General features: G+C 49.8%; 2 protein-coding genes and 1 long non-coding RNA gene across 6 annotated transcripts in view; 2 read left to right on the forward strand and 1 right to left on the reverse strand.

Annotated features, from left to right (window-relative positions):
* Positions 1 to 2,565: 2,565 nt before the first annotated feature.
* LOC120371733 lies at positions 2,566 to 9,759 on the reverse strand. 2 transcript variants are annotated; one of them, XR_005584550.1, is made up of 3 exons: positions 7,302 to 8,833; positions 5,883 to 6,062; positions 2,566 to 4,142 (listed from the first exon to the last, which is right to left on the reverse strand). It is a non-coding gene; the product is annotated as an uncharacterized LOC120371733 (long non-coding RNA). The 2 variants fall into 2 exon arrangements; XR_005584549.1 differs by lacking the exon at positions 2,566 to 4,142 and adding an exon at positions 9,596 to 9,759 and having other exon boundaries at positions 4,741 to 6,062; positions 7,302 to 7,692.
* Positions 8,992 to 41,458, forward strand: TFRC (transferrin receptor). 3 transcript variants are annotated; one of them, XM_039487880.1, is made up of 19 exons: positions 8,992 to 9,067; positions 17,077 to 17,146; positions 21,111 to 21,321; positions 22,307 to 22,523; positions 22,762 to 22,896; positions 24,129 to 24,228; positions 25,423 to 25,545; positions 27,741 to 27,833; positions 28,134 to 28,273; positions 28,821 to 28,990; positions 31,753 to 31,872; positions 33,582 to 33,667; positions 33,796 to 33,859; positions 34,187 to 34,254; positions 34,347 to 34,411; positions 34,935 to 35,016; positions 36,455 to 36,679; positions 37,520 to 37,660; positions 38,198 to 41,458. In XM_039487880.1, exons 2-19 carry the CDS (start codon positions 17,114 to 17,116, stop codon positions 38,438 to 38,440), a joined length of 2,316 nt encoding a protein of 771 aa, XP_039343814.1. In that variant the 5' UTR covers positions 8,992 to 9,067; positions 17,077 to 17,113; the 3' UTR covers positions 38,441 to 41,458. The 3 variants fall into 3 exon arrangements, with proteins under 3 accessions (XP_039343814.1, XP_039343815.1, XP_039343816.1); XM_039487881.1 differs by having other exon boundaries at positions 9,029 to 9,067; positions 17,071 to 17,146; XM_039487882.1 differs by lacking the exon at positions 8,992 to 9,067 and adding an exon at positions 9,221 to 9,243.
* A 10,123-nt stretch (positions 41,459 to 51,581) lies between these two features.
* Positions 51,582 to 69,959, forward strand: part of LOC120372037 (translation initiation factor IF-2) — a 19,944-nt gene continuing 1,566 nt past the window's right edge. Inside the window, exons 1-2 of the mRNA XM_039488723.1 lie at positions 51,582 to 51,766; positions 55,475 to 57,710. Of these exons, the coding sequence (XP_039344657.1) occupies positions 51,582 to 51,766; positions 55,475 to 56,873 (1,584 nt within the window). The 3' untranslated portion in view covers positions 56,874 to 57,710. The remainder of the gene's footprint in view (positions 51,767 to 55,474; positions 57,711 to 69,959) is intronic.

Below are 69,959 nucleotides of genomic sequence, written 5' to 3' on the forward strand. Positions count from 1 at the left end.
TTTTTTTGACAAGACATAGTCACTTCTCTGGCTCTAATTCAACCAGGAACTTGGGGGTCCATGGAACCTCTTACTAATGAGAAATGAGGGGGAAGAAATGGAAAAGTGACTGTTGCTTAGCCTAGCTAAGAGATTGGCAGTGGCAAAAGGCAGTGAGCAAAGGAGGGAGTGGAATCAGTTTAACAAATCTCAGTGGGATATTTTGTAATTCAACTTCTTGAAAATCCAGCCAATGTAAACAATGATCAGAAGTAATTTGCCTTTTCTGGCTTCGTTAATCCCATCTGAGACTTTGCAACCATTCTCTTCCCTGTTCTCTGTTAACGCTGTACAATGGACACTCCCAACAAGTAAACTCACATAAGACCAAGGTCGCTTGTAGCCACAGTATATTCAGGTTATTACAAATCTCTAACCAGTGCAGCTTTATCACACTCCTCTTTTAGAGAGTAAAAGGAAATGATCAGCGATGGGAAAGAACAGGGAATTTCTATGCTGTTTGTTACTCAAAGGGCCAATTTAAAATCTACAACACCGCTTGGAGAGAGAGGTGTTCGAGACACACACAGAAATTAATGCCGGTAGCACAACACCCATCACGAGTGACTCTTCCAATGTTATGCATCCCAAGTATAAAAAACCAGCACAACCCTACAGTGCCAAACCGGTAATTGTGAGCCAGCATAAATGTGAAACGACTGCCTTGGACTTGCTATGTATTACTGTTGTTGTTAAAGTAGCCCCCAACGGTGCTCATCAGAACCAGGCCCCCCTCAGTTAGTGTTAGGTGCTGTACAAACATAGGAAGATACAGTCCCTGCCTCAAAGAGCTGGCAGTCTCAGGTCCCAATCCTTAACCCACAGTTGCTTAAGTTGAACCACATGAGCACTCCCATAATAATAACCCTCTCTCAGCACTCAATGGAATCCATGTGCACTATGCTGCCACACCACCATGCCAGCAGCAGTGGTGCACTGGTCCATCTGGGTCCATTGAGTTCCATCTGGGTGGTGGGGATTGGGTGGGGGGGGGGTGTTTTCTTATTAGTTTCTATTAGTGTATGCTGCATGAATGAATGCATGCTCATCAGCATCTTGGTCTCTCTTCTTCTCTTCTTCTTCTCTTATCTTCTATGTAGAAAACACAGCAGCATGAGAGCGCAGCAGTGACAGTGCCAGAGACAACTGTGAAAACTTCTGAATGCCTCAGAATGCCCCCTGAGAGCCCTGAGAGCTGAGATGGAGACCTGGAGATTCAGGTTACAGCATACAGATAAATAAATATCTAAATAATTAATATTCACTGTTAGATTATGGTTTTAGTGTATAAGGGTTTATTATTTTCCTGGCTTCTCACCAGGGGGGGGCACCACCACCCATTGCTAAATGGGAAAGAGGTGGTGAGAGGGGTCAGAGGTCCCAGAGGAGTGAGGAGGTCTCAAAAAAGGGGGATGAGGGGATGTTGAAGGATGAGAAGTTGAGTGTCACTTGATAAGTATCTGTGGACGCACGACTAGCTGAAGCTTTTGATGAGCTGATGAAGAGAGATTTGATGAGAACATCATAATAATGCAGCAATGCAAACCCAGCCCACACAAATGCCAGCACACCCCTGCATTGGTATTTTTATGAGTAGGAGTATATCCAGGGATAATTAGGAGTAAGAATTCTACAACCTACAAAAGCACTTAAAACTGCTACAACACACAACACAAGCAAACAAAACAAAACAAACAAAACAAACTGAAACAAAAGTGGTTTTTGTGTATGTTTTTAAAAGTAGTTGAGAATTTGCATGTTCATTGATGTGCATGCTGATGTTCTCCTTGATTCTTTGTTCCTTCGTTCTGCATTTGTGCATTTCTTTTTTTTTGTTTCTTTAACTATTGCATTTTATTTTTTTTTTGCATTTTGTTTTTGAAGCAGAAGCTGAAACAGCAAACAAGAAAACTGACAGACAAACAACAAAACTAACAACACTCACTCACTGAACTCACCTTGGCCCTCTCACTGAAGTTCACTGAATCCCCTGGGCCTCACTCAAACTGTGAAGCTGGCTAGGTAAGTACAGTGCAAAGGTGTTCTCCTAGTACAGTGTGTCTGCTCCTTGTGCACAGGTGTCAATTCTCTTGCACCAGTAAAAAATCTTCAGATTTTAAATTTTCAGCACATCAGAATTAGTCCTACTCATCAGATATTAAATTGCAGCTGTATGCAATCTGAAACTACTTCAAACTCAAACTGGATTTTCACACTGCAGATTTTCACATAAAGCATTTTGATCTGACTGAATGGGACATGACTGAATCATTTTTCTTTTTATCTTTTTATCTCCTTCAAATTTTCAAATCTGCAAATATTCCTTTCATCATTCATTATTTTTATTTCTTTTCTATTTTATTTATTTTTATAATCATTCATGCATGAGAAGGTGATGGTAATGGTAAAAGTGAAGAAGGGTTGAAAGTGAAAAATTCCTGAAGTCCTATAATAAAATATTTTCTTCACTTCACACTTCAGACAAATTGTCTTCTGATTCATTGACCTTTTGCTTGTATGAGTCATACAGAAGATAATCAGTATAAAATATATGACCTGAAGCTGCAGTTTCAAAGCAGTTTTCTACAGTTTGTCAAATATTGCAATAACATCCAATGCTCCTCTGGTTTTCTTAGAAATGAAACAGGAAAACCATTCAACTACATGGCTGGCTACCTTTCAGAGACAAGCCCCACTGCCTTGCCTTGTGGTTTCAAGTACTTTTTTCTCCAATTTGTGGGTACTGAGTTCCTGACAAGCCCAGAAGCACCACTCGTACAAAACTGAAAGAATTATGGCTCAGATTTTTAGAACTGCTTGCACAAAAATGCATGCACAATTGCACACCTAATTTGCATACACACTTACTGTAACTGTGTGTGCAAATCGGTTATGTGCACACACAAAGAGAAATTAGATCCATAACTAGATATTTGCAGCCACAAATACTCAGTTTGCAGAGACAAAGGATGGTTTTTGAGGTTAAGGAATTGTACTTGGACTGAAGAGCTCGGGACTCAGTTCTTGCCTCTGCCACAGACTTCCTTTGTGATCACAGGTAAATCACTTAATGTCTCTTTACCTCAGCTCCTCATCTGTAAAACTGAGATAATACTTTCTTTTCCATACCCCTTTGCCTGTTTAGACTGTAAGCTCTTTAGAGAGGGGCTATCTTTTCCTATGTATATGTAAAGCACCTACACAGTGGGGTCCTGATCTCAAATGGAGTCTCTCAGCACCATCGTACGCTCATCGTGGTAATTTTGCATGTAAATAAGGCTCACCAATTGCCAACATATTTTTGCTCATTCTGTTCTGAAAATCTAGCCCTTCATATGTGTTACCCATAAACTACTTTTGAAAATCACTTGCTAATTATCAGAAGTGAAAGAGTTCTGTATTTGTTTCACACCACACAACTAATGAAGGTGTTTCTTACCCTCTGTTTCTCAAAATGACGAGAACAGGTGGAGTTTCTTGGGTTTGAAAACGAAATGAACTTTTTGTCATCAGTGCAGAATGGTATACCCAAAGGTTAAACCTACGCTCACAAATGCCTGTTCTTAGATCATTTGGCTTAGTCAGTTTAGTGATCGTTTTCACAGTCACTGGTGCGAGTCTGTGACCAACACCTCCTCACCCCAACCCTGTTTGTAAAAAACATTAGAGTTGCTGTTTACTAAGTGCTAACTTCAAGTACACAAGGAGCAAAATTCTGTCCATTTCAGAATTCCCCCCACTCCACACCTCTGCAAGCAGCTTGAAATCACATTCACCCAGTGAAACACAAGAAAAATGACTTACATCATCAGACCTTTGGTTGGTCGGTGATTCTGAGAGCAGGATGCTAATACCTAGCAATTTTGCAGAATTGATTAACCCTTTGGATAGGGTGATCAGATGTCCCGTTTTTAAAGGGACAGTCCCATTTTGGGGGACTTTTTCTTATATAGGCACCTATTACCCCCCACTCCCACCCTATTTTTTCACAGTTGCTATCTGGTCACCCTACCTTTGGAGCTTTCATGTATATCTTCCCCATAGCCACAAATACACCGCAGATTGTTTACAATGCACCATGATGTGCAGAACAAAGACTGACTCTGTGGAAAAGCAAAGATATAAACTTATGAATAGTCAGAGTGGCCCATGGAAGCAGAGAGCATATCCTCACCTGGGGCACCAGAAGGACTGCAAAAAGGTGGGCACCCAGGGGTGCTGCCACCCCGTGTGCCAGGTCACAACGCCACTAGCTCAGCTTTGGCCCAGTCTCCCTGTGTCATACCACCTCTTTGCCATCCAGCTCTGCTCATCCTTGGTCCTCTGCCCCCGTTGCACCCCATCCAAGGTCACGTTCTCAAAAATGGGGGGCATGGCCCCACCTTTTTAAAACCGGGGGAGCAATGACTCTTCTCCTCCTCCCCCCATCTCCGGCACCTGTGTCCTCACGCATGCTATAGCTCAGGGGTGGCCAACCTGAGCCAGACAAGGAGCCAGAAATTACCAATGTACATTGCCAAAGAGCCACAATAATACATCAACACCCCCGCATCAGTTTCCCTCCCCCGCTCCCAGCACCTCCCGCTCCCTCCCCGCACCTCCTGATCAGGTGTTTCATGGCGTGCAGGAGGCTCGGGGGAAGGGGAGAGGAGCGAAGGCATGGCAGGCTCAGGCTCAGGGGCAGGAAGGGGTGGAGTGGGGGCAGGGCCTGTGCCAGAGCCAGTGGTTGAGCCGTGAGCACCTCTCGGCACATTGGAAAGTTGGCGCCTGTAGCTCCTGCCCCGGCATCTGTGCCTGTACAAGGAGTTGCATATTGGCTTCTGAAGAGCCGCATGTGACTCCGGTGCCACAGGTTGGCCACCCCTGCTACAGCCCCTAGAGTACACTGCTCCGGTGACACATAGGGGCATTAAAACTGCCCTGAAAGGACACCTTAAAGTCTTAAGGCTCCCTTAGCCTCAGAATGCAAGAAGTCCCCAGATAGCCAATTCAGCCCACATAGTTTAGAGAACAGTCTTCAGCCTTTGTCTGAGCTTTTCCCCCTGCACTCGAGATCACACAATTGTGCACATAGTGCATGCTATATAAACTGCTGTCTAGCCCCATAGATGGGATTAAAAAAATAAGAAGAAAACTTGGAAAACTATCATTTGTGAAGACCAGTAGGTCCACTGCTTCCTTATGCACTTAACACCAGCCCATTCTTCTGCTCCCATGAACCTAATCCTTTAAATTCCGTCTGTGTAAGCACCAGCTGTCCCCACAAACAGGCAGTCCAAGGCACTACACATTTCTCTCATAGCCTTGACATTTTGGCCAATATGGTATTTATGTCCACATGTAAAAGGGCCAAGGAACCCATTATTTTCCCCTACTAATGAATATTCCTTTTGAATCATGTAACCGCTGTGCCCAAAACCAGGTTTCACACTTTTCTATACAGTGTTTTCATTGATCGTTTGCTCATATTTTTCCAATTAAATTAGCAGTTATGCTCATGTTTCACATTGCTCTGTTCTATTTCTGTTCTTGTTGGACCACATTTTGGTGGCTCAGAAGTTTGAGAGGTAAAGCACACTGACCAGATGGTATATGCAGGCCCACAGGTTTCCACAAATGTCAGAAAACGGGGAGAGATGAAAACTAGGAAAGCAACAGGTCCAGGCTGTGGAAAAAGGAGGATGAAATGAGTAGATTTTGCAGTCATGGTTCAAAGGACACTGACCTCTACCTTGGCAGTTGTCTGCATTGTAGATTTTAACATCTTCAGTCTAAACTGTATTCTCTTGATGTTGTTTTAACTAATCCAGGTTGTAGCACTATAATCTAAAAATGAATCTTACTGTGATGTGGAGATTTTCTGTATCCAGCAGCCAAACCACCATGGCTATGAAGCAAGTTCAAATTTGGTCACTCTTTGATGCAGTGTGCAGTGCTAAGGAGGTCGGTGCTGCTGGAGATGTCATCTTTTAGACGAGATGTAGAAACCGATGGGCAGATCACACCTGGTCATAAAATGGCTCCTTTGGGAAAGAAGAGAGATGCTAATTCTTGTGCCCTGCTCAAATTCCCAAATCAGGCATCTAAATTCTTTCTCCCTAAATTTCCCCTTTTGGGTGGAAGGGACAATGTCTGCTCAGAAATCTTTCTTTCTGGCCTTTTTGAATCCTTCCACAGGGTGGGAGATCAAAGAGCCACAGCCTGGTGTGGGGAAGCCATGGGGTCATTTGCTTGCAACACCCCCTTCATCTGAACCTTTCCTTGGGGCTAGAGGGAACAGCAGCAGGCTGGAGAGCAGCAGAGTCTTCCATTCCATCCCCAGACTCCTCCATGGACTTGGGGAGAGAGGAGCAGTTCCAGCCATGAACAGGGGCATGAGTCCAGAGCAGAGAGAAGAGCTAGGAGAGACACCTGCCCTTTGGGCTGCTTCCCAGTGGTTTCTGTGCGGTGCAGAGGGCTGGCTGCTCCTGTGCATACCCTCTGAAATGCCTTGTCTGGCCAGTGGTACTTGTGTGGGTCTCTGACAGAAGTGGGGGCTGAAAAACAACCGCCCCAAACCAAAGCAAACATGGTAACAACAAAAAAGAACAAGCGTTCAGAATTTAATTTAACAAAAATACTCAGATGTGATTTTTGCTGCAATGAGCAAAATGTGAAGCTGGCAGCATCCCTTCAAATGGATACATGGTTATTATCCTCGTAAAAAATCTGCTGCGCTTTGCTGAGGTTTGGGGGGCATGTTTCATTCCTTACTGATATGCACCTCCATCCCACACAGACCTCCCATTATTTCCCTTTTTTATGATTGCAAAATCATTTAATCAGCAATGCCAAGTTGGGAAACAGAGCTTAGGGAAAGTGCTGTACCCAGCAAGTCTAAAAACTGCACCCAGATCAGAAAAATGTGCCAAACGGCCCCAGTCACCCGGGGAGAGACGGGCGCAATCCAAATTGTTGCCAACTCTGACCATTTTATCGTGAGTCCTACAATATATTTCCCTTAAAGCCCCACTCCTGGAGGCAAAGGATTATGGGAAAATTGCAGCTTCCATTTAAAAAAAAAATAAATTTCTAACCCTCACAGTTGCGTGGTTAAAATGCTGAAAATCTGACCTCAGTGTGTCTTAAAGGCTCAAGAAACAGCAGGCAAATAATAATAATGCCTAGCTCCAATACAGTGCTTTTCACCAAGAGATCTCAAAGCAAACTCAAACAGGAGCCTAATTTCTTTTTTTAAATCTCATAATTTTAAAGCAAATCACATGATTTTGGAGGAGCTGACACATGATTGGAGTACACTGAGGCTGGCAATGTGGGATTTCATATAGGTTGATTGATGCCAGCATTGATGTGGGAGCCAGTGCATCGTGATGGCACAGGTGTGTCAGGGGATTCAGTGTGCTGGGCGGTGAGGCTGGCACCGGCATATCGGAAGATTTGTATAATCAGTGGTGATGTTGGCACAGGTGTGTCGGAGGCATTCGATGCATCATGTTGATATTGGCACAGGCGAACGTGAAGTAGGGTTGCCACCTGGCTGTTTTTTGACTGTCCTGGCCAGTTTTTGTGCTGCCTTGTTGGTTTAATGTGCCATTTTGTTTCATTTTTCACTTGCGACACGTAAGGAAGCTCTGCCATTCACACCTCCGCGGGCTGGGTATGGAAAGAAAAATGATAAAGTAACAGAAAAATGTAATGGCTCTGTAAAATAGTCATATTCATTAGCTCGAGTCGGCACAAGGACTCTTTTGTTGATGGGGAGGGGAGAGACCAGTGAGCTGAAGGCATGTTGGCACGGAAACACACATAGCGACACACCGCGCCATGGTGCTGGCACACGGGAGGCCAGGCGCTGAGCCATAGTGCTGGCACACCCAGTGAGGTGCCAGGCCATGGCATTGGCACATGTGCAGTGAGGCTCTGGGTTATGGCGCTGGCAGATGCAGCAAGGCACCGGCCCATTGTATTGGCACGAGAGGCAAACTGCCAAGCCTGGTACTGGCACACACGGTGAGGTGCAGGGCTGTGACATTAGCACATGGGAGGCGAAGCGCCAGGCCATGACATTGGCACATGGGAGACACTGGGCCAGGGCACTGGCACACAGGCGGTACTGGCCTGTGGCATTGGCACACACGAGAGGTGCCGGGCTGTGCACAAGCACAGCGAGGCACCATGCTGTGGCATTGGCACACAGAAGATGAAGTCCTGGCACACAGCAGGCACTGAGCCATGACATTGACAAACAGGAGGCACCGGGCTCTAGTGTTGGCAGAGGAGAGGTGAGGCACCAGACTGTGGCATTGGCACAAGGGATGCGCCGGGCTGTGGCGTTTGGACACGAGAGGCGAGGCACCAGGGCATCGCTTTGGCACACATGTGGTGAGGCACCAGGCCATGGTGATGGCACAGAGGAGGCGCAGGGCTGTGGCATTGGCAGAGGGAAGGTGCCAGGCTGTGGCGATGGCACATGGGAGTCACCGGGACACAGCGATGGCAGAGGGGAGGCGCCAGGCTGTGGGCTTGGCAGAGGGGAGGCGCCAGGCTGTGGGGTTGGCACACGGGAGGCGCCAGGCTGTGGCGATGGCAGAGGGGGCGCGCCAGGCTGTGGGGTTGGCACTCAGGCGCTGGGCCATGGCGCTGGCACATGGGTGGCTCCTTGCTATGGCAATGGCAGAGGGGAGGCCCCAGGCCGCGAGGTTGGCAGAGGGGAGGCCCCAGGCCGTGGCACGCCCAGGGAGGTGCTGGCTGGCGCAGGCACTATGGGAGAATTGCACCCCCCGCCTCCCGCCAGCGCTCTGCCCTCAGCCTCCCCCATCCCCCCACTCGGAGGGGGCAAACTCCTCCCCCCGCCCGCTCGGCGCGCGAGATGCAGGGGGCGGTTTGCAGGGGGGTGGGAAGGGGCGTGTACGTCACTCGCCGCGCTCCGCGCTCCGCGCGGCTGATTGGCCGGCGGCCTGTTAAAACGCGGCACAGTCTCCCGCTGTTCCTTGAGGGTGGCTAGAGGCGGCGGCTGCAGGAGCAGCAGGTGAGTGTCCGGCCTGAGGGTTGGGGCGCGCGGCCGCAGGGCCGTTGGCGCGGGCGGGAGAGGTGAGGCGAAGCGCGGCGGCGCCCGGTCCTTCAGGGCGCGTCTAGTCACAAGCGGCCCCTCCCCCTGCCTGTGCCTACGTGCGGCGCGAGCCGGGCTGCTGCTGAGCTGTGGAGGTGAGCGCGGGGCGGCCCGGGGCTGGGCGCATGGGGGGCCGCCCGGCCGTTGCGGGGTCGGCTCGTGGGCTCCGCTGGCCGGGGACAGGCTGCACGCAGGGCCCTCGCCGCGTGCGCGGCCGGGGCCGGGGCGGGGCTAGTTCCTACCCCGCGGCGCACATGGCGCGCGGGGCCGCCATGGCCGCGCTGACCTTGAGCGCCCCGAGGCCGCCCGGGGGACAGGCTGGAGCCCGGGCCGCGCGCTCTGCCCGGCCCCGGCTCCCTGCAGCGCTCCTGGCCGGGCAGTTCCCCTCGGCCTGGGCCTCCCCCCGAGGCGGCCTAAACCCCGCGCTCCCCGCGGGGAGTCGGTCACCCTAGGCCTGCCGCAGCCCATCGCCAGGTGGCACCGCGCTGAGCCTCGGGCCGGGGCACTCCCCGCTGGCCGGCCGGCCCCCGCTCCTGCAAGGCTGCCGCTTGGCAGCGCGCTGCACCGGGGCCATGTAGCTCGTGTTAATGCAGCCCGGCTGCGGGCACGCTGGGGAACGGGTCTCGCATTCTATTGTGGAGCGTTATAAAATGGCTTCTGTCGGAGCCTGCATTGTTGTGCCCTCCGGGCACAGTAGCGGAGTTTTGCAATTCCCTGGCAGGGTGGTGGTGAGGGATAGGGTGATATTATTTAACACCTTGTACTTCTGCAGCTCTAGTCTTAGACTGTCAAGGGAAGTCACTGCTATTGAGGCGGCTCCTTAGCCTGTGGCCTGTAGGCTATACGAGTACTCTTGGCAGGGCAGGGGTGCATGTCTCCATATTGCAGTAAGGACAGCTGGAGGTAGTACAAGTACAGGCAGGCTAGAGTTACCTAACCTTGTCAGAGCAGGTCACACTGCATTTGATTGACCAAAGTACTCCCATTATTGCTGCACTAATGTGGTGATTGTGTCACAGCACAGGACTTGCGCTTAAAGCGCAGAGGTATATTTGCGGAGCTTTCCCTAGAAGTTGTGGAATCCTTCACTTGAAAGGTGGGGTACTTTCAGCAGCTCTTATCTAGGCTGCTACAGCAGCAGAGCACTGCCTGTAGGGTTGGATATCCTGTTTCTGGGAAAACTTCACTACTGATTTGGCTGGGTCATCTTAACTCATGCTACATGAACTATGAAGCCTTATAGGCCAAGGCCAGTACTTGGGGATCTGTTTGCCATGGGTTTTTCCACTTGAAGGAGGGAAGTGGCTTCAAGTTCAGAACTGGAAATTACCCCTTAGCCAACTGTGGTTTCTTGGGTGTCTAGCAAAAATCTGGATGTACATCCCCTGGATTATCTGTTTATATTTCAGTGGTTTTTAGGCACTCCATTTATAGACCAGCACCTATTGTACTAACTGCAACAGTTCATGTGTTCTTGAGGCAGGGACCATCAGTGTAAAGCATTACAGCAAGTAACTCATCTCAAAAAGAGTAGGAGACAGTGAATGACAGGTGGTGGTCTCAGTAACTATGACCAGCTGCTCGTAGCATCATAACTAAGGAGGCTAGTGAGGTAGCTTTATTGACGTTTGTGGGGATCTTCTCCCAAGGGTAGGGGGTGGAGAACAGCAGAGGAGAAAGCATGAAGGTGTTTGAAAATATACATAGTGAAGAAGGCTGGCATCACTGGTCAGTAGAGGCAGGAATGATTGTCTTAATCAGAGAACTGGAAGGGATCTTGAGAGGTCACCTACACCAGTCCCCTGCACTCAAGGGAGGACTACATATTATCTAGACCATCCATGATAGGTGTTTGTCCAGCTGGCTCTTAAAGATCCTCAATGAAGAAGATTCCACTGACATGGCACTATGATTTTATGAAAGTAGAATATAACTAAAATGCTTCATGCAAAAGGGGTCTTGTAAGGTATCATTACAAAGTTTATCTACTGAGTGGTCATCCTATTTGTATAAATGTATCCCTCTAGTGTCAAACTAGAACTACAACTCTAAGGTCCTATTGTAGTTATGCAAAGTGTAGGCCATTAATGGTGGTTTGGAATCCTGATGGCTCCCATTAACTAGGATAATTGACTGTAGAGGGTTCTGTTTTACTTGTAAGTCTTCCTGTATACCTGTGTGCTGGCAAGTGGGTAATGAAGTCTTAGGCTACATCTTCACTACCCGCCGTATCGGCGGGTAGCGATTGATTTTTCGGGGATCGATATATCGCGTCTCATCTAGACGCGATATATCGATCCCCGAACGCGCTCCTATCGATTCCGGAACTCCACCACCGCGAACGGCGGTGGCGGAGTCGACATGGAGAGCCCTGGACATCGATCCCGCGCCGTGAGGACGGGTAAGTGATCGATATAAGATACTTCGACTTCAGCTACGTTATTCACGTAGCTGAAGTTGCGTATCTTATATCGATTTTCCCCCTTAGTGTAGACCAGCCCTTACAGTGACATGTGATCATGTCTCCTGAACTGGAATCCATCTTTAACCTGGTGCTTTCTCCTTTAGAAGGGAGGGGTGGGAACCCAGAGGGACAAAGGATTCCTGCTTTATGCAAAAGATACAAGTGGATGGAAGAAAGCAAAGGGGAGCCATCATGAGAAATCCCCTAGCTATCACCTGAGCTGGAACAAGGGCTGTACTGGGGGAAGGATTGTGCTCAGGCTAGGAAGGCATCTAGGCTGTGAAAGAAACTTATTAAAACATCTAAGGGTGAGATTTATCTGTATTCAGTTTTATTACTGTATTAGGCTTAGATTTGCACACTTTATTTTGCTTGGTAATTCACTTTGTTCTGTCACTACTTGGAATCACTTTTAAATCCTACTTTCTATATTTAATCACTTAATTAACCCAGAGTATGTATTAATACTGGGGGGCAGCAGGCAAACAGCTGTGCATATCTCTATCAGTTTTATAGAGGGTAAACAATTTGAATTTACCTTGTAGAATGTAAAATGGATTTGTTTGGGGTTTGGACCCCATTGGGAGTTGGGCATCTGAGTGTTAAAGACAGGAACACTTAAGTGTCTTTCAGTTAAGTCTGCAGCTTTTGGGCATGTGGTTCCAACCCTGAGTCTGTGTTGGAGCAGACTGGTGTCTGGCTCAACAAGACAGGGTGCTGGAGAGTCCCAAGCTGGCAGGGAAAGCAGGGGCAGAAGTAGTCTTGGCACATCAGTTGGAAGTTCCTAAGGGAGATTCTATGATCCAACCTGTCACATCCACAACCTCCCTGGGCAACTTAGTCTAGTGCTTAACCACTCTGACAGGAAGCCTTTTCTAATGTCAGCCTAAACTGCCCTTGCTGCAATTTAAGCCCATTGCTTCTTGTCCTATCCTCAGAGGTTAAGAAGAATTTTCTCCCTCCTTGTAGCAACATTTTATTTGAAAACTTGTGTCCCCTTTGTCTTTTCTCCAGACTGAAAAAACTGGGTTTGTTTAATCTTCCATCATAGGTCATGTTTTCTAGACCTTGAATCATTTTTGTTGCTCTTCTCTGGACTTTCTCCATTTTGTCCATCTTTCCTGAAATGTGGGGCCCAGAAATGGACACAATGCTCCAGTTGAGGCCTCATCAGCATGGAGTAGGGTGGAAGAATTGCTTCTTGGGTCTTGCTTGCAGTACTTCTACTAATAAATCCCAGAATATTTGCTTTTTTTGCAACAGAATTACTCCTTCCTAGGCAGTCATTTCCTGTTTTGTATGTCTGCAACTGATTATTCCTTTCTAAGTGGAGTACTGTGCATTTGTCCTTATTGGATTTCATTTTATTTACTTCAGAGCATTTTTCCTGAGACTGAGTACAGTAAGAATAGGATGTGAAGGAGTTGAGAGCAAAACTAAGCAGCAATGCTTGATGTGATAGAAAAGAGGGAGCCAGTAGAGGGTTGCAGAAGGGGTGACATGATCAAAAAGATGAGCTAGGAAATCCTTGCAGTGGTGGTCTGAATGGGGTAAGACTGAAGGTGTCAAAGCCAGAGAAGTGGATGTTGTAATTGAGACACAGTATGATGAGAATCTGGATAAGAGATCTGTAAAGAGAATTGGCAAGATTTAAATGTTCTGGATGTGGGATTGGCATGAATAATCAGATTTTGGCCAGTGTGCCTCCTCTCTAAATGCAGTGCCATCCAGGAAAAATGGAGTCAAGATGCTTCACTAATGTCCTTCTGAGGTACTCAAGCAGCAGTTGCCTTAATGCACAGCTCAAGTTAAATTTCAGTTTACATGAATTTACAACCTACACTAATGGGAGAGCTTCTCCTGTCAGTGTGCCGTAGATGTGCCCATCATAAAAACTCCTGTCAACTCCTGGTTGAGACAGCACTATGTCAAGTCAATGCAACTTTGTTCAGCTGTGTAGACTTTTTTCACATGGCTGAACATAGGTTATAACAATTTACAAGTATGTAGTGTAGATCTGGCCTCAAGTGTGAACATTCTTGTGTATTAACTCCAGCAATGCCAGTGCACAGTGCAATCTTGAACAGGATGCAAATATCTCTGGCTAAAGTGAACAGGTTCTATAGTCCACTACATGGTGGCTTATTGAGTTGTCACTTATGCACCCTAGGGTTCTTAGATGAGACATCTGGGCAAGAAACATCAAGTAATACTTCCCATTTTCTATAGCTTATTAAGTAAGCTAAATAACTCAACTTAAGTGAGAGTCTAACATACCAAATAAAACTTCTTGTCAGCTTGGAAGGCAGTATGTTTGTCTGCCCCCAATAATGAGGGCATTAACAGTTTGTACCAAGTGATAGGAAAACACTTATTTAAAAAAGACGGTGTACTTGCCCAGTCAAGCACACAGGAAAGGCCAAAATTTGCCCATGCAGCCTTAATTTGGCTTCTTGTATAAATGCACTATAATCACATGCTAGTTTTACAGCACATCTGCCTCATTCTGTGAATGAGTAGTTCACAAGTATTCTCATCTAACTTGTGGCCTAAGGTGATATTTAATCCATGCCATCCAAACCTGGCAGCAGATGCTAGTTTAACCTCCTCATGGGTGTAGGTATGGTGCTCACTATAGTATCTGATTCACAAAACAAACTCTCAGAATATCCCTTTGAGTTTAGGTGCTGGTGTTCCCTCTTCACAGTTGGGGAGCTGAAGTGCAGAGTTTCTGCCCAAATTATCAGAAGGGTTGACTAACTTTGGATGCCCAGTTTGAGACAACTAGGTCTTAAACTTTTAAGAGTACTTTTTTTTTATAGCACTATATTTAGTGCATGTGACTTCAGGTGCCTTAGCAGATGTGCTGAGCACTCTCAAATCTGGCCACAGGTGTCGTGTTGTGCACCCAGAAAACAAAGTGTGCAGTTAAGTCACCTGTGAAGTCTGGTGTTAAATGAGTTGCCCAGCATCACATAGGAACACTAGCATATGCAGAGATAGATGTTCTCCTGGAGAACTGGATTCTAACTGGCTTACCCATAAAACCATACTTCTGCTCTCCTCTACTTCATTCAGTATAACCCCTCCTCTTACCCCCTCAACACATGAAGTAAGGTCCTCTAGACAACCACCTCATTTGCTACACAGCCTTGATTCCCAGGGCACTATCATTCAATGAGTAATACAGGGGTCCTATAGAAAATTAGTAGAATTGATGCATCTTTAATTACATGTGTGCACAAAGGGGGGGGGGGGCAAATCAAGGCTACAGTGGCAACCTTAATTCTCACACTTCCTAACTCAAGTGCTGTCTCCAACCTTGTTTCAGTATAGCATTTAACCCCTAATCTCTAAAAAATAAAAACCAAAAATTGCATCATGTGGAACTACTGACACACCACCCCAGTTGGAACATCAACAGGGTTCCAGTCTCCAAATGCACAGCACAGATCTCTTATGCTAGCTGAGTGACTGCTGGTAGTGGTAGGCTGTTATCCTCTGTAGGGACAAGTCACTAGAGGAATGACAACATGAAGCACAATGGCAAATACCTTCTGACAGCAGCACAATGACTTATGACTCTTGGATTTAATTCCAGTTTCTGTGGAGATGATCTAATGATTATGGGGGGACAGACCCACCTGCCTTCCCCTGTTCCTCTCCACTGTTAAAACAAAATCTGTGCGAGGCTGATGTCTGGCATAGAGAACTTCAGCTCAAATGTTTAGTTTGCCAAAGTTACAAGTAACTGAAAATGGGGTCTTGTAATAACACTAGCAGCATTTGCACCTGCAGTTCCAGTTCAGGCTGTTGGAGGAACAGTCAAATAGTTTCCATGTTGAAACTTACTTAGGCTACAACTCTCTCAGGTAAGTGATAAGATTTGTCAGTCACAGGTTCCATGACTTTCAGTGGCCTCTGACACTTTCTGCTTGAGCTTTCAGCTCCATGCCTTTTAGTAAAATTCAGACAAGTGACAGGCTTCTGTGAATTTTGTTTGTTGCCCATGAGATGTCTGAAATAACCATGATCCAAATCTTATCATTAAGGTTAAGTTTTACCTTGTGCTCCCTCCCAGAGAGCATCATGAGACATTCAGTACAGTGCAGGACAACACATATTGCTTATTAAATTCAGTTAACAATCCTGGCATCTTGCTAACCACTTCCAGTCCATAAAAGATGTGCAATCTTTGAAACAGATTTATTTAACCTTTAAGTTTATTTAGTTGGTTCTAGGTCAGCGATTCTCAACCAGGGGTACACATACCCCAGCAGAGGCCTTCTGAGAGGGTTAAAGGGTACATCATTCATCTAGATATTTGCCTAGTTTACAACAGGCTACATAAAAAGCACTAGCAAAGTAACACTAAAATGTTAGACAAAATGAGATTAAGTAGCTTTTTCAGTAATAGTGTGCTGTGATGTATATTTGTCTTTTTTGTAAGCCACTGGCTTTCGAGTGAGGTGAAACTTGAGGTATGAAAGATAAATCAGACTCCTGAGAGGGGTACAATAATCTGGAATAGTTGAGAAGCACTATTCTGGGTGTTGGAGAAACTATTCTTCTGGAGCCATTCTGAGTCTGGCTTCTGAGAGCCCACATGCTCACTGCCAGTCACTGGACTTTAAAAAGTGTAGGGATGCTTGCTGAGCATGCATGCTTCCACTAATAAAATGTTGGGGGGACTTGCTATCTAGATAAGATGCTAGCTCTGACTAGTCTTTCATCACTAGTAATCGTATACAAAAACATTGGTGTTTTCCCTGCCATGGTAATCGCTAAAGTGTTTAAATATTGGATTTGCTTTTCTAACTGTTCCAAAACAAAAGGTTATTTAAGACTAACCACTCTTCCTGGCCTTGGCTATAAGGATTACTTGTTGGATGGGAGCCTATGAATGTATTCTAGTTTTTGTTTAGAAATTACAAATTACACTTTGGTTCTTAGCAATAAGCTTTAGTTGTGTATCTATTTTATTAACGTTGGCTTGTTGTTCCTTGAACTTGGTTTGGGGACTTTAAGAGACTGAACTCTGGGGTTTCCCATTAGAGACCTAGCTGAGTTAATCACCATTTCCTCCCTCCTTCCCCCACATCAAGCCTTTCAATGGTTAGGGGATGCAATTGGTTAGGGCAACTGCATCACTGTTAAAACAGACCTTAGCAACACTCAGTACACAAACAAGAATGAATATTGCACATTTATCCAAGTGAAGCTAATCCAGGTATTTGGCAAAACTGAATAACTACATTGGTAATACTTAAGATGAGGGCCCAGAAATGCTTCATATAGAAAGAAGCTACTTCTACATAGGCACTGACAAATTTTCTGCCATAGCACTAAAGTGGCATACCACAGTGATTAGTGTTGCATCTGGCAGATTTAAGTAATGCTGGTGAAGCTGATGTGCATGATAGGAATTTTAATGTGTACATGTCTTTTTTTTTGAAATTTTTAGGTTTCAGTTGAGTTGAAGGGAGTTCATTCAAGAAGTTATGGACCATGCTCGATCAGCAATCTCCAACTTGGTAAGATTTCCTGTCTAGTAATGTTGCTGTAGTCTGAACACTTGCTCAACTTTCACCAGAAGTAGTGAACACTTGTAGGAATAAAATCTAAAAGACTGACATGTCACATTGAGTTTGTGCCACTCCATGAGTTTCTTTCTATCTTAAATGGTCCTAGGCCATGGTTTTTCACAAGTCAGGTTTCAGTTTGAGCACCCAAAAAACCCTAGTCAAAGTGATCACCATTTTTTTCCCCCTGCACACCATGGTGTCAAGTTGGACATATGAGGTCACTGGTCATTCTGACTAATATATTGGTAGTGGGAATGGAGGCACCACCATCAGCTAGAAATTGACAATGATTTTTTTTAACCTGGCTTCACCAGGCAAGCTGAAAATGGCCAAGATATAAGAGGGGAAACTGACTCCTCTGTAGAACTCATACAGACTAAGGGCTTGTCAACAACTTGGCAGTATACCTGTGAAAGACAAAACTTTTGTCTAAAGTCCCCCTGTCCTCCCCTCCCCCTGCAAGATTTGCTGCAGCAAGTGGCAGTGTGAATTCCCTTTGTCAGCAGGAGCACTCTCCTGTAGTCTCCTTCTTAAACTGAAGGATTAGGACTCCAGAGAATTGCCTTTGCACTCACTGGGGGGGCAGTAAGTTGAATTTTGTGAGTCTTATTTTTCCTGCTGTCTGTAGAAACTGGTAGGGGGCTGTGTGTTATGAAAGAGCTCTGATAAGGGGGTGGAGGTGGGAGAGGAGTTACTTAAGCACCAGTGTGGACACAAGAACAGAGACTAGCCAAGTTTAGGCTGTAATTGGGCAACAGCCTCAAATCTTCAGAGAAGTGAAGTTCTGGAACAGCCTTCCCAGTGGGGGGGGCAAAAAACCTAACTGGCTTCAAGACAACCTGATAAGTTTATGGAGCTTCTATACAAGGACTTGCATCCGACAAAGTGGGTATTCACCCATGAAAGCTCATGCTGCAAAACATCTGTTAATCTAGAAGGTGCCACAGGATTCTCTGCTGCTTTTACAGATCACACAGCTAACTCAGCTACCCCTCTGTTACTAAACAAGGTCTGACATCTAAAGCCTCTGTTCATTGGCTGAGCCTTAGTCAGGGGGCAGGGCTATCAGGAAGGTCAGGGCTTTATAAAGCAGTGAGTCAGCAATTCTCAATTCAGTCCTAAGTGGAGTGCAGGATTTGGTCCAAGATGTAACAGTGATATTTAACATCCCTGTGGTGGGAAGAACACCTCACAGCCCAACACTATGGAATTTCTTTTTCAGAAAGGGGAACGGGGGGAAATTAGGTGGTTGGTTAAACAAATTAAAAGATACAGTGACTAGAGTGAAATCCCTGCAAGCTGCATGGACACTTTTCAAGGACCCCATAATAGAGGCTAACTTGAATGTATACCCCAAGTTAAGCATAGTAAAAAAGAACTAAAGAGCCACCATGGCTTAACCATGTAAAAAGCAGTGAGATAAAAAGGCATCTTTTTTAAAAAGTAGAAGTCGGATCCTAGTGAGGTAACTAGAAAGGAGCATATAAACACTGCCAAATTAAGTGTAAAAATTTATAAGAAAAGCTAAAAAGCTGTTCAAACTTCTATCAAAAAACTCAAATGTTTAAGTACATCAGAAGCAGGATACCTGGTAAACAACCAATGGGCCCCTGGATGATCAAGATGAAAAGGGAGCACTTAAAGATGAGTCATTGCAGAGAAACTAAATGAATTCTTTGCTTCAGTCTTCATGGCTGAGGATTTTTGGGAGAGTCCCAAACCTGAGCTGGCTTTTGTAGGTGACAAATCTGAGGAACTATCACAGATTGAAGTGTCACTAGAGGAGGTTTTGGAATTAATTGATCAACTCAACATTAACAAGTCACCAGGACCAGATGACATTCACCCAAGAGTTCTAAAAGAACTCAAATGTGAAGTTGCAGAACTATTAACTAAGGTTTGTAACCTGTCCTTTAAATCGGCTTCGGTACCCAATGACTGGAAGTTAGCTAATGTAATGCCAATATTTAAAAGGGCTCTAGAGGTGATCCTGGCAATTACAGACCAGTAAGTCTAATGTTGGTACCAGGCAAACTAGTCAAAACAGTAGTTAAGAATAAAATTGTCAGACACATTGAAAAACAAACTCTTGAGCAATAGTCAACATGGTTTCTGTAAAGGGAAATTGTCTTACTAATCTATTAGTTCTTTGAAGGGGTCAACGAACATGTGGACAAGAGGATCCGGTGGACATAGTGTACTTAGATTTCCAGAAAGCCTTTGAAAAGGTCCCTCACCAAGGCTCTTGCGTAAATTAAGCTATCATGGGATAAAAGGGAAGGTCCTTTCATGGATTGAGAACTGGTTAAAGGACAGGGAACAAAGGGTAGGAATTAATGGTAAATTCTCAGAATGGAGAGGGGTAACTAGTGGTGTTCCCCAAGGGTCAGTCCTAAGACCAATCCTATTCAATTTATTCATAAATGATCTGGAGAAAGGGGTAAACAGTGAGGTGGCAAAGTTTGCAGATGATACTAAACTACTCAAGATAGTTCAGACCAAAGCAGATTGTGAAGAACTTCAAAAAGATCTCACAAAACTAAGTGATTGGGCAACAAAATGGCAAATGAAATTTAATGTGGATAAATGTAAAGTAATGCACATTGGAAAAAATAACCCCAACTATACATACAATATGATGGGGGCTAATTTAGCTACAACAAGTCAGGAAAAAGATCTTGGCGTCATCGTGGATAGTTCTCTGAAGATATCCACGCAGTGCGCAGAGGCGGTCAAAAAAGCAAACAGGATGTTAGGAATCATTAAAAAGGGGATAGAGAATAAGACTGAGAATGTTATTGCCCTTATATAAATCCATGGTACGCCCACATCTCGAATACTGTGTACAGATGTGGTCTCCTCACCTCAAAAAAGATATTCTAGCACTAGAAAAGGTTCAGAAAAGGGCAACTAAAATGATTAGGGGGTTAGAGAGGGTCCCATACGAGGAAAGATTAAAGAGGCAGGACTCTCCAGCTTGGAAAAGAGAAGACTAAGGGGGGACATGATAGAGGTATATAAAATCATGAGTGATGTTGAGAAAGTGGATAAGGAAAAGTTATTTACTTATTCCCATAATACAAGAACTAGGGGTCACCAAATGAAATTAATAGGCAGCAAGTTTAAAACAAATAAAAGGAAGTTCTTCACGCAGCGCACAGTCAACTTGTGGAACTCCTTACCTGAGAAGGTTGTGAAGGCTAGGACTATAACAATGTTTAAAAGGGGACTGGATAAATTCATGGTGGCTAAGTCCATAAATGGCTATTAGCCAGGATGGGTAAGAATGGTGTCCCTAGCCTCTATTCGTCAGAGGATGTAGATGGATGGCAGGAGAGAGATCACTTGATCATTGCCTGTTAGGTTCACTCCCTCTGGGGCACCTGGCATTGGCCACTGTCAGACAGATACTGGGCTAGATGGACCTTTGGTCTGACCCAGTATGGCTGTTATGTTCTTATCATGATGATCCCTTCAGACAAAATCTGAGTCAATACATGAGTTCATGGTCCTGTGCTTCCTCTAGAACAGGTGCGGGTGTCCAACACCTAAAACAATGAGCTGCCTTAGAGGTTTTACTTATCAGCATTTTATCAAAGTCCTGAGCTCCCTTTTCATAAACTTTAAAAGCTGACCTGACAGTCTCAAACCTTTTAACCAGTAGGTTTAGATTGACTGCAGAGTTAAATGTGAAGATCCCAAATTTTGTGGGTTTATAGCAAACATCCAGTCTGACTCTAGACATATCACTGACAGTTAAAACAATTGGCTTTTAGAGTAGGTCCTGCATAAATAAGACCCTCTACATGTGTTCATTCTGGAATGAACACAAATCCCAGATTGTAACAAGCAATATAGTGGGCTTTGACATATCAGTCATGTAATCCTCACTCATCTGACTTTTCCCATTTAGTTTGGAAGTGGGCCGCTGTCATACACCCGTTTCAGTCTGGCTCGTCAAATGGATGGAGACAGTAGTCATGTGGAAATGAAACTGGCTGAAGAGGAGGAAGTTGGAGAAAATGGAATGACTGACAATGTTCATACTCATGTATCAAAGCCCAGGAATAGTGGGAGAAACCTCTGGTGCAAGGTTGCTGCAGGAGGCCTCCTCTTCTTAATTGGTAAGCTAAAAGGGCAAAGATAGTGGGAAAGGAATTGTACAAAGTACTATGTCTTGGTACCTCTGCTCTGTTACAGTGATTCTTCAGTGTGCATCTTGCTATAGACCATGTAGACTACAGTACAAGATAATCTCAGTTAACAACCTCAGGACTGGAGGTTGTTCATAACTCTGAACAAAACATTATGGGCCTTTCAGAAGTTTACAACTGAACATTAACTCAATACAGCTTTGAAACTTTGCTGTGCAGAAGAAAAATGCTGCTTTTAATCTTTAATTTAAATGAAACAAGCACAGATGGCTTCCTTACTTTGTCAAAAAAAAATAACTTGCTTTTAACACAGTACTGTACTGTATTTGCTTTCTGCTGCCTGATTGCATACTTCCAGTTCCAAATGAGGTGTGGTTGACCAGAGTTAAGAACTGACTGGAAGTTCTCTTGTACCTCATTCTTGGGGCTGAAAGTGACTACCTGTTGAAGCTTTAAACTCTTATTGTTTTACTACAAACATTGCCTATCAAGGTAAAGGGCAAACAGTATTATGAGGAAACTAGTGTTTTTTTTCCAACTTAACAGAGGAACAAAGCTACAATAGGTGTATTGATGTTGGAAGCAGATCAAGTAAGTCTTCAGGAAGATGTGGACTTAGTGCTTTAGTACTAGATGACTAGTTCAGTTGTCTTACAGTGATAGACTCAAAGCAAATGCAGCCATTCAGGTTTTTTAGTATTGGAGACACTTTTAGATTTAAAAAAATCCATAGTGGTACAGGATGATCAATCACATTTGATCTTAAAATACAGAATCAGTTAAGGTTCACCTTAAAGCCATACTGTTCATAAGAACTTGCAAAGCTTGCATGGGAACAAGCTACTCTCCAATAAAACTCCAACTATTTAGAATAGTCAGTGGCTTGTGTTAACACTGGGCTGGCTCAGTTTTTTTTGTCTTTGTAGTATAGAAACACATCTCTCTTTTTCCTTAGGGTTTCTGATTGGCTACTTGAGTTACCGTGGGCGAATGCAGGCAACCAGCACTTGTTCAGATGGAAGTAATACATGCAGAAACCCTGCCATTACACCTTCCACAGGAGATAACGATGAGTACATGGAAGAGCCTGAAATTGAACCTGTTCTTTACTGGAATGATCTCAAAATGATGCTGTCAAAGAAGCTGAAAGTTGTAAACTTTAACAAAGTCAGGTAACATCCTAGTTGGATCTGAAACAAACAGCTCCTGAGTCTTGCTAGTCTGAAACAAACCACCTACCTGTTACTGTCAAACAAGGGTGTTAAATAACTGAAGACTATTGCCACCTCAGTTACAATCATGAGTGTAGTCTAGACTAAACACCAAGTGGCTTGTTAGCAACCCAGTACACTGCCAGGTTGTGGGCTTTTAACCTGGTGTGCCTTTACATTTCCCTTTCTTCCATTCCAGGGAGCTGTCATCTTATGAAGCTGGCTCTGAAGCAGATGAAAGTCTTGCTAACAATATTCATGGTCAGTTAACTGATTTCAAACTGGATAAAGTCTGGAATGATGAGCACTACGTTACACTGCAGGTCCAGGGCAGGTATGTTAATATGCCAAAGACTGTAAGCTGCTTCCATTCATTCAGGAATGGATCTTGCTATTCAACAGTAAAATTCTTCAGCTAGAACAAACATTTGAAGTGCAACTCCCAGCTAACATTGTTTGAGGGGGAAATCCAAGCAGAAGTCTTGTCTCTCTAGGCATCACTTCAGCCTATGGTAGTGGCTACTAGGGTGCCTCAAAGTTCAAACTCTTTTTTAAAAAAAAGCCTGCCTTACAGAAGTAGACAGAGATGGCAAACTCTTACCACAGTGCTTAATTGTAGAACTAAGCTTGTCATATAGACTGGTGGGTAGCAATTGATCTATGTAGTATAGATGCAATAAATTGATCCCCAATCACTCTCCCATCAACTGCTGTACTCCAGCTCAGCAAGAGGTGGAAGCAAAGTTGACAGGGAAGCCACAGCAATCAACCCTGCACTGTGAGGACGCAAGGGAAGTTGAACTAAGATGCATCTACTTCAGCTACACTATTGTAGCTGAAGTTGCACATCTTAGGTCAATTCCCCCTGCCCCCATGTAGACCAGGCCCTGACTAATGTGCTTTTTACCAAAAGTGAGGCTGAAGACATGCACTAAAGTTGTCAATCTGTTAATACAACCCCATTTCTGTTGGATATATGGATCCCGTAGCTATAGCCATAAACTTGTCTTGGCCTGCAAGACTCTTATCAGCTCAAATCCTTTGTGTTGGGGAAGGCAGACTTGGAGGAGAGTGTTTTGGGGCAGGGGAAGAGTCCCTAAATTCTACATAGTCACTTAACTCACATATGGGCACACTAAGCTCACAAGTATCCTAATTCTTTCTCTACTCAACACTTGCATGCAAGTGCCTGTCATCCCTTCTCAGGGTTAATGACTCCAAACATCACAGCCTAGTAGCTCATTACTATAATCTAAATGTAGGCTTTGTGGAGCTTGGCTTAAAGTAGCTTTATGCACCATGTATACCCCAAATATTTAAATACCTATATCGGGGGGGGGGGGGGCGTAGCATTGGAAAGCTAGATGGCTGTTTGACCTCCTTGTCTTAAGGTCTCACCATTTAATTTAAACATGTCATACTTCCAAATCAAACTTCTGTGGTAAAACACATTGTTTAGCTATTTTGAGTATTCTGTTTAGTGCTAACCATTTCTAAAAAATCTTACCATTTTAGAACTGGTACCTTAAGTGGCTCTGCTTAATACTGTTTCTTGCTGTCTAATAGCTCACCAAATAAAGTGACTATTGTATCTTCAACTGAAACTCCAACAAAACTGGAAATTACTGATGGATATGTGGCATACAGTGCAAGGGCAACAGCAAGAGTAAGTTACCTAGCTTCATGAATTGCAAACTATTCTTTTTACACAAATCTCTCTGTGCTGAGTTTGGCTAACAAGTCAGTTCATCTCACTTGTGGACAAGTCACTGACTAGGACTGATTCTTTAATAGTTATTGGCTCCATAATACTTTATTCTTAAGTCTGTCTGGCTTTCACCCCTGAGGCACTGGACTGCTGCTTCACTTACAGCCAAGCAGAGCTGGATATGGTGGCTTGGAGTAAAACCACAGGTTATTAGGAAGAACAGCTCTGCAGAATAGTAAGAGGTAGTCCCTCCTGAGGCTTACTGCTGAGGACATGGCCCAAGTATTCCCAAGCTCCAGCTCATGAAGCAAGAGCACTTTAAGACATAACTCAAACTCTTGCATCACACCCACATCTAGTAAAGTAAACTAACTCAGGTCCCTGATTTAACATTCACTAGTAACAGTTGTAAATAATGCTTAGCTTATCACCAAGATTAGATAAACATGCTTAACTCTCATCCCACTTATGGTAAGTGCCCTCTACTCCCACCAGGGGAGTTGCAGGGCAATCTCCACAAACCCCTTTCCACCACCCCAATCACCAAGGCCTGAAGTAGCTGGTGGCTGCTTCCCTCCTAGAGGGTTCCTAGCTAGGGCCCATCCAGGAGTCCTTAAAGAACCATCATAAAAAGGTAAGACTGGTGGGGCCCTCAAGAGGCCATCTGGTCAAGTCCCCCTGTGATGGGGCAGGATCGGATACCTAGACCATGACCTGACAGGTTTGTCCAACTTCTTGACTCCCAGTGATGGGATGCCCCAACCTCCTTTGGAAGCCTATTCCAGCACTAACCTGTGTAGGTTAGATATGGGGGGAGTAGTCTAACTAAATCTCTCTTGCTGCCTATTAACCATGTTACAATTGTCCTACTTTCTCTAAAGATGCAGAACAATTGATCACCTTCTAACAGGGGGAACCTCTGCCCAGAAAGCTGGTGTTCTAACAGCTGGGAGTTGTTGTAGCTTGAACCTGATTATTTGCTGCTAAATGCATGAAACTTGGTTGAAGCTACGACATTCAAGTTGCTGCATGAGTTTAAATTTCTCACTTACTTCCTGTAAATAAGGCCAGTGGTCCAGGCCCCATGGCTTTAGACAGATCTGGTGAATTATCAGTGACTGCTACAGCTACATCCATCTTACTTTGTTCCAGGGTAAACTAGTCTATGCTAATTATGGCCGGACAGAGGACTTCCAGGAACTAAATAAGATGAATATCCCCATAAATGGATCTGTGGTCCTTGTGAGAGCTGGGAAAATTCCTTTTGCTGAGAAGGTAAGTAACAGCTTTTGGCTCCTATTCTGAATAGTGTGGTATAAATCACAGCTAATTTACAACACTTCTGTATTTAGATCTGTCATCTTCAGGTTAGTCAGGTCAGCCTTTAGCTTTAGCCTGATGTATTTGAGTGCTGCGGGGTGGGGAGAGGAGGGGTATACCTCCTTGACATGTTAATGGGCCTGGCAATTGTTCATGCTGCCATGACTTCTGGCCCATAGCTGAAGGAAGGAGTAACCTGTTTCAGTTACTCTGCGAGAGAACAGTAAGAACTGAAATCTCTTTACTTCGGGGGTGAGGGGCAAGTAGACAACTTTTTTGTCACTCAGCAAGTGCTGAACACTCTGGAGTTCTTCTAGGTGGGGCTGGTAGCATTGCCTGTAAAGACTGAGTGACCATTTCATAAGAATGGCCATACTGGGTCAGATCAGTGGTCCATCTAGCCCAAAATCCTGTCTTATGATGGCCAATGCCAGATGCTTCAGAGGGCATGAACAGAACAAAGCAACTATCAAATCCATCCCTTGTCTAGTCCCAGCATCTAACAGGAAGATGACTTCCAGGGTCTTGTAATGCCAACGACCCTGTCTTAGTGGCTTGTGGCTTACAGCTTAGTCCAAACAATTGAAGTTTGGCAGAAACTTTCCATGCCACTTGCATCAGGTGACTTTCACTGGTCTGAGTGGATGAAGTTGTCAAACACTTTACCCATGGGAAAGAAACTGACCTCTTTGAGAAACTCTCCTGTCTCCATGTTTGGGAGCAGGAACTTAAAATTTGACAGGAAGGTGGCCTTTGGTCAGTGTGCCTTTTGCCATCCCCTGCAGAAGTTGACCAAGCTTGAGCCATTAAGCCATTGAAAAACTCTTGCACATGCTCACTAGAATCTCACTAGACCTTCACAGCTAAATTGGCCAAAGATTCTGTCCATGCTGCATGTGCTCCAGTTTTGCCCTGATTGGGGCTCATGGCAATAGCAGATCTGAGCTGCTCCAGGCACCAGAACAGCATAGAGGAGCATGTTTCTCTGGGTTTCCCAGCACATCATCACCCCACACTGGCTCCAGGCAGCATGGAGGAAGCTGCCTCTGAAATGGAGAAGAAAAGCACTGGACTAGATTGGGATGGGTTGAGCTGAGTAGCCAGAGAAGGAACCTGGGACTGACTGGTCACAGGCAAGGCTAGATAAGGGAGTGGGGAAGGAAATAATGGGATCAGGCACCAGAGGTGGGAAAGAGACAGGACAAGGAAGGGCAGGGCCATAGGCTAGGGGAGAAGTGGATAGTCTGCCCACTCCAGCACACCATGCATATGTGGGGCAGCCTTGTAATTCTACCATAATGACCCTATACTCTAGTTTTCCCTTGGACACTGCCCCATCATGCACACAGGATGGGTAGTACTCAGTTAATGAGCAGCTAGTCACTCCTTAACTTGGTTACCATATACTGTACACACCTGAAGGTGGAATTACTTCAGCATGGGCTTTTCTATGGCACTCATCTGTATAGTGCTTCTGCAAACTCCCCACCAGGCTCTGAGCACCCAAAAAAAATAAAACCAACAGTGACCACGCATGAAAAGATTGGGTTAAATGATGTGCCCAGTGTCACACAGGAACTCTGGCAGAGGCAGGAATAGAATCAAAATTTCCAAGGCATGTAACTTGCATAAGAACAGCCATACTGGGTTAGACCAAAGGTCTATCTAGTCCAGTATCACTTCCTTTCCTGTAATCCCCTGCACACATTCAAACTTCTGGCTTCATTTTTTTGCAGGAGTCCTAGATTAGACAAGTCTCCTCAGTACATAACCCTGCTTCATCTCCAGCATAGACCTTCTCTGTACACCAAGGCAGCATAGTCTTAAATTATGCTAGTACACCTCTACCCCAATATAACACTGTCCTCAGGAGCCAAAAAATCTTACTGCATTATAGGTGAAACCACATATCAAACTTGCTTTGATCCACAGGCATGCACAGCCAGCATCCCCCAAGCACTGCTTTACCACATTGTATCCAAATTTGTGTTATCAGGTTGTTATATCTGGGTAGAGATGTATGTGAACATGTATGAACAAGAGGTTACAGTTCAAGGTGCCCAAGCAACCTTGATTCTGTCCTTTAGAGGCCATTATGTAACAATGGCATAGCTCAGACTTCAGCTTAATCAATTTCACCCCTCTTCCAGGTTGCTAATGCCGAAGGCTCGAATGCAGTAGGTGTCTTGATTTACCCTGATCCTGCTGATTACAAAGTCAATAATGAGGTTCTCTTTGGACATGTAAGTACTACTGGTGAACATTGGTTGGCCTCCCTCTGGAAGATGCAGAGGGGGACTGCATAGAGAACAAACATGCAGTTTCTAGAGGCATTATGCAAGAGACAATTCTCCACTTATGTGAACTTGACTATAATGCTTCCTTGATGCAGGGCCATAGTAGTTGACAAAGCACAGCTGTAGCTCTGCAAATACAAGAACACCAGTAGTGTGGATACAGCCTGATAGACCTCTAGCACCTCACTCTTACAGACCTTAAACCACTATATGTATCTTGCATGTAACAATATCCTTCATTGACAGGCTCATCTAGGAACAGGTGACCCTTTCACCCCTGGCTTCCCTTCATTCAACCACACTCAGTTCCCACCAGCTAAATCTTCTGGACTCCCAGGCATTCCTGTTCAAACAATCTCTAGTGATGTTGCATCAAACTTGTTCAGGTAATATTGCCTACAGGTGTTTTACCAAGTGTCGGTAGTACAATTGTATCCCTATGAGTAATCTAAGAAATTGCTGAGTCCTTATAAGCAGAGCTCTCCTCCTGTCCTCAAAGTGTGTATTGAGTTATAGTCCTGTACAGTTAGCTGCAGATTCATAGATACAAGACTCCATTTGATGAAACAGTCAAGAATTTGGGAGTTTTATATTCAACAGTTATTCCTAATTTTAATATAAACATTGGCCTATAGCATTGCTTAAACGCAGGCTTTAAACAAATGTGAAAATTGTGGAGTGCTTCACCTCAGTCTAAGATTTGGAATTCCCCAGTATTGCACCAATGCAGTGTACTCTTAATCCAGCATGCTGATGGCTAAAATCAGGACCTAGTCTTGCCACCATCACTAATTCCCACCCAGTGGAAAGGCATTGGTCAGTAAGAGGCTAAACCTTGCCAACACACAACTTTACAACTCCATAGTAAGGCTCTGAATGAGATATGCTTAAAGGTGACAATGAAGTAAAAATATTTGAATACCTTTCCCCCAGCAAAATGAATGGAGAAGCCGTCTCTAAAGAGTGGAGAGGTAGCCTCTCGGATTACAAAATGAGATCACAGAACACCGATGGAACTGAAGTGACACTTGAAGTAAACAATCAAATGGTAGAGAGAAAAATTCATAACATCTTTGGCGTTATCCAGGGTTTTGATGAACCAGGTAAAGCTTTGCTAATCTTACTGAATAGTCTCACCTCATTTAAAGCTTGTTTAGCCTGTAACTGGCATAACTTGCCTGGGAGAATGGACTGGGGAAGTCCTGAACTAACTTTTGTCTTAATGTTGAATAAACTTTTTATGTAACAAGTCCTCATTACATGGAAATCTTTAAGCAAATAGCTACTGTCTCTTACTAGGCTACTGGATAACAGGCAAAACAACCTTTCCCCATAACACAGGAGCATTGAAAATCAAAGGGTAAATGTGGGAGAACTTTGTACACTCATGGGGTAAGCAGGCTACTTCCTGAATTGGCCTGCCTCTTGACACTGTCCCAAGTTCTCTAGCTAAATGATCTTGCACCTAGTCATAGTTTGGTTAAACTTGCCCATTGTCTACCCACTCGAACCAATCCAACAAAGGATTTTAAACCAATTTAAGCAAACAGTGCATGTTCTGGCTTATGGTTTAGGCCCTGTTCATAACCAGTCTCCCAGACCTGTACATGTCATAGTGCCTAAAGACCCATCAAGATCAGAGCCTCACTCTTTACAGTGCATGGGATACACATGAGACTACTTGCTCCAAAGCACTTGTGAGACTGATCAGACAACCCTGAGAGTCTCGAAGACATGGTCAGCATCACCAGCCAAGCTGCCAACTGGATGGGACTCCACTTTAATGCTAGAAATGCACATCCCTGCATATCAATGGCAGTAGTAGGGACTCAGTCCAGGTGACACCATTTTGAGTCCAGAGCAAACCCATGAGCTTCCTCAGCAGGCAAGCCTACCAACATCTCAGCGCAGCCACAGGCTTCCACATTTAGCAGACACCTGAGGATATCATCACAGGGATCCTACAAATGTGGCCAGGATCAGTTCCTCCCTACTGGCACCATGGCAGAAGATCAACACCTTGAATACCTTCCTGATTTCCCCATATCATTGCCATGGCAGATCCCCCTCAGGATCAAAGGTACCTCTGAACAAGGCAAACACCATCAGGCAGCTAGTGAAGTGGATGTTAAATACCAGTTCATTGCTGGCTCTCTGGGGAAGAATCTCACAGGCAGAGTGGCACCAGCATCCCTCATGTGGGTGATCTGTACCACATTGCAGTGATCAGTCATGCCTTCTGATGTGCCCACATGCTATGCAGGATGTTTCTCACCATGGCACTCTAATTTCAAGAAGTGAATTGCCAGGACCCCTCCAACCAAGATGTCACCTACCTGAGCAGCTCACAGGAAGGGAAATTTGGAAGAGACAGGAGGCTTTGCTTTGTTCTGGACACATGCCTGCAACACTACATAACAGGAGAAGCATACCAGCTGCCACTGGACATGGTGCAAGGAATGCCATGAGCTGGGAGTCCTGGTGCCACAGGTGAAGCATGCAGAGCAGTCATCACTCCAAAGCTAGAGCTGTGCTGGAGAGGACCTGAAGGATGCTATCAGCTGCCAATACACAGGGAAACCTGAAATGGAAGCCAGACCAAGGCATGGTATTCAAGGTGATGTGCAAGTGGGACACCAGCAACCACTTCCTCCTTGGGGGCAGCTTCACCTGTGTTTTTGCCAACTGGAGGTTCATCCACAGGGCCCAGCTCAACTGCATTCCACTGAACAGAACCATGGGAATGGAACAAGCCATGCAGGAAGCACAGCTATGCCAATGAGATGCTAGCCTGTGTAGCTGCAAGCCCCATTCTGGACCCTAGAAACTAGCATAACATCACCAAGTCAGAGCTATCCTACCACCCGCTGTAAAGGTGGACATGAACACCACCTTCCCTGGAACAAACAGCCAACTATGGCCAGTCATCACCAGTGAGGGCCAGAAGATGATGGTGGCCATCATAGTGCCCTTTGAAAACAGGACCCTGGCCTTCTGCTCCACCCAGCTCAAAAGGTGGAGAAAAAGACCCCTTTGGCCAACCCCTTGAGCTAAGTGTTACCAGGTTCAGGTGCATGTACTGATTGTCCAAGCCCTGGGCACATGGGACCCCAGTAATGAGCAAGTGAGAATGCAGAATTAGTCAGTGCTACATTCAGCTGATGCAGCAACTCATTGTGTCAGAAGCCATCAGGTGATGGGACATCCTCAATACCAGGAGGGATGAGCTGGAGTGCTGATAAGCACAGTGGGGAAAGTAACTGAGATAATCCATGAGGGAAACTTTCTAAGTGCACAACTGACCTTAAATTCTCAATTACTGAGGGACAGTCTTCACTCACTGCTATATTTGCTTTCAACAACCAACTCTAACTTCACATGAGTGATGTGCCCAAATATTTGGGCACACTACTGAACTGTAGTAAACTTAGTCACCTAAATTTGGGTTATTGATGTACTATATGTATCTTACAGCTTTTCATTTGTGGATAATCTAAGCACTATACCCACATATAAAGACTCTTCTTAACCTGTAACTCTTAACATTCAATCAGAACTACCATGCATAGATGGAGAAGTAGGAGGTTCCTTGTAGGATTTAACTATCTTCCTCTGTTGTACACTTGGCACTGAGCTGAATTGCATTTTAGACATGATCAGACTGTTCCAAGAATGGCCCTAATGCTGAGCTAGTGAAGAGCCCTCTTAAAATTCAGTCTTTCCCTAAAAGTTGCATGCAGCTTTCCTACTAGTGTGCTACATGGAAGAATAAACATTTTGGCAAGTGTCTTGCCCAAAACATTTTGGTTCTGACTGCTTTCTGAAATAGTGGGGCTGCATCTCATTGCTCTTGCCCTCTTTGCAGATCAGTATGTTGTGATTGGAGCCCAACGAGATTCCTGGGGTCCTGGAGCAGCGAAGGCTGGTGTGGGAACAAGCATGCTGCTGGAGCTTGCCCGTGCAATTTCTTCTATGGTAAAAACAGGTAAACAATGAAACACTTAAGCCCAAGTACGCTTTCTGCTGTAAAAGGAACAAATGCAAGCCAGTCAGTCCTGCTTGATTGTTCAGAACATGCTTACTAATTGCTAGGGTTAACATAATACTAACTAGTGAGTGAAATGCTCCTGAAGAATCTCTACCTTCATTTCAGCTAGCTAAGCTGTCTCCTCACCACTGTGGGCCCTGCCACAACTTCATCCAAGTGCCACTTAGATAAGACAATTGGAGTTGCCAGTTGAACTGACAACCTAAACTCTTCTACCAAAGAACTTCATCCTGCCAAGGTTTTCTGTGGTGTCTTGGGGTGGGGGAAAGAAGGTAGAATTCAGCAGTGGCTTGCTTTGTCAGTTTGTCAGGGGTTCTCAAACTGGGGGCTGGGACCCCTCAGGGTGATATGGGGGAGGGGGGTGAATTGTCAGCCTCTACTCCAAACCCCACTTTGCCTCCAGCTTTTGTAATGGTGTTACTGTATCTAGTGTTAATATGGGGGATTATGAAAAGGGTAACCAGTACAGAAGTTTGAGAACCACTGGCTTAGGTTCTTTCAAAGCTTATCTGCTGGCAAAAACTCCTTCTATAGCAATGGCAGCTTTACTTTGTCTCAATACTATCGAAGCATTCCTCTTCTCCTGGAAGTGCTAGCTACTTGTATTAACATAGTACCTAAGTGGCCCAGCCATGGACCAGGCCTCAGTACCAGGTGCAGTACAAAGACCCCAAATTCTTTGGCATAAGGCAGAGTATAAGACATGGTGGCAAATTGTTTTCCAGTACTCTGTCAATGACCATGTTGGTTAGCATAATAAGCTGTAGTCTCTGCACAAGAGCAGCCTAGCTAAGTGTTTGGCTGTCACAGCCAGTATTTCACCGAGTAATCTTGCAAATCAAGGTGTCAAACCTTAGGTTGCTTAACTTTAAACATTTTTGAAGACTCTTCCAATGTTCATGTATAAATAGCATTTATACAACTTGCATTTTGGCTATTTGATATATGTACATTGCAGTACCCACCATGATATAAATGGGAAACAAGGCATACATCTGTAGCAGTGAGGGGTAATAACCATTGGAACAGTTTACCATGGTGGAGTCTCAAAGACACTTAGTGAAGATTGGATGTTCTTGAATTTGAACTCCTTTTTCAGAAGGAATTACCTTGAGGAAATGATCTCTCCTGTGTAACAGGAGATCAGTCTAGATCACAATGGTCCCTTCTGGCCTTGGAATCTGAGTGTTGGGCACTCCTCAGGTAGTCAAGAAGGAATAATCTGTGCTCCTGGGGGCTGGTGACAGACTAGGGCATTTTTTTGGTGGGGAGGGGGGGAAATAACTATTCAGTGCCAGATGTAGTCAAATTGAAAGTGACCTGAGGTAACTTGTGTGAATGACTTGATTAAAGAGGCTTTAACCCCCCCCCAGGTAAAACTGACTGCAATTAGGTGTCAAGTTTGGATAAAAACATGTGGCACTCAAAGGACTCAACAAAATCAAGAGTTGTTTTGTTCCTTCTATTATATGGACCCTCTTAGATGGATTGTTGCTCTCTTCTTTCAAAGGCACAATCTATACCTGTTGGTCCTACATCTATAATTCAGCTAAAGGCCTGCAGTCCTGGTATCTGGGGAACTTTATTACAAGTACACCACAAACTACTGTTCTGGCCCAGAGCTCAACTTTTTTTCTTATTTAAAGGTGGCTATAAGCCCAGAAGAAGCATTGTCTTTGCCAGCTGGAGTGCAGGAGAATTTGGAGCTGTTGGTGCCACTGAGTGGTTGGAGGTAACTAATCTTGGTTTGATCATTGATGCCTTGTACCTACTCAGAGCATACCTCTTCTGTCTCAAACTATACTAAAAGCGTAGTGTTAAAGTTACTGCCTATTAACAGGCATTTTTTCTCATTTTTAGGGTTATTCTGCCACACTGCACACCAAAGCCTTTGCATACATCAACCTGGATGCTGCAGTTGTAGGTAACTATTGCTCTGTTAGCAAATCTACAAAACTCTATAAAATTAGAACTGGTCAAAAACAGGAACTTGGCAAGCTGTCACCCTTCCAGTGTGAAGCACTGAAAGGACAAGGCTAAATTTAAGTAGCTACCAGTGCCCAATAACTAGAATAGCTGGTACATCAGGGGCTTTGGGTTAATTCTGCTACTGTACTATATTGTCTTAAAACAGTCATTACTGATGAAAATAGAAATGGCCCTAAAGAGAAACCACAATGCAGCTTCATTCCTATAATTCTTGTACTTGTATTGGCAACATGTTCCAAATCTCTAACTTCTACCATCACAGGTTCAAGCAACTTCAGGATTTCTGCCAGCCCAATGCTGTACAAAATAGTGGAGCAGACTATGATGGGGGTGAGTCCTAGTCTCTCTAGGCTAGTCTGAACCATGATCCAGGTATACAGGGAAGTGCTTGGACAGTAACTTTACTCTTAATCTTATTGCAGGTGAAGTATCCAATAAATGGGAGAAGCCTGTATGACAAAGTTGGTTCTGACTGGGCCAGAAAAGTGTAAGTCTCCTACTCCTTAACAGTAACTTCAAAATGCTCTCCTATCTGGAGCAACAGAGCAAACCTAACCTCTCAACCCAAATGATCCCCTCATAAACCCCCATATAGCAATAGATCCACTGACTAGACAGTCACTCTAGCTTTAGCGCTAAATTTCTTGCTACTCCATTCAAATCCTTGAACTACAGCAAACCATTAGGATAACTCCTTACCCATTATGACTTCATTCCCATGTCAATAGTGCAATAGTTTAGTACCATACTTGGTTTGGAACACTGCATGTTCAAACAGATCACATACCAACCTAGCTTTCCAGCTGGTCCAAGGAGAGCCTTCTAGGAGATGCTGGTGTTGATGGGACTGCAGAAACTGACTTCCTAGAGCTCCACTCCCTTAACAGGAATCCCCTGTGCCACCTGGCCAGGTGTGGCCATCCATTTTTAGCTTAAAGCATCAGTTATTGTAAATGTTGGATTGGGTAACCTACAGTTCTGAGTAACGATGCCAATATTTCTCATTGCAGTGTTCCTTTTCGTATGGATAATGCAGCCTTCCCTTTTCTAGCATATGCAGGAATCCCAGCCATTTCGTTCAGTTTCTATGATGTAAGTCACTTTATTTGTGGTAAACAACCTCTGCCAAATGGAGTAGGAATGTAAATGCAACTTAAGCTTCCTTGCTTACAGTAAACTTGTGATAGGTTTGACTCTCCTGATCTAGCTAGTTGGAAGAATTTAAGATCTAATCTGGTTTCATCTTAAACACATGTGCTAATGACTTCACAGTGGATTAGAATCTGCTAAAGTGCAACTCCTGGCAGATTCCACTGCTCCTGGGGCTCCAGGCTTCTTACTACCTCCTGGACTGATGTGGAAGCTGAAATCAACAGTGCAGGGGGTCAACTTTAACCTCAGCAGCACAGCTGTAGGGTTATACCATCCTATTTCAGTACTCCCCTTTTAGCCAGTGAATGCAATCTCTTGTATGAGCAGCTTCCTAGTTCTTTAACAGTCTGATCTTGCCTTTCGTTAAAGTTCATGGGTGGCCCAGAGGTAGAGCAGTTACTTCTAGACTAGATATGTCTCTGGCTCTCATCCAAACTTCAACTATTCAAGACTTAAATTCTTACTCTTCTTTCAGCCATTGGTTCATACAGTAAGACTAAATTATGGTGAACTAAACAGAATTCTTCCTACCTTGCCTGCATTCCAGACCCTGCTTACGTACTTCCCTGTGTATGTAAGATATGAAGCCTGTGTATTAATGATGTGAGTTTCTAAACAAACCTACACATTCCTTTTGAATGGAGCTAGAATTCCTGTTTACCCAGATGTCTCAGGTTTCATTTTCTCTGTAGAATTAATAGCACTAATACAATAACTATGTGCCTGTTCTACATACTACAGGCATAACTCAAAGTTTAGCTGAGCAGAGAAGTCAAATTACTTTTCTCAAAGCTCAAATAAGCTCTACAAAGTTAAACCTCCAACTCTTGACACCTGCATTAATGCTTCTGCAAATATTTGATCGTGCAGCTTGCTGCAACTCTCATGATATTGTTTGAGTGGATACTTATCTGAGAAGTTATATCTGCTAAGTCCAAATGGCTTTTGGCAAGTATTCTTGCCAGTGGAACTTGTGTATTCCTGGTGTATTGTTTTTTGCAGAAAGCCACCAAGGGATGTAAGGGTTGATGTCTGAGTTTGTTTGTTGGTAAAGCTGTGCTGCAGTGCTGTGGAGTATTAGCTAATCACTAGGAAATGTTGGGTGGAAGTAGACAGCAAGCTGCTGTGCCAAAGTGGTGGTGCTGGCATGCATACAAGTAACACTTCCCTATTCCTCAGCTTGGCCTTCTGTAGGGCAGAATGAGTGCTTGGCAGAGGTGCCAAATACAGTTCAGTGTGGGAGCAAAAAGAAGGGCCTGGAGATAGCAGGTCAGTCTAGTACAGCCACAGAGTAGGGTAAAACTCACAGCTAGAGAAACCCTTTCCCAAAACCAGGGTTAGGTATAAGAACTAAGTGCAAATGCTTTCTGTCTTGCAGGATGAGGAAGGGTATCCTTACTTGGGCACCAAGCAGGACACTTGGGACAAGCTTGCCTCATCTGTAACTAGTCTGGATGAGCTGCTTCAGACAGCTACAGAAGTGGCTGGCCAGATGGCTATTAAGATGACATATGATCACCAACTTTACCTGGATTATGAGCAATACAACCAGGAATTGCTCAAGTTCATAATGAAGATTGCTCCATATAAACAAGAGATAAAAGTAAGTACCTTCCTAACGGAACTAACTTTAGGGTTAGTGAAAAACCTGACATAACATTAAACACTGAAATCTGCCAGTCTTACCTTCTCGTCCCCACTGATGAGCTAGGGTTATTGTCCATTCAATTCCTGGGGCTGCCAACGAGAGCCCCAGTGTGGTGACCTGGCAAAATGAGCCAACTGTTAGATGCTGGACAGAGATACTGTTAGCTATATGAAGATGAGTAGCCTGTTAAATCTCCCTTTCTAGCTTGGATACCAAGCTAGAATGGAAATAAAATAGCCAGCTGGAGATACTATAGCACCCAACAAATAGCATTAGCAGTAGTGCACATTCACATACCCAGATTGAACCTCATCTGGTTGGGCTCTTCTAAAAGGGCCTCGGAAGGTATAGCTGCTTAAGTTAAACTTCTTGAGCAGTGTCCATCCTAAAAAAGCTACCAGTAACTCAGGCTATGCCTGTAGTTCAGTTTTTAGCATAACTTGTCTCAGGGTGTGAATAAATCTCCCTTCTGCATGACAAGTTACACCAACATAAGCACTGGTATGGACAGCACTAGGCCTGCAGGAGAGCTGCTGCTGCCAGCCTAGCTACTGCAGCTCACTGGATTGGCACAGTAAAGCCAGTGGGAGAGTGCACTCCCATCCACTTAGCATAGCTACACTAGAGAGCTTGCATAGCTGCATCAGTGCAGCTGTGCCACTGAACTCTAGTGTAGCCATGCCCTCAGTCTTTCAAAATGGTCTCCTGGTAAGATTTTTACCAACTCAGATTCCCAACCCTGTCTCTAGATAAACCAGGAGTAAAATTACTTACTATAGCTCCTCTCCCTACAAGGAAATGAATCTGACCCTTCAGTGGCTGTATTCTGCCCGTGGAGACTTCAGTCGAGCTACAGAGGCACTGAGAAGAGATTTTGGAAACACTGACCTTAACAACAAGCTCCTCTGCCGCATGATGAATGACCGCTTCATGAAAGTAAGTATTCTGAGCTTGGTTAAAGAGTTAATTTCACTCCTTAAACCAAAGGAGCCCAATAGCAAATAGAGCATTCATGAAGGGTTCCAGTGTATATTTGGACTAGAGTCCACTGGATTTATACCCAGTGACTGGTAGACTAGCTGATGTATTCTACCTGCAGCCACATCTCGAGGCAGAGCTGCTTTCCTGGATCAGGGCCTGCACTTACAAAGTGGTCACTTCATGCCTTCCAACAGTTGTTGGATTAGAAAATGTCTCTGGCCCATGTGGCTGCCCTGGTAAATCCTTAATTCACTTCCCCTAGCAACATGTCTAGATGTTAATAGCTAACACTGTGGCAGAACAGCCATGCAAAACCTAACAAACACAAAAGCCACTAGGAGGGGATGTTGAAACCACTTCTGAGTGTGGTTTTTTCCAGCTCCTAGATAATCCCTGGCTTCTGGCCCCTTCACCACTTGTCTCAGTTCTTGGTTACTGGACTGAATTCCTGCCAATGTCAGTGCAATTCTAAATTTTATATTTCCTCTTAAGGGGGAGTACCACTTCCTTTCTCCATACGTCTCTCCGAAGGATACTCCTCTACGTCATATCTTCTTTGGCTCCGGTTCCCACACTCTGTCAGCTTTGCTGGATCACTTGAGCCTCCGGAAGACCAACCCAAGTGCCTTCAACCCAGACCTGTTCAAGAACCAACTGGCTCTGGCAACCTGGACTATTCAGGGTGCTGCTAATGCCTTATCGGGTGACATTTGGAACATAGACAATGAGTTTTAAATGCCTTAACCTTAATGCTGGGGTGCAGAAATAGGCAACCCTACTCTTACTCAATGACACTGAGTGAAAATTTACACTAAATCTGACAGGGTATTTGGAAACCTACATTTTGATCAAGTAAAACTTCAAATTTGATTTTTGATAGGGAAACTTCACAAGCAGCTGTTTAAGCAGGGGTTTCAGTCTATCCACTAAACCTGCATCTCCTTCAGAACAAGAGGTTCCTCTGATTACAGTATAATCTCACTAAACACTACTGCTTGTGGTGCTACCTTTCTATTGTGCTTGAAAAAACAGGTCAGACTGATTAAAGCCAAGATACAGTCTAATCAAATATAAATTCTGGTCTAAAACTAAATTGGTACCTTTGAGTGGGGCGGTACCTTTTGTCTACCTGGGTTCTAAAATGTTGGCTTTCCCTTTTGAGGTCAGTCCTAAAGTTTAGTGAAGGCAGAAGATCACCTTCATAACAGTTCATGGGGAAATTCATAGGTGCTTCCAGCCTCCCTTCTGGGGCCATGAAGACACCTTGACCTCAAGTAAAAGCTGACTATTTTTTTCCACAGTAGTAGCCCTTAGCTGCTGAAAGAGTCAGGAAGTTCTGAAGTGTCTAGCTACCCAATACACTGAGTTACCATGTGAATGAACAGCTTGGCTTCCCAAGAAGAGGTGACTTAAAGACTAACCCTCTTACAGAAATTTACATCACAAAGGGGGTGAAATCCAGAGATTAATTTATGCCCCTTGAGTGTCCTGGCACAGTCTTTCAGATAAAACAGGCCACATGGTAACCAATAGCTTTGGATGGCTACAGCTGACACTTCAGACCCTGTTGCTGTGAGGCCTTTCATGCAATCAAGAGTCTTTGCTAAACCAAAATTTGGCAAGCAAAGTAAGTTAGGCAACTCAAGGAAGGCTCTCATTTGGCACTGAGATATTTATTTTATTTATTTATCAGTGACAGAGTTCACTATAAATGGTGTGTTTTTTTATAGAAGATAATTATCGGAAGCAGTGCCTTCCATAATTATGACAGTTATACTGTCGTTTTTGAATAAAAGCAGCATCTGCTATTACAATCAAACATGATACTGGAATTTTGCATTCAAATTTTAAAATGAAGCAATAGTCCGTGAAGCTTAAATCTATTAGACAACTACCAATTCAACTTTCCATGGTTTTCAGATGTGGACAACACACATGGAGATCTTGAGTAAGCATTTAATCTGGTACTAAGTGCTCACTTCTAAAGTGACTCCCGAAAACCCCTAAATTTTGAGATGCAAACAAATTAAAAACTGCAATTAAGCTTCCCTTGGACTTACTGCCTAGCCCTGACCTCAGGGCTAGGCATCTTCCCCTGCTTCAGTTGATGACCTCTGTCGTTTGTACAGGGAGTGCGGCTCTATAACCTGCTTTAGGCCTTGATTGATGCAGAAAAGCACCTCTGAGCTTGGCAGATTAAGACTTTTCAGTCAACCTTTAGGATGCATTAATTGGGTTAACCATAGCCCTGCTTCCACCCTCGCTAAGCCTAGGGTGTTGTACACAAATGCAGACTTATACCTCTAAGATAAGGCAGCAATTCAATCACATGGCAGCTTTGCTGCAAAATTTCCAGTATCTTATGTATCATGAAAACCTAACTCATTATCGGGAGCAGTGTCTCCCATAATGTATAAAGAACAAGGTAGTTTTTGCCTACCAAGGTGTTATATCGGAGGCAGTGATCTCCATATGTTGCACTAAGGGTGTATGTAATTATCGGGAACAGTGTTTCCCATAATTTTCTTATGCTTATCATGCAATGACATCTACAGAGCTTGATGGTTAGTATCTAACGTGTCCTCAAATTCCTGCAATTCTAGTTCCACTTTCCTGTGTGGTGCTGATGCTAGTGTGTATTAGGCACTCAAACTTTTTTAAACCCACTCTGTAGGTTAAACTGTTTCAAGTTGTTGTGCTGTAATCTATCTAGGTTCGTGACTGCTGGGTCTGACTATTTAGCAAATATTAGAATAGTAAGGCTGTTTGATCTGTCTTAGAAAGGTGAAGGGAATTGACTATAAAGGCTTGAGGAATTGCTATGGTGAACATATGGTGCTCAATTTTGACAACGCCACTGTTTAGTGGGCCACATTCAGTCCCATTATGGTGTGTAAGCCTGTACAACTGATTTTGTACTTGTTAGGCTGATGTTAACTAGCATCACTAGAGACTAGTCAGTTCAGCAGACAGCAAGGCTTTGAGGGTCCACATCTGCTCCCTAATCAAAGACCAAGTAGACTCCCTTGTTCCTTCAAATGTTATACTTCACTGGTAAGTTCCTCAAGCCTATTTAGGTTCTATTAAATGCTGCTGTCTCTAGCTGCAGCCAAAAAGCATATCCTACTAAAGCACTCACCCTGCCCCATTACAGCAGGGTGCTGCTCTGAGCCCCAGTGCAGCCCACTTAAATACAACTGGATTTAGACTCCTGGTGCCTGTGCTGGAGCTGAATCTGCAGGGAACTTAGACCAGGCCTGTTCAGTGGCAGCTCAGGGATGGGAAGAGTAGCTATTGCAATTAAGGCTAAAATAAGCCCTTGAGACTTCATTAATGAGCTTTGAAGAAGGTTGGTCCTGGCCATAAGACAGCTAAATTCAAGTGCATACATTAAAATCTTCTGCTGATGCCATCAGAGCAATCTTGATACCTCTTACAAGGAGGTGACCATGTGGCACTCAAACAAGTGATAGGACTAAGTCTCAGTCCAGTTTGGTGAAACTCACGTTGTGGTTGGAAGTTGTTGCCATAGCACTTGCATGCATCTTGAATTCTTAGGGTCTGTAAACTTTGCCTGCTACTAAGCATATGAATAAGACACTCTGTCCTGTAGCTAGACAAGTCATAACTAATTACTACAGGTTCTGTTCATACTTTCTTGCTCTTGTACTGAAATTTGACTTTGGGATGGGATATTAATTTGCTTTGTTCCTGCATTACCTGCTGTCTCATTAAATAAAACTTGAAAGCTTCCATACTGTGTCTCTCAATCTTATCACTAACTGTAAAATAGTGACCACCTCAGACCACTTAGACTCCTAATTACCCACCTAAAGCACTATATGTATAGCAGTGAAGTACTCTTTGCTTTGCAGAGTGATGGCTTATAAACAATGCCATGTGCCTAGTGGTATAAGGCTCCAAATTCCCCAGCTACTGTCATGAAATACCTCCCCTCGCCATCCAAACACCTATGGCTATTGGATGATCTCACTGACAAATTGTTCTCACCAATGGTTTGATTGGTTCACATGTGGGCTTGGTGCATGTGACATTGGGAGGTTCTGCCAAGAACTGACCACTTTCCAGGTGTGCCCAGCTACTTAGCTCTAACTGCTCTCAACCCCTGGCTCCTACACACTTGCTCTTCCATCCATGGAACAATGCAGGAAACATGCAATGTAACAGCAAAACTGCCTGGTGGGGGAAGTTGCAGAGGAGTGGTGGTGCTTGCCTGCAGCAAAATGGCAGACCTCAGAATGTTGTAGCAACTTTGGCCAAGGGGAAGAAATTAGATCCACAGCTGGGAGTCTGGTTTATGGGTACCTGAGTGATCTACCCAGTTCACCTCCCTTCAAAGCTATTGCTTCAATAGCTGCACATTTGAAGCAGAGGTCACAGCATGAGATACGCAGTGTTTGAGACTCTTAGAAGTAGCCTGGCATACCATGGACAGGAGGTGGGTGAAACACACATCAAGGACAGCTGTAGATTCTGAATTGCTGTCTTTGTTCTAGGCATGAAGAAATCCGGCTTCAATGTACTGGACCTAGCAAACCAGGGCTGTAGTTCCACCAAAATGCTATAGATGGTGCAAAAAAACAGGAGTTCTGGTGGCACCTTAAACTAACAAATTTATTTGAGCATAAGCTTTCATGGGCTACAGCCCACTTCATGGGATGCATGCAGTGGAAAGCACAGTAGGAGGAGAGATAGAGATAGATAGATACACACAACATGAAACAATGGATGTTACCATACACACTATAAGGAGAATGATCAGTTAAGGTGTGCTATTATCAGCAGGAGAGAAACTGTTAGCAGTGGTAATGAAAATGGCCAATTTCCAGCAACTAGATGTGAGGAACTGTTTGGGGGCAGGGGCCAGCAGAATTAGCATGGGGAAATTTACTTTGTGTAATGGCCCATCCACTTCCAGTCTTTATTCCAGCCTAATTTAATGGTGTCCAATTTGCAAATTAATTCCAATTCAGCAGTCTCTCATTGGAGTCTGTTTCTGAAGTTTTTTTGTTGTAATGTGACTTTTAGGTCTGTAATCAAGTGGCCAGGGAGATTGAAATGTTCAACTGGCTTTTGAATGTTATAATTCTTAATGTCTGATTTGTGTCCATTTATTTTTACATAGACTGGTTTGGCCAATGTACAAGGCAGAGGGGCATTGCTGGCACATGATGGCATATATCACGTTGGTAGATGTGCAGGTGAATGAGCCCCTGATGGCATGGCTGATGTGATTAGGTCCTATGATGGTGTCCCTGAATAGATACATGGACAGAGTTTGCAACAGGCTTTGTTGCAAGGATAAGTTCCTGGGTTAGTGTTTTTGTTGTGTGGTGAGTATTTGCTTCAGGTTTGGGGGCTGTCTGTAAGCAAGGACTGGCCTGTCTCCCAAGATCTGAGTGTGATGGATCATCCTTCAGGTTGTAGGCCTTGATGTGCTGGAGAGGTTTTAGTTGGGGGCTGAAGGTGACGGCTAGTGGTGTTCCATTACTTTCATGGGCCTGTCCTGTAGTAGGTGACTTCTGGGGGCTCTTCTGGCTCTGTCAATCTGTTTCTTCACTTCAGCAGGTGGGTATTGTAGTTGTAAGAACACTTGATAGAGATCTTGTAGGTGTTTGTCTCTGAGGGGTTGGAGAAAATGCAGTTGTATCTTAGAGCTTGGCTGTAGACAATGGATCATATGATGTGGTCTGGATGAAAGCTGGAGGCGTGTAGGTAAGTGTAGCAGTCAGTAGGTTTCTGGTATAGGGTGGCGTTTATGTGGCCATTTATTAGCACTGTAGTGTCCAGGAAGTGGATCTCTTGCATGGACTGGTCCAGGCTGAGGTTGATGGTGGGGCAGAAATTGTTGAAATCATGATGGAATTCCTCAAGGGCTTTTCCATGGGTCCAGATGTCATCAGTGTAGCACAAGTAGAGTAGGGGTGTTGGGGGACAAGAGCTGAGGAAGTGTTCTAAGTCAGCCATAAGAATGTTGGCATACTGGGGAGCCATGCGAGTACCCATAGTAGTGCCACTGACTTGAAGGTTCACATTGTTCCCAAATGTGAAATAGTTGTGGGTGAGGACAAAGTTCAGCCACCAGGTTTGCCGTGACACTATTGGGGATACTTTTCCTGATGGCTTGTAGTCATCTTTGTGTGGAATGTTGGTGTAGAGGGCGTCTACATCCATAGTGGCCAGGATGGTGTCTTCTGGAAGATCACCAATGGATTGTAGTTTCCTCAGGAAGTCGGTGGTGTCTCGAAGATAGCTAGGAGTGCTGGTAGCATAGGGCCTGAGGAGGGAGTAACATAGCCAGACAATCCTGCTGTCAGGGTGTCAATGCCTGAGATGATGGGGGCGTCCAGGATTTCCAGGTTTATGGATCTTGGGGAGCAGATATAATACCTCTGCTCTGAGTTCTAGGGGTGTATCTGCGGATTTGCGCTCGTGCTTTTTCAGGGAGTTTCTTGAGCAGATGGTGTAGTTTCTTTTGGTAACTCTCAGTGGGATCAGAGGATAATGGCTTGTAGAATGTGGTGTTGGAGAGCTGCCTAGCAGCTTCTTGTTCATATTCTGACCTATTCATGATGATGACAGCACCTCCTTTGTCAGCCTTTGATTATGTCAGAGCTGTTCCTGAGGCTGTGGATGGCACTCAGCTCTGCACAGCTGAGGTTATGGGACAGGTGATGCTGGTTTTCCACCATTTCAGCTTGTGCATGTCGGTGAAAGCACTACATGTAGAAGTCCAGTCTGTTTCTTCCCTTAGGAGGAGTCTACCCAGAATCCTCCTTTTTGTAGTGTTAGTAGGAAGGTTTCTTGTGGGTTAGTATGTTCAGAGTTGTGTTGGAAATATTCCTTGAGTCAGAGATGTCGAATATAGGATTCTAGGTCACCACAGAATTGTATCTTGTTCATGGGGGTGGAGGGAGCCCAGCAGAAGAATCTGTCCTAAGAATATAGCTGGATAGATTAACAATATTGCTGCATGGATTAAAGGAACCACTGTTGTGGCCCCTTGTGGCATGTAGTAGTTAGTGTCCTTTTTTCTTTTGTAGAGAAGCAAAGTGTGTGTTGTAAATGGCTTGTCTAGTTCTTGTAAAGTCCAGCCACAAGGAAGTTTGTTTGGAAGGTTTTTTGAGTATGCAGTTTTGAGTTCATTTGTAATTGTTCCCTGTTTGCTGTATAGGATGTTGATCAGGTGGTTCCGCAGTTTCTTTGAGTGTGGCACAATCTGTCAGCATAGGCTGTGGTATGTAGATTGTAATGGATTTTTTTTACTTTCAGTCTTTTTGGTATGATGTCCATCTGTTTGCATTTGGAAAGGAAGATGTCTGTCTGCATGAGGTTGTTTCATGAAGTTGATGGATTTCCATTCCATATGGCTAAATTCAGTGCCTTGCATAATGACAGGTTTCAGAGTAGCAGCTGTTAGTCTGTATCCGCAGAAAGAACATGAGTACTTTTTAAAAATAATATTTAATAGGTATATCTCCAATCTCCTAGAACTGGAAGGGACCTCAAAAGATCATCAAATCCAGCCCCCTGCCTTCACTAGCAGGACCAAGTACTGATTTTTGCCCCAGTTCCCCAAATGGCCCCCTCAAGGATTGAACTCACAACCCTGGGTTTAGCAGGCCAATGCTCAAACCACTGAGCTATCCTCCCCTACATTGTCTATGCAGTTGCTTCACCACCACCACCACCACCGTTGGCCCAGAAGGTAGGTATGTTCAGGTTTTCTGCAAGCCAATTAAGTTTCATGCTGTACTTTGTGTGTGAAGTGTGCTTATTAGCTAACTGTTTTAAGGCCTTAGGCAGGTGGAGAGCATCCAGAGCAGATGAGGTAATATTAGCAGTCTGTGTTCCTGATGAATGGAGTCTAGTTGCATGCTCCCAAGGTCTTGTTCACTGAAGGCAGCCAACACCCCCAGTTTGTGTTCAAAAAATACAATAGAGGCAAAAGTCAAATATTGGAGAACAGGCCCCCGGGGGCTTTCAGCTAAGCCATCGACACCCATTTGTGAAGTCTTTGAAATGATTGGTTGGCTGAGAGGCTCACCTGGCCAGGGGAAGGTGACTAATGCACATTCTATTTAATAGCTTCTTGCTGGAGCTAGTGCATGTCACGTACACAGCTGAAAAGCCTCTGGGTGAAAGGTTGGACCATGATTAGAGCATGTCTGTCAAAGCCAAGCCCTGTTACCTTCCGTCAACAGAAGAGGGAGGGAAGCTACAAACCCTGTTGAAAATTTGCATGAGAGTATCAGCATGGAAACTAGACAATGGCCTGCATATTCATCGGCTTTTTACTTGGTTCTACGGTGGTCGTGTCAACTGAGATTGATGCCCCATGGCGGTAGGCACTCTACATCGAGCTGCGGGGGGGGATGAGACTCACCCTGGAGATAAGACAGACCAAGAGGGGACGTGGTAGCCACGTTTCACAGCTAGGGAAGTGAGGGACTAAGCAGCTTGTCCAAGATCACACAGGCACTCTGAGAACCCAGCCCCTTGGCCACAAGATCATCCTTCCTCTTGTGAAGAGGGCAAACCTAGAACTATATGCCCAGTGCTGCTAGTACGTGTGTTCGTATACCAGGCAGGCAGGCACTCCCTGCGGTGTGTAACCATAGCAGACCAGGAAGGCTGAGACAGGTCCTCTCCAAAATAACAGGATGGAAATGGCCCTGCAGGTACATAAGAACAGCCATACTGGGTCAGACCAAAGGTCCATCTAGCCCAGTATCCTGTCTTCCAATGGTGGCCAATGCCAGGTGCCCCAGAAGGAATGAACAGAACAGGTAATCAGCAAGTGATCCATCCCTGTTGCCCATTCCCAGCTTCTGACAATCACAGGCTAGGGACACTCAGAGCATAGGGTTGCATCCCTGACCATCTTGGCTAATAGCCATTGATGGACCTGTGTTCCATGAATTTATCTAATTATTTTCTGAACCTCATTATTGTTTGGGCCTTCACAACATCCCCTGGCAAAGAGTTCCACAGGCTGTCTGTGCATCGTGTGAAGTACTTCCTTTTTTTTAAACCTGCTGCCTATTAATTTCATTGGGTGACCCTGGTTCTTGTGTTATGAGAAGGAGTAAACAACACTTATTTACTTTCTCCACACCAGTCACCATTTTATAGACCTCTGTCATATCCCCCTTAGCCACCTCTTTTCCAAGTTTTAATCTCTTCTCATACCCCTAATCATTTTTGTTGCCCTTCTCTGCACCTTTTCCAGTTCTAATACATCTTTCTTGAGATGGGGTGGCCAGACCTGCCTGCAGTATTCAAGGTGTGGGCGTGCCATGGATGCTAGGTAATGCTAGGAGTTCTTCACTATCCATGAAAGGGCACATGGATCCCATGGTACGGCGAGAGAAAGGAAAAGGACCAAGCCATCCACAGCCTGACATCACCATGTGGGGCCAGAATAAGTCAAGCTGATGATGATCTCCAGCATCATTTTGTTGAGTCATCTAGAAGCTTCTGCAAACATTTTCTGGTACCCCGCCTGGACATGGGTAACTCAGTGCTTGGAGCTGGAGCTGCAGCAAGGGAGGTGGGGTGCCAGCCCCAAGGAGCTCACATGCCAAGGGCTTCACTCTGCCTCTGGCATAGAGAGCTGCAGGCCAGGTGGGGATGCTCTGCATCTTGGTACGGCAGAGAGCTGGCTGGGGGCAGGCACCATGCCTGGAAGGGCCTTACCTTTGTACAACAGAGTGTCGGCTGGGCACTTGGGGACGAACCGCCAGCCGAGCTGCAGGGCCTGCCCTACCTGTAGAACAGGTGTGAGGAGTCTCTGTCCCTCTGTAACAATGTGGTTCTGGTAGGACTCAACTGAGAGTGCTAATTCAGGACCAATTGCTTAAAACAGGGCAGTTACAGCCCAAGGCTGGGGTTTTTCCACCTCTAAGGCAAACTAAACCAGCCAGCCAAAAAAGACTTTGGTCTCACCCAACTAGCTAACCACAAGTCACACAAGCAATTTGCTTTAGACACTCCAGTTTCCCAGTATCACCCCCAGTGCCACTCATTATGGGGACAAATGGTTATGAAAACCAACACCCCAATAAAGAAAAAGGGTCTCTCGATCCCCAAGAATCAAGGCCCAGACCTAGGTCAATATACAGATCAGATCTTACCCATAAATCACCCTGTTGCCAATCCTTTAGCATCTAAAGGTTTATTCATAAAAGGAAAAAGACATAGATGAGAGCTAGAACTGGTTACATGGAATCAATTACATACAGTGATGGTAAAGTTCTTAGTTCAGGCTTGTAGCAGTGATAGAATAAACTGCAGGTTCAAATCAAGTCTCTGGAGTACATCCCCTGCCGCGATGGGTCATCAGTCCTTTGTTCAAAGCTTCTGTTTGGAGCAAAGTCCCTCCTGAGGTAAGAAGCAGCATTGAAGACAAGATGGAGAAGAGGCATCAGCCTTATATAGGCTTTCCCAGGTGTAAGAACCTTTGTTCTTACTGTGGAAAATTACAGCAAAATGGAGTCTGGAGTCACATAGGCCAGTCCCTGCACTTTGCTGAGTTACAAGGCGTGTCTGCCTTCTCTCAATGGGTCAGTTGTGTAGCTGATGGTCCTTAATGGGCCATCAAGCAGGCTAGGCAGAGCTAACACCAACTTGTCTGGGGTGTCACCCAGAAGCACATACAGACAGTACAGAGCCACTATTCATAACTTCAACTACAAAAATGACACATGCACCCAGACAGCATAATCATAACCAGCAACCCATAACCTGGTCTTAGACACCTCATTTGACCCCCTTTATACAAGATTTGGTTCCACTACAGGACTTTGGTTGCAGCCATGTTCTATATGGTCCCAGTTCAAATTAATAACGTGACACCCTCACACCCCCACGGGACAGCCAGAGCCAGGAGAGGCACCTGGGGAGCTGTGGCTCGGGGCCGTACCCCATCCCAAAACCCACAGGTGCATGGTCCCTTTGCCCGGTTCTGTCCTCGCACACAAGGCAACCAGCTTGTTCCTGCTGCGCTGGGCATAAGGCCAGCCAGGCTCTTCCGTGGAGTCCTCACACCGTCCTGGCCCTTTCCAGACCCTGCCACACACCCCCATCTCCCCGCAGAGCGCGGCCACATCAGAGCTGGGCTAGAACCGGGGCTCCTCTCCCAGGGAGCGGCTTCCACGCCCTCTGTGAGGGGAGAACCCGGGGGGGGGGGGGTGTCCTGGCAGTAGGGGCCCCATTCCCTGATGGAGGACGTGGGCTCTGAGGTGTTCCCAGCCGGGCCACAGGGGGCTGGAGGCCCCCTCGCCCAGGGAGGGGAAGAAGCTGCAGAGGACAGAGTTCTACCAGCTTCCCTAGGGGCCTGCAGCTCCCCGGGCAGGGCTTTGGCCTGATGGCGGCACCTGGGCCTTGAATGGCTTCATGCGGGCGCTTTGTTAAAACAGCCGGCGGGGGCCTGAATTCCTGACTGAGCAAAGTGAGGCCGGACCCTCGCCGGGAGGGCGTTTCTCAGCCTGTCCGCCTGTATCGCAAGCACTTCTGCACCCTGCCGCCAGGCTGCTCCGAAACAACCTGCCCCGTGGCTCCCAGCTCAGGCTCGGGAAGCCAGCCCAGCAGGGCTGCCTGGACACGCTCTGTCCTCCAGGTGGGTCTGCCACCCTGCTGCTTGGACCCCAGCTGCAGCCACATCTGGACCCTCTGGCCTTCTTCACTGTAACTAGCCCCACACACCACAGCTCTATGACAGCAGCTGTCGCTGGGGGCCAGGGAGCGTGAGTCCCCTCTGGCCCCTTGGCCCAGCCTTTCGGCCTCCTTTGAGATGACTGGTGCGTGCTGGGCATTGACTAGGGCTCCCGGCCGCTACAACTAAATACAAATAGGGTGTTCTATTGATTAATAACCATCACCCAAACGATCTGGCTAATCTAGCCCCCCACCCCGCTATGTAGCCCCAGTCGGGTTAGTATCGCAGAGGTAGAGGCGCTGTCTGCAGCGGTATTGCATGGCGCGGTGCTGCTCATCCCTGCAAGGTGAGGGCTTTGCTCTGCCTGCGGCCCAGTGGGTTCGGGCTGGTCCGCCCAGTGGCTCGGGTCGCTCTGCTTGAGGCAGGCGTTTTGGGGCAGCGGGTGGTACGTAGGTAGCCTCGCAAGCAGCCCCGGCTGGCTGGCTGGCAGCACAGCCCCGTTCGCAGGCGCCCGCCAGCGCGGCAAGCGTTGTAAAGGGCCGAGGTCATGAAGGCGGCATTACTGATCATGCCCGTGTAGGCTGGAGCCGAGATACGCCAGGCTGGGTTCAAGAGGCGGCTGAGTCACCGCAAGCGGGGAGCAGGGGAACGTTTCCGACACGTCCTAGCCGGGTCTGCTCTGGGACTCCCGCCAGAGAATGATCGACCCTGCAGGGTCCTGGCTGGGTCCCGAGGCTGAGCCTCCCACACTGCACCATCCCCGGGGCGCAGCCAGGGGCAGCCGTAGTGCAGGCTGAATGAGAGTCAACACACAGCACGAGGCCTGGGGCCTGCCGCCTGCCCGAGGAGACCTGCGGAGCTGCGGGGTGCACGGCACGGGGTCTGGGCGAGGAAGCCCTCAGGGGCATGGGGAGCCAGGCAGCCTCTGCCACTCAGGAGACACTGTGTGGTGCTGAGCAAGTCCTGAGGAGCCCCCCTGCATGTCCTGGACTCCCCATGAGGCCGCTGACCCGGACCCCCTTTCGCAGCCTGCTGGCCTCACTTCTCGCCCAGCCTGCCAGGGAGCTGTGGCCAGAAGCTGGGGCAGCGCTGGGGCGACAAGGTGGAGACGTCGGCCCAGCAGACGGAGCCCCGCGAGGGCCAGGGAGGCTGCGGGAGCCTTTGGCAGGCTGGGCCGGGTCTGCGCTGTAACCGAGCAGGCTGCAGCTGGGGAACAACGGGCCCTATCCTGCTCTCCTCCACACACACATTGTGGGGGTGCTGCAGGGCCATGCCCCACACCCTGAGCAGGGGGCAAAAGAAAGCTCCTGTTTCCACCCTCCAGAAATTTCACAAACAGCATTAAAACCAGGCTCACAATCCCACTGGCTGCATTAGCCCCATGGCTGAGGCCCTCGCCCGCTGTGGCCCCAGGGTGAAAGCTGGCAGGCTGTGTGGTGCTGACACCTGTCGGCTTCACCCTCCGGTGACCAGCGTTGGGTCACGGGGCTCAGGCAGCTCCTTACATTGGACTCCAGAGGCAGGTGCCTAACCTAGGAGTGGATTGAGCTCTCACACAGCTCAGACTGAATGCCCTGCGTCCCCTGCCAGCGAGCTCTGGGCTGGGCTCTCAGCCATCCCAGCGAGCTCTGGGCTGGGTCCTGCTCTGTCCCAGCATGCTCTGGGCTGGGCTCGCTGCCGTCCCAGCATGCTCTGGGCTGGGTCCTGCTCTGTCTCAGCATGCTCTGGGCTGGGCTCGCTGCTGTCCCAGCATGCTCTGGGCTGGGCTCATTGCCATCCCAGCATGCTCTGGGCTGGGTCCTGCTCTGTCCCAGCATGCTCTGGGCTGGGTCCTGCTCTGTCCCAGCATGCTCTGGGCTGGGCTCGCTGCCGTCCCAGCATGCTCTGGGCTGGGTCCTGCTCTGTCCCAGCATGCTCTGGGCTGGGCTCTGGGCTGGGTCCTGCTCTGTCCCAGCATGCTCTGGGCTGGGCTCATTGCCATCCCAGCATGCTCTGGGCTGGGCTCGCTGCCGTCCCAGCATGCTCTGGGCTGGGTCCTGCTCTGTCCCAGCATGCTCTGGGCTGGGCTCATTGCCATCCCAGCATGCTCTGGGTTGTGATCTCTGCCATCCCAGCATGCTCTGGGCTGGGTCCTGCTCTGTCCCAGCATACTCTGGGCTGGGCTCTTCGCTGCATGGGGTGGAAGGCGCTGTTCCAATGTCCCAGCTGCACTCTCCCGGGGACACACCACAAGGCCGCGCTCAGCCATGCTTCCAGGACCACGTGTGGCATCGCCACTCGCCAGCTCTGACCGTGTTCTCGCAGCGACGGGATTGGGCTGGGCTGGAGCCCGTCTGGTCACTGCACAAGAAGCTGCAGCCTGCTGATATATCTGAGCTGCTGTAGGAGGAGCGCGCGCTCGCGCTCTCTCTCTCCACCCCCCCATAGCACCCCGTACTTGCAGGAGGGTGGGGGAGTGAGGAGCCTAGCCCCCAGGGTGGCCCTGCCCCCTCACCATCTCCTGTGAGCCATGGGAACAGGACGTGAACTCTGCTTCTTCTCCTCCCTCCCTGCAGCCCCTGGCCTGGGAAGGGACAGAGGGAGGAGGATGAAGAACCCCAGGGGCTGCCCCCGCCCCCCCAGCCTGGAAGTGGGAGGGGACCCTGCTGCGGCCACCCCTCCCCCAGGCTTTGGAGAGAGGAGTGAAGAGCCCCAAGCGGCCGGACAGCTGAACTGATGAGGGGGCTGAGGAGGGCAGCTGTGGGGTGAACAGAGCCAAGGTCTCCCAGCTCCAGCCCCTCCCCACAGACCCAGCTCACTGCTGAGCAGTGCTGCTGCCTGGGCTGCAGCGCTTGGTGCTGGGAAGAGGCCTGTGGTGCAGGGCGCTCAGCCTGACACCGCTCACCAGCACAGCATCCCCTGGGGGTACTGCCAGTCTTTGGGTCAGGGCCTGGAACCTGCGGGCATGGTCTGCAGACTCTCAGGAATTTCTCCTGCAACCAGCCAGCCCCCTCCCTGCATTCCACAGCAGCACAGAAGGGGCCTTTGGGGCCCGAGCCAAAGCTGGCTGGAGTTAGTGGAAAGACTTGGCCCTGCCGTGCACAATGCCTGGATCCAGGGATGTGCCCTGTTCCAAATCCCCAGCCCCCTAATCCCTCGAAGTGCTGAACGGGGCCAACTCTGCTCTGCCGTGCTAGTGCGAAGCCAAAGTGACTAGGCTGCAATGGGTGGAGTTACTCCTGATTTACCCTGGGCTAACAAGAGCAAAGTCTTGTGCCTTTGAGAAGTGGGCTGGAACAGTAGGGTGTCACTGTCATGTGTAAGGGGTTTCCTGGTCCTGCATGCAGGCTAGAGGCAATCAGTCAATCTGCAGCCGGCTGGCCTAGGGTAAAGATGGGGTGAGTTGTGCCTCTCTTTTCCAGGGAGCAGTCTGCTTTGTCTCTCTCTGTTTTTAGCTCTTGTGTGTTAACATTCTTAATTCTAGGAAATAAAGTCGTGGTATGTTGCAGCCTTCCAGCAAGAGTAGTTATGTTTTTATCTAACACGAGTATGTGCTGTGAAACATAACAAGTCTGGCCCGACATCTTCCAGCTGCCAGTTGGAACCAACTCTGGCGGTCGACGGCAAAGGCAGAGGGGAAGCACTTGGGAGGGATTTGCCCTGGCTCTGATTGCCTCGCAGGAGTTAACGAGCGTGCCAAGCAGGCAGCAATGGGTGGCTCCTGAGCGCTTTGTTATGCTCATCAGGCGCAGGCTCAGGCTTGGTCCCAACAGCTCCCTGTTGATCTGCCACTGGATAAGGTTGCACTTTAGGCAGCTGTCCATGCAGGTGCAATCAGCCCTGCCTCTCCCCAGGCTGCTCCCACCTCCAGCCCCTCGGGCTAGTGGAAGAGTGGGCAGCCCCGACCTGCGGGCACCCCATGCAGAGACTGAGCCCATCTCTTTTCTCTAGCTTTTCTCTCCTGTTCTCTCTCTCTCAGTAGTGCCAGCAGCAACAGCAACAGGAGCAGATGCTGGGTCACATTCTCAGCGGGGGTGAAGCGCCAATGAAGAGAGGCTGATTTACACTGGCTGAGGATCTGGTCCTTGGTGGGCGCGGGTGTGGCAAGCAGCCATGCCATGTAGGGAGGATGGGGGTCCATAGCTGGGGATGGGTTGGGGCTTGGAAAGGTCCTGCTGCCACCGGCCAGGGCCCTGCCTGCCTGCTGCACCCCAGCAAATCCAAACAAAATCTCAGCCCTGAGGGTGGTTTTGCTCTGTGTTTATTTGTGCCACTGACACGCTCTAATGCTCTGCCCCAGCATCACCAGCACCTAGTGGCCAGAACAGCGCCTCACCATGGCCACCAGCCCCGCATCCATGCTAAGCAAAGGGGCGCACACCCAGGAACAAACGGCCCACCCTCTGGCTGCCCCTGCCTCTGGGCAGCATCTTCAGCACCATAACAAAGGCAGGGAGGAAGAGTCCCAACGAGCAGGGACTGAGGGGGGCGGAGGACACTCAGCACCCAGGGGTATGTGTCTGTGAGGGACAGACAGCAAGAGAATGGCAGCGTTCAGCTAGCATGCCTGTCTCTCAAGGGCAGGATCTGTCCCCGCAGCCATCCTCTGTGCACCCATCCCTGTAGCCTATTCCCAGCCTTTTCTCATTGGCGGATCCCTTTGGAAATCTGTTCTCTGTCTACATAGCTGAATTTGGATCAGTCTAAAGACAGAATTCAACTGGTAACGTTGCATGTGCAGGACAAGGCATTTGACGCAGTGTCAGAAAGGCGCTAAACTGTTGGCTTCTACGGTACGGCCACCACTTTGGGGTTTGGCCTGTAGGTGGGGGTGTGTGCGCACTTTTGATTGCTGGGATAAACAGAATGTCTTTTCTGGGATCTGAACTTCCATTTTCACAGTCATCTGTTGCGGACCCTTTAGACGTCGTCTGCGGACCCTGGGTTGAAAACCACTGGCCTAGTAGCGTGCCTATCTCTCTATCCATCCCCACCCCCATCCATCCCCATCCACACCCCTCTACACACCCTCATTCATCCCCCCCTTCACCCCCCAACACATCCCCTCTATCCAGCCATCCCTCTCCATCCATCACCACTCCCACCCCTTCCAGCCCCACCCCCATCCTCCCATCCACCCCACACCCATCCCCTCTATCCAGCCATCCCTCCCCATCCATCACCACTCCCACCCCCATCCAGCCATCCACCCCACACCCATCCCCTCTATCCAGCCATCCCTCCCCATCCATCACCACTCCCACCCCCATCCAGCCCCACACCCAACCCCTCTAGCCATTCATCTGCAGACACATCCCCTCTACCCCCATCCATCCATCCACCCACCTACCCACCCCACGGCTCCCCATCCACACCCCGCCCCCACCCTGCCGCGGGCCTCTCGCCTCGTTAACCTCGCGCCGACCGGGCGCCGCCCCCGCGGCTCGGCCCCGCGGGCCGGGCGCGCTCCTCGAGCGCGGGTCCTGCCCTTTAAGCGCGGGCCCGTGGGGCGGCGCGCGCAGGCCGAGGGGCCGGAGCCGCCTGCGAGCCGGGACTGGAGGCTGCGGAGCAGGCGGCCCGGTGCGGCCGAGCAGGGGCAGCGGTGGGAGGAGCGGGGGAGCCCCAGGGGGCAGCGGTGAAGTGGGGGAGCCCCAGGGGGAGCCCCAGGGAGTGCGGGGGTGGGGGAGCCCCAGGGGGCAGCGGTGAAGTAGGGGAGCCCCAGGGGGACCGGGGGTGGGGGAGCCCCAGGGGCAGCGGTGGGAGCATTGAAGTAGGGAGCCCCAGGGGGGGCAGCATTGAAGTAGGGGAGCCCAAGGGGGTGGGGGAGCCCCAGGGGGCAGCGGTGAAGTGGGGGAGCCCCAGGGGGACCGGGGGTGCGGGAGCCCCAGGGGGCAGTGGTGAAGTAGGGGAGCCCCAGGGGGACTGGAGGTGCGGGAGCCCCAGGGGGCAGTGGTGAAGTAGGGGAGCCCCAGGGGGACCGGGGGTGCGGGAGCCCCAGGGGGCAGTGGTGAAGTAGGGGACCCCCAGGGGACCGGGGTGGGGAAGTCTGAGGGGGCAGCAGCCGGGGTGGGCGGCAGGGGGAGTCAGGAGCACAACAGCTGAGCCATCAGGGGGCAGGGGGTGTGCGCAGGGGAGCAGCGGCACTGTCAGGAGTTGGGGCTGGGGTGGGGCGTGCAGGAGTCCGGGGGCCTGAGCCTGGCCGTGCAGGAGTCAGGGGTGAGCCCAGGGTTGCAGGAGTCAGGGGTGATTCTGGGCCTGCGGGAACAGTATCAGGCGGCTGGGGAGGCCAGGCCAGGGGTGCGGGAGCAGTGGGTGGCTGGGGAGGCCAGGCCAGGGGTGCGGGAGCAGTGGGTGGCTGGAGAGGCCAGGCCAGGGGTGCGGGAGCAGTGGGTGGCTGGAGAGGCCAGGCCAGGGGTGCGGGAGCAGTGGGTGGCCAGAGAGGTGAAGCCAGGAGTGTGGGAACAGTGGGTGGCAGTGGGGACAAGGCTAGTAGTGCAGGAGCAGTCAGTGACCAGAGAGTCAAGGCCAGAGGTGCGGGAGCAGCGGGTGGCAGTGGGAGAAAGGCTGGGGGTGCGGGAGCAGCGGGCGTCTGGAGTGGCCAGGCCGGGGGTGCGGGAGCAGCGGGCGTCTGGAGAGGCCAGGCCGGGGGTGCGGGAGCAGCGGGCGTCTGGAGTGGCCAGGCCGGGGGTGCGGGAGCAGCGGGCGTCTGGAGAGGCCAGGCCGGGGGTGCGGGAGCAGTCAGTGACCAGAGAGTCTAGGCCGGGGGAGTGGGATCAGCGGGTAGCAGTGGGAAAGAGGCCGGGGGTGCGAGAGCAGCGGGTGGCAGTAGGAGTGAGGCCAGGGGGGCGAGAGAAGCGGGTGGCAGTGAGAGAGAGGCCGGTGGTAGGAGGGGTGAGGCCAGGGCTGCGGGTGGCCAGAGGGACGAGGCCGGGAGTACGGGCACGGGTGGCAGCGAGGGTGAAGCCAGGAGTGCGGGTTCGGGTGCCAGGGGGGGTGAGGCTGGGGTTACAGGAGGAGCATCTGGTAGAGAAGGGAAGCCTGGGAGTAGAGCGGCAACCTCAGGAGGAGAGAACAGTGAGCTCAGGGGTGCAGGAGCAAGGTGTGGCCCTGGGAGCCCCCCAGGAGCAGGGTGTGGCCCTGGGAGCCCCCCAGGAGCAGGGTGTGGCTCTGGGAGCCCCCCAGGAGTGGGGAGAGGGCCCGAGGGTGCAGCACCAGCCAGAAGGGGAAGGGGAGGTGAGCCCAGGAGTGCAGGGGAGCCAGCAGAGAGGGCAGCACCAGCAGGAGAAAGGAGGGTTTGTCAGGGGCCTGCAGGAGAAAGGGGGCCTGAGGCCAGGCCTGCAGGAGGAGGTGCTCAGGCTGGGTGTGCAGGAGGAGGCGCTCAGGCCTGGTGTGCAGGAGGAGCCTCAGGAGCCAGAGTGGCTGAGCCCAGGTGTGCAGGAAGCTGCGGGGACTCTGGGTGTGCAGCAGCTGCAGCGCAGGGAGGGGAGGCGGCGAGCAGCACAGGTGTAGGGCGTGAGAGGAGTGAGCCCAGGAGCCTAGCACGGTCTCTGGCCCAGACCCTTAGCAGTGTACCAGCACCAGCTGGTGAACCCAGGAGGGTGGCCTCAGCGCTGGCACCACCGCTAGCTGGGGAGCGCATCACCACCTTCCACACATGAGCGTGGCAGTGCAGTGCCATCCCTGGAAGTCAGCAGGAGAAGGTGGGGGTGAGCCCAGCAGCGCCATCCCTTGCCAGCGAGCCTGGAGCAGCCTGAGCAGCACCCACAGGAGGAGCCTGGAGGGGTGAATCCTGGAGCGTCACGGCCGTAACACCGCCGCCAGTCTGGGTGGTCGGGAGTATAGCAGCAACATCACCCTCATTCATGCACTGAGTCTGGGCACCCATCAGCACCGCCCCATTGCTACAGTGAGCTTTGCACTGTAAAGCCGCATGCAGTGAGCCTGGTCATGTACGCCAACAACAGCTGGAGCATGCAGTGACTCTGGCAACATGTAGCAGCAGCATTTTACTAGCTTGGAGTATAGCAGAAGCAGCGATGCCTGGCAGCATGCAGTGAGCCTGGCAGCATGCAGTGAGCCTGGCAGTGTCCTGCCACAGCACTGTGCAGTGCACCTGGCAGCATCCACACAGCAGCATCGCTACCAGCTTGGCCTTCCTGGAATATAACCGCAGCGCCTTTCCCATGCAGTGAGCCTGGCAATTTCTACCCTCTGAGGCCTGGCAGCTTGTGAGTGCAGCAGCAGAGGAAGGAGGTGATCCTGTGGGTACAGTGGCAGTGCCATCGCCTGCCCAGCGAGAGATGGTGGGGAGCCTGGAGGGCAGGAACTGGAGGTAGAAACTGACAGGTAAGGGGAATGCTGAAAACGTGTGTCCCCACAGATCTGCAGTGCTCCCCTTGGGTGTTCTCATCGCCTGGCCCGGGGGCAGCTTGTGGAAGGGGAGCGTGTGCTCATGGGAAGTGTCTAGGTTAGTTTTCAGCTGAGGCAAATAACCGCATAATGAATGGCTAGTGTGTCTGTGTGCAGCACTCGCCTGTGCTGGAGGGAGTCAGGACAGCTCATCTGTGTGTCATAGGCCCCATACTACTGAATTCTCCTTTAGTTTGGGCAACAAGGAGCAGTTCAAGTCCTGCTTCTGTGGAATTTTGATACTGTGGCGTGCAGCACAGTTACCCCCGAGTGTGTTTCCTTTCAGACAAGGTTTCCTGTAGGTTTCCCTCGTAGTCAGTTTCCCTTGTCTGAGGGGAAATGGGCAGAGCTCGATTTTTCTTCCGGTTATTGTGAGCGGAAGGTGGTGGCCTGCAGACAGGAGCTGCCTAGGTGGAAAGGCTCAACAAGAAAGAGGCCCAGGGCTGTCACGATCTGGGCACTGGACGACACCCATATTCGTGGGCAGGCAGGGTAGCCACAAGGACACACTGACGCCCATCACAGGATGGGCCCTTGGCATAGAATACTATGCAATTGCGAACTACTCTATCACCACATCCCTCCCTTGCATGCACATGCAAACTGCTGCATCTGTGCCATATCCATGCAGGAAACCTGCAGCCAGTGTCCTTTGTCCAGGCACCGAGCCAGCTGGCATGAAATGTGATGGGCCACTGACCAGGCCTCATTGGGAAGCTCAGTCTCCCTCCCACTCCAGTGCACCATCCCTGGGGCAGGAGAGGGTGCTGAGATTCCTGTCGGGCTGATCCAGAATCCTGCCTGAGGGTCCCTCTTTCCTAGCAGCCCCGGCTAGTGGCTGTTTGACAAACCTGAAATCTTCCCAGCCCCACACTGGCAGCTAGAAAGGGGAGGAGAGTCCTCTCGATCCCACCCAGGCTGTTCTGACCCTCCTCTGGCCTCTTGCTAAGGCTCTCCTCCCCTGTGGCTACAGCAACTCTAGTGCTTGCATCTTCTGCTCAGTGCTGAGTTCCCAGCTGCCAGCAGCAGCCAGAATTGGCTGGGATTTGTGCAGTCATGGCTGTCCTGGGGGTTCTGCACAGTAGGTGCAAAACTGACTGGAGTTGGGTTAATTTCACGCTGCCTCTGCTTGGCAAAGCTCTGAGCTGCACTGGAGCTGTCTGTCTGCAGACTCAGGCAGACGATGCTGCATCGGGCTCGGATCTGGGCCATGCTGGGCTGGCGTCCTCTGCCATAGAGGCTAGAGACCCTTTCAAAAATCAAAACTTAAATTCTGCTGAAACTGGTAGCTGGGCCTTCCTGCTTCCCCAGGACAAGCCACCAGCTGAGAGGGCAGGGGGGTTGCTGGGGGGGAAGGATGTTGTGTAGGAAGCTGCTCTGGGGCACTTGTCTATGTTGCAGCCTCAGGGAAAGGGTTAATCCCAGCCCAGACTGAATTGCCTTTGGCACCAGTGTGTGACTCCCTTGACTTCTCAGATACTTGGGGCCATGTTGTGCAGATAGACGGGTGATTCTGTCCTGGGCTACTGCAGATACGTCGCCTGTGCTCCTTTTCCTGTCTAGCTCCGCTGTGGTGCTCTCTGAGCCCGTTGGTCTCTGCGGTAGGGAGAGCCCCTGCTGCTTTCCCTGGGCACTGCTCTGTGGTGGGGCATGCCTCCTCTTCCCAGCGGCTATAGGACCTGAAGTGCCCCCAGAGGACTTTCAAATAGCCTGTCCCAAGGGCTTGAATAACAGCAGTAGCCAGCCCACCTGAGAGCTGGGGGGCTCAATGGCGTTCAGGGGCTGGCTGTGCCTCGGCAGAGGCACTCAGGCTGTGGGGTCAAGCAGCAAGGGAGCTGGGTCAGAATGGGGGCACAGGGGCCACGTTCCGGCTCCAGAGGGTGTAGAGCAGAATTTCAAAGAGACACGAGCAGCATTCCCAAAGCAGAATTTCTTTGCCTCTCTTCTCCTGTTCCTACTAATCCGTCCGCTGATTGGGCCATGCTGGTGCAGTGATGCAGGCCTGGCTTGCTGCTTCCCTTTTACCAGCCCCGTGGGGAAACGCTCTTGCAAACGTTTCTCCTCTGACTGGGCTTGGCAGATCCCCTAAGTGTTGGGGGACTCGGGACTCCTGGATTCCCTCCCAAGCTCTGCCACTACCTTGGGCAAATCCTTGATCTGCTCAGAGGTTCAGCTCACTCACCTGTGAAACAGGGATGATCATTCCTGCCGCTTCGGTGTGTGCAGGTGGCACGCACCGTGCAAGTGTTAACGAGGTATGATGACCGTGCCGGCTCCACCTGGCTGGCGGAGTGGCTGGCACATTGCGGAAGCAGCCAGCCAGGTGGCTGATGATTGTCATGGTGGTGCTGGCTGCAGGGTTGGGCTCGGATCTGCTCCCTGAAGCTCAGGGGTGTTCAGATCCGCACTTGTGGTGGGGCCCATCCCACCAGAGGTGGGTGCCTCTGGTCTGGGTTAATCTCCCCTGCAGGGCTCTGCTTTTCCCACTTGCTTCCAAGAGGTCACTATTCTTATCACACCAGTGCTGGGACTGCACCTCGAGCAGCCCTGCTGTGAGCAGCCTCTCCTGGCTGGCTCAGCCCTCCCTTCACTCAGCTCCGGCACGGGCACGGCTCAGCTCCCACTGAAATCAGTGGGCACTGCCGACCCCATCCTGTGTGGTGTCAGCCGGGGCAGTGCTGACCTGGACCCATCCCGCCCTTGGCCCCTCTGCTGAGGCTGCCGGCGGGGGGCTGCTGGTAGTGTGGGGGGCTGTCTGCTAGGAACAGCTGGAGACTAGCTTGCTCCACAGAGCGGGGTGGGCGGCCGGCCGGAGCTGCTAGCCTGGGCTGCATTCAGGTCAGCACCAGGATCTGTGACCTGGTACTGATCCCTCAAGCTGCCCAGGCCTCACTCTCCCGGGTCTCGAGAGCGCGGTGCTACAGGCCGGGCCTGGGGAGTGGGCTCTGGGTGCACGGCAAGGCAGGCAGGGGATTGTGGGTATGGCTCCAGGGATGGCGCCCTGCTCGTCTCTGTGATTTCCCCTCTTGTCTGGCTCCTCAGCAGCTGGCAGCTCTGTGGCTGTGCCCGGGGTGCTGCGTGTGGGCGTCGGGCAGGGTGACTCAGTCTGCGAGCGGAAAGCCCGCGAGTGCTTCGCCCGTCCTGGGCAAGGCAGCTGGGTCCCCAGGCCTGCGTGTGCACCTCAGCGTGCGGGGGCAGGACCAGGAGAGCCAGACGCCCAGAACATCCCGCCAGCGGGACGGCTCTAAGCCAAAGGCTGGCTGCGCCCGTGTGGCCGCTCCCAGCCCATTGTTGTGAGCCCCCGCAGTGGAGAACGGCTCCCACAGCAGGGCTATAAATCCTCACCCGTCAACAGGCTGTGTTTGCTGCCAGGGGGTGCTGCTCTGGCTGGCCGCCAGGCTGGCTCTCACCAGGGTCCTCCTCCCATAGGAGCTCTCAGGAGCGGTGGGGACTCACTCACTGGCTCTGAGGTGCCCTCTGGCAGGCACCATCCCTCGGGCGAGACAGCAGCCCCCTCTGCTAACGGGGATCCATCCAGGATGCTCCATTCTGCATCCCTCCACATCCCCCTCCAGCTTCACTGGGAAGAGCTATTTGCTTCCCATTATGAACTGCTGCGCAGCGTTGCTGAGCGGCCAGTAAATGGCTGCCATGTTCCACCCCAGAAGTGGCTGCATGTCTGTGGTGAGTGAAGCAATTTGTGGCGTGTACAGCATGTGAGGAAGGGGAATTTCCATGCACTGGGGTGGGAGCAGGGTCTGGCCCTGCTTTCTCTGCGGGCCCCACAGGGGCAGCAGTCCTGCAGCTGTGCTCAAGCACTGTGCCCTGCACAACAGGCTGGCTGAGCATGCGGAGCGCCGTCCTGGCAGCCAGAAGCTCTCAAGTTCCAGTCCTGGCTCTGTCACAGACTCCCTCCATCAAGTTGCTGCCTGCTCATGCCTCAATTTCCCCATCTGTAGCAGGGTGATCCTGGGGCTATTTACTCATGGGGTGCTGAGTGAGTTAATCCGTGGCTGTGGTAGTGCCGTTAGTGCAGGGAACTCTGTCTAAGGCCTGCTCCTGCTCATGCCAGTTCTTTTCTTTGGATCAGCCTGTGAAATAGCAGCCAGCCCTGGGCAGACCCAGCCGCTGCTGCTCAGCCACCCTCAGGGTTCCTTTGAGAGAAGGGTGCTGCTGGCTCCTGTGAGTGCTGGGGCAGAGCTCCGGCACCACGGCGCCGTCTTGGCCCCATGCCCTCCGTTCCTCTGCACTTGGGCTGAGATAAGAGGAGCCTGTTGATAGCCCTCGGGCTGAGCCAGTCACCTGTCTGCTGCCCCGGGTAGCTGCTCTGCTCTGTGCCGGTTGGCGTGGGGAGAAGAGTCTAGCTTACAATCCACGCTCAGAGAGGCTGATTCAGGGGCACTGAGCTTGTTTCTGCAGAGCTGTGCACCTTGTGCAGCATCCTGTGGTGGGCTGATGGGAAACAAAGGGCAGGAATAAATGGTCAGTTTTCAGAATGGAGAGAGGTAAATGGTGGTGCCCCCCAGGGGTCAGTACTGGGCCCAGTCCGATTCAACATATTCATAAATGATCTGGAAAAAGAGGTAAACAGGGAGGTGGCAAAACTTGCAGATGATACAAAATTACTAAAGATAGTTAAGTCCCAGGCAGATTGCGAAGAGCTACAAAGGGATTTCTCAAAACTGGGTGACTGGGCAACAAAATGGCAGATGAAATTTAATGTTGATAAATTCAAAGTAATGCACATTGGAAAACATAATCCCAACTATACATATACACTGATGGGGTCTAAATTAGCTGTTACCGCACAAGAGAAAGATCTTGGAGTCATAGTGGGTAGTTCTCTGAAAACATCCACTCAATGTGCAGCAGCAGGCGGCAAAAAAGTGAACAGAATGTTGGGAATCATTAAGAAAGGGATAGATAATAACAGAAAATATCATGTTGCCTCTATATAAATCCACGATACGCCCACATCCTGAATACTGTGCAGATGTGGTCACCCCATCTCAAAAAAGATATATTGGAATTGGAAAAGGTTCAGAAAAGGACAACAAAAATGATTAGGGGTATAGAACGGCTTCCGTATGAGGAGAGATTAATAAGACTGGGACTTTTCAGCTTGGAAAAGAGTCGACTAAGGGGAGATATTATTGAGGTCTATAAAATCATGACTGGTGTAGAGAAAGTAGATAAGGAAGTGTTGTTTACTCCTTCTCATAACACAAGAACTAGGCGTCACCAAATGAAATTAACAGGCAGCAGGTTTAAAACAAAAGAGAGTATTTCTTCACACAACACACAGGCAACCTGTGGAACTCCTTGCCAGAGGATGTTGTGAAGGCCAAGACTATAACAGGGTTCAAAAAAGACCGAAATAAGTTTATGGAGGACAGGTCCATCAATGGCTATTAGCCAGGATGAGCAGGGATGGTGTCCCTAGCCTGTTTGCTAGAAGCTGGGAATGGGCGACAGGGGATGGATCACTTGGTGATTCCCTGTTCTGTTTGTTCCCTCTGAGGCACCTGGCACTGGCCACTGTCAGAAGACAGGACACTGGGATAGGTGGACCTTTGGTCTGACCCAATCTGGCCGTTCCTATGTTCTTATGCTGCTCCTGCATGTGTGTTACTGTAGGGTTGCTTGTAAGTGCTCGCGGGGCTGCTCTCGCTGCTTGCTAGCATTGCTCCCAAGGCAGCTCTGTGTGCAGGGGTTACTGGGGACTGCCCGGAAGCACTGCAAGTTCATGGGGGAGTTATTGCCAGGCTGTTTAGCAGGCCTGAGCTGTGGGGCTGTCCAGCTGCATTGATTTGATGAGTTAGTCCTTCTGGAGCTATTTAGTGTGTGCACACCACTTTTGGGATGGTTTGCTGTGTGTGTGCGTGTGCATGCACTACTTGTGCAATGGCATGTGGCGTGCGTGTGCACATGCCACTACTTGTGCAATTGCGTGTATGTGTGCATTGCTTGTGCAATGGTGTGTGTGTGCACTACTTGTGCAATGGCATGCGGGGGGGTGTGCACGCACTCACTGCTTGTAAGGTGTGTATGCATTTCTTGTGCAATGGGGTGTGGGGTGCATGTGTACGTTGCTTGCGTAATGGCATGCAGGATGCGTGCACTGCTTGTGCAATGGTGTGCGTGTGTGTGTGTAGGCATGCGCGTGCTGCTGACACACCCCTGGCTGGTCACATTCAAGGTTCCAGCAAGGTTATTTTCAAAAGCTGTTTCCTGTTGTGATTGCACTATTGAAAATCATTCACCGGCTGGACCAGGGTGTTAAAGGGAAACAGCCTCTGTTTTGCTTTGCGAGGGGTTTGTTTTTCCTAGGCCAGGGGTAGGCAACCTATGGCACGGGCGCCGAAGGCGGCACATGAGCTGATTTTCAATGGCATTCACACTGCCCAGGTCCTGGCCACCGGTCCGGGGGGCTCTGCATTTTAATTTAATTTTAAATGAAACTTCTAAACATTTTGAAACCTTATTCACTTACATACAACAATAGTTTAGTTATATGTTATAGACTTCTAGAAAGAGACCTTCTAAAAATGTTAAAATGTATAACTGGCACGCGAAACCTTAACTTAGAGTGACTAAATGAAGACTCGGCACAGCACTTCTGAAAGGTGCCGACCCCTGTCCTAGAGAGTAACGTGTCTTGTAGCTTTTGTCACACACAAACACAAGGGACTCGGTGCATCACTCCTTCCCCCAGCTCCGTATGTGCCACCTCCCATCCCCCTCTATTTCAGGGACTCCCGCAGGCCCTACTCTCATCTTTCATGCCAGGGGCTGTGCCCCCTAGTCTCCCTTCCATTCCCATTCCCCTTCCCAGGGTCCCCTGATCTGCCCCCGGGGTCACGGGCTCTACGTTGCCTTCATTCCCTCCTCTGTTACGTGTCAGGGGCTCTGTCTCCATCATGTCCCCTATTCGCCCCCTTCCCCCGTTAGTTCTTTCCTTCCTTTCTGGAAGTGAAGTCACTCAGGACGTCAGCAGTTTAACTCGTAGGGAAGATCAGCGGAGCTGAGTTTGGGGAGGTGTTAGTGGCTGGCTGCCTTCCCACGGAACTGGTGCTTTGATCTGTAGATCGTTACAGAGGGGCTTGAAGTTGATGGGCGTGTTAACCAGGTGACCAGGGCTCTGTGCATCCCCACCTCCCCTTCCAATGCCCCCCCTTCCCGTCAAATTGGGAGAGTTCTGCCCCTTGATGCCTGGAACGTGCCCGGGCGCTTTGGAATCGGTCAGTTGCTGGGGGAGCCTCTGGTCTGAGCCACGCAGCTTGGCAGATGATAGGATCATAAAGGTCCCATCCGCTGGCCCGAGTCTGACTCCTTTAAGTGACTGTTTCTGGGATTTGGCTTGTTTCAGTGGAGTCGTGTAGCCATTGCAATGTGAAGCCGCAAAGCTGAAGGCAGGGTGAGATGCCAAGGGACCCCTCGGGGAAATGACTGTCGGTGGGGTTCAGGGCAGTTGGAGCCTGTGGCTGGATAACCATATCGCTGACGTAGGGTACTTCAGCAAGCTAAGGTATGGGTGAGCAAGCCCTATGCTTCAGGGCCAGTGGGTGCAGGGGTCCGGAATCCTGCCCCCTTGTGCAGCCTTGCACAATTGTCCTGCTTCACCATGAGCCTGCACCCAGCCTGTGTTGCTGGCAGAAGGTCAGGTGAGCCAGTGCTCTGACTGGTCTGGCAAACCCTGCGTGCCTAGGGGAGTCTGACCGCTGGAGGAGAGACGTGCTTGTCAAGCAGTCTTCCTCCCACCCCGCTCCATTCCCGTCTGAGCCCCGCCGTCTCTTCCTGGAGCTGGCCCTCAAAGATGTCGTGTCGCGTGGTGCGCTGGCAGGTGCTGAGTGCCCTCACTCCTCAGGGAAGCTGCTGGGAGTTGAAGGCACCCAGCACCTTGCAGGATCATAGGACGGAAGAACGGCCGTACTGGGTCAGAGCAGCGGTCCTTGCAGCCCAGTATCCTGTCTCTGACAGTAGCTGGGGCTCCATGCTTCAGGGGGGATGAACAGAACAGGGCAAATGAGTGATCCAGTCCCAGCTTCTGGCCGACCGAGGCTTAGGGGCATGGGGTTGTGTGGACCATGCATGGACCTCTGTGTGCAGCCGGCAGGCTGTGGAGGTTACTCTCCTGAGGCAAGCTCGGGGGAGTTTGTAGCCCCCTGTGGGCTCCGGGCTTGTCTCTCCCCCTCGTGGCCTTTTGCACCACTGCCCTTCACACGCGATCTCCGCAGAAAGCTCCTTTGTGGCTCTGTCTCCCGGGGCCGGCGCACAGACAAAGGGGCCCTTCTCCCCCTGGCAGCGAGTGGGAAGCGAAGCAGGCGCGGTCTGGCTCCTGCTCCCCTGGAATGGCCCTGGCAGAAGGGTGGGCAGGGGAGTGAGAAGGCGGCTTGGGGCTGGTGGTCCAGAGTTGGCATTCTAGGCCATGCCACATGCTGCATCGGCTGTGTCTGCTGGTCTCTGTTCATTCCCTGGCCTTCCGGCTCTGGACTCCCAGTCCCCTGTGGTGCCCGTTTGATCCCCTCCCTGGGGGTCTGGCTGCACCAAAGTGTCCTTCTCCCTCTAGCGCTGCTGATGGCAGCTGCCTGGCCAGGGGGTGTCGTGTCTCCGCTCCCCAAAGGTTCCACTGTTGGGCTGCAGAGGAGGAAGCGGTTGCCCACTGGTGGCCCCGGTGGATCTAGCTGGCAAAGCCCCCTGCACCGCCCAGCTTGTCGGGCTGCTGGGAGCGTCCCCCACAGCTGGGCGCTTCCCCTTGGCAGCTGGCAGGCGTTTGTGGGTGCCAGCGTGCTGTGGTCACTAGTGTGTGACTAGCTGGGCTGAGAGCCACCAAGCACCGTCCATGCTGGTGTGGCCGGGCCAGCAGGCTGCAGCAGCTTTGGGGCACACCTGACCCAGGCTGGATTTGAACTGGCAGCTGGGAGATGAGAGGGCTAACGCCAAGCCATGCCGGCGAGCCCACCGGTGCCCCTCGTGCCATGCAAGCTGTTGGGGGAGGGAGTGGGTGGAAGGCCAGACTTGGGTGTGTGTGTGTGAGAGAGGGTGACACGCCCTGCCCCTCGGTGCTGGAGAGGCCAGTCAGTGCCCAGGCAGCAGGCGCTCTGGGGCAGACACCGCTGCCTCGGTGCCCGAGCCTGGCAGCGTCGCCCAGTGTGGGCTGTGGGCTCCAGTCAGGTGGGGAACACGGGTGGCTGGAGCAGTGGTGGGGCTCGGGCAGTACCATGGGGGGAGGGGAGGGGAGGCAGTAGACAGGACCTAGCAGGGCTTTTCCCTCTCCAGCACCTCCGGGGATGGTGCGAGAGCAGACGCCGGGGGCTGTGATCATCCCTTAGAACCCCCCTGCGCCCCCATTTCCATGTGTGGCACATCCCTGCCCCTCCCCGCACGAGGCCGCCAGGCGCGCGCCCCCTCCAGTGCGAGGCGGCTGAGCGCCGTGCAGCTGCGGCATGGGCAGGAAGCCGGGGCATGAGCTGTTGGTGCTGCAGGGCGCTGGGCAGGGCGGCTGGCGCAGGAGCAGGTTTGAACTTCCCTGGGTGGGCGGAGAGGGGAGCTGGGGGGGTTCGGTTGGTGGAGTCGGTGTCAGTAACTTGGAGACTGGCTCCCCCCATCACTAGTGGCTCGCCCGGCCCGTGCTGCGTGGGCAGGGTTGATGCCCAGTGCTGCAGGGGCCTGGGGGTGTACCAGCTTCCAGTCCCCTCCCTTGGGCACAGCCCTGTGGGTGCCCTCAGGAGCCTCTGCACTGCCTGGCTTGTTGGGGGGGTGGGGGGAAGCTGCCCCACCTGGCCCTCTCCATGTCGTCGTTCCCCCCCCGCCCCCACAGCTGAGATGCCACAACCCCGTTCCTGGCTCGTCCCAGGGTCGTTCGGCTGGCTGCTGCCATGATAGCACAAGCCATGGCTGTAGGGATCTCCTGACTTCCTGCTGAATTGGGCTGGGGCCCCAGGCCTGGGCTGGCCCCCTGGCCAGGCGGGAGAGCCGGCCCCAGGGCTCTGCCCTGACACTCCCACTGTGGCTAGTGGGAATGGGCAGCTTAGAGCTGCTGTGGAACAGATCCCTGCCAGGGTTGGGGTTTGCCCCCCAAACCAGCCTTCTCTGCCCTCAGGGTCCCCCACTAGCCTGGGGCACTGGAGGGGGCTGTGCTGCCTAGCAGGCTCAGGGTACATGGCTCTCCTGGGCTGGGCTGCAGCCTGAACTGCTGGGCGGGGAAGTGGGTGGAACTGGGGTGAGGGCACTCAGGGCACGGTGAGAGGTGGGGGCAGTGCCAGGCAGCCTGGTCAGGGTCCCCCCGGGGGCGCTGTGTTCCTCTGGCACCCGCCTGTGCCCCCCTGTCCCACCCCCCTGGACAAGCCTCACCTGTCTGGTCTCCTCTGACCCGCCAGCCAGGCCTGGGGCTCTGCCTTGCCCCCGCAGCCACCTGTGTCTCCAGGACAGTGTGTGTGGGGGGGTGCACTGCCTTCTAGTGGCAGCAAGGCTACAGACCCTGCCCTGGGGCAGAGACCTGTGGCTTAGTGCCCAAGGCCCTGGCCTGTGTGTGACCTGCTGGTGCCCCCAGTGCCCATGCGCGCTGCTGCTGCTGCATGGGGGGCAGTTGTGTCACCATTGGGGCTGGTCCCCCACAGCCGTTGCCCTAGGGCTGTCTGTGTCTGGACGCCCTGGCCCACGTGCTCCCCAGCCCCTTGCAAGGCCCTGTCTGCCTCCAGCCCGGAACCACCGGCAAAGGGGCCCGTGGCCCTGGCTGCTGGGGTTACACTGTCCCTTTAAGAGCCCCGACTGCTGAGCAGGTGCACTGAGCTGGAGCCTTTCATCTCCACCCTCTTGGTTTCCTTTCCTCTGGGGCTCCTGTGGGTGGGGCCTCCTGCCTGGGGGATGGGCGACTAGCCAGGGGCATTTGGATCCCAGCTGGTACCAGTCAGAGACCTTGGGCTGATCCTGCCCGGGCAGAGGGAAGGGAGGAGGCCCAATGGGGACGGGACTGGGGTGTTCCCTGCTTCTTCCTGTGGGACCTGGGCTGAGCCGCCCCTGGAAGCCTCAGCCCTGCAGCAGCCCCATGGTGCCAGGTGCTGTACGCTGTGCTCCCTGCTCCACAGAGCTGACTGGCTGGCCTGTGCACCGGCTCCCATGTGGTGAGACGTCCCCACCTCCTGGGGGTGCTGTGGGACCCTGTCTGTATCCAGCTCAGGCCCCAGAGCCTCTGTGTGACTGGGAGAGGGCTGGGCCAAGAGGGGTTTTGTGGGAATTTAACACATCTTCACCAAGAGCTTCTCACGCCAATGTGAGTGTCTGACCCAGAGACCCCCCCTGCCACTGCTGCGTGAGCCGCAGCCCTCAGTGTCACTCCTGGGAGAGGCTGCTGCTGTCTGGCCACGGGGTCCCGCTGGACCCCGTGCAGCCTCTGTGGGCAGATCTCCCCTCACCCAGCTCAGGGGCTGGGGACTGTCATGCAGCAGCTCCCAGGGGCTGGGGCTGGCTGACAAGTGGGATTCTCACCTCTTCTGGACATGGTCCAAAGGAGCCAGCAGCAGGAGAGGAAATGGGCCTATTAATTAGCAGCAACTGTAATTGGTGCAGCTACACTGGGGGGGGGGAGGGGAAGGGCAAGGGCAAGGGAGGGGGAGAGAGCTGCTGAGTCTGCCTGGGTTCATCCTCCAGGCTGTACTGTGCTCTGCCCGCGTGGCGGGAGTGAGGGGCACCGGCAGAGCCAGGTGTGGGGAGCCCAGGGCTGGGATAGCAGGGGGCTGCGGGTCGGGATTGAGGGGCAACGTCAGAGCTGGTGGGGGGGTGCCCAGGGCTGGGATAGCAGGGGGCTGCGGGTGGGGATTGAGGGCCACCGGCCGCACCCGGTGGGGGGCGCCCAGGGCTGGGCTAGCAGGGGGCTGCGGGTCGGGAGTGAGGGGCACTGGTAGAGCTGCGGGGGTGCCCAGGGCTGGGATTGAGGGGCACTGGCAGAGCCAGGTGTGGGGAGCCCAGGGCTGGGATAGCAGGGGGCTGCGGGTCGGGAGTGAGGGGCACTGGTAGAGCTGGGGGGGTGCCCAGGGCTGGGATAGCAGGGGGCTGCATGGTGGGATTGAGGGGCACCGGCAGAGCTGGATGTGGGGAGCCCAGGGCTGGGATAGCAGGGGGCTGCGGGTCGGGAGTGAGGGGCACTGGTAGAGCTGGGGGGGTGCCCAGGGCTGGGATAGCAGGGGG

Source organism: Mauremys reevesii, linkage group 9 (genome assembly GCF_016161935.1).
Source record: "Mauremys reevesii isolate NIE-2019 linkage group 9, ASM1616193v1, whole genome shotgun sequence".
NCBI lineage: Eukaryota > Metazoa > Chordata > Testudines > Geoemydidae > Mauremys > Mauremys reevesii.

What these genes read in the sequence shown, in the direction of transcription:
- TFRC (XM_039487880.1), top strand. Translation starts at nt 17,114, where the DNA reads ATGGACCATGCTCGATCAGCAATCTCCAACTTG. An exon ending in GTGCAAGGGCAACAGCAAGA is followed by an intron (nt 24,229 to 25,422) that starts GTAAGTTACCTA and finishes ACTTTGTTCCAG; the next exon opens with GGTAAACTAGTCTATGCTAA. An exon ending in TGAATGACCGCTTCATGAAA is followed by an intron (nt 37,661 to 38,197) that starts GTAAGTATTCTG and finishes TTTCCTCTTAAG; the next exon opens with GGGGAGTACCACTTCCTTTC.